Here is a 68519-nt window from a genome sequence, read left to right as displayed (position 1 = left end):
GCCGGATCCACCTGAGACTCCTCCCAGGCATCTCCCAGAGTCTTTTGACCCCTGTTTTTGGGATGTAAGATCCCGGGAAGCAGCCCCAGACTCCTCCAGGGAAGCTTCCCGAGGGGTTTCTTCTTTTTTAGGAATACTCTGTCCTCCAGGATCCACCCGAGACTTCTCCCAGGCATCTCCCAGAGTCTTTTGACCCCTGTTTTCGGGATGTGAGATCCCGGGAATCAGCCCAAGATTCCTCCAGGGAAGCTTCCCGAGGGGTTTCTTCTTTTTTAGGAAATCTCTGTCCTCCGGGATCCACCATAGACTCCTCCCAGGCATCTCCCAGAGTCTTTTGACCCCTGTTTTTGGGATGTGAGATCCCGGGAAGCAGCCCCAGACTCCTCCAGGGAAGCTTCCCGAGGGTTTTCTTCTTTTTTAGGGAAACTCTGTCCTCCAGGGTCTCCTTGTGGCTCCTTCCAGGCATCTTCCGGAGTCTTTTGACCCCTGTTTTAGGGAGCTGAGATCCCGGGAAGCAGCCCCAGACTTCTCCAGGGAAGCTTCCCGAGGGGTTTTTGTCTTATTTGGGGAAAACTCTGTCGTCTGAGATGCACCTGAGACTCCTGCCAGGCATCTCCCAGAGTCTTTTGTCCCCTCTTTTTAGGGAGCTGAGATCCCAGGAAGCAGCCCCAGACTCCTCCAGGGAAGCTTCCCGAGGGGTATCTTCATTATTAGGGAAACTCTGTCCTCCGGGATCCACCTGAGACTCCTCCCAGGCATCTCCCAGAGTCTTTTGATCCCTGTTTTCAGGATGTGAGATCCCGGGAAGCAGCCCCAGACTCCTCCAGGGAAGCTTCCCGAGGGGTTTCTTCTTTTTTAGGAATACTCTGTCCTCCAGGATCCACCCGAGACTTCTCCCAGGCATCTCCCAGAGTCTTTTGACCCCTGTTTTAGGGAGCAGAGATCCCGGGAAGCAGCCCCAGACTCCTCCAGGGAAGCTTCCCGAGGGGGTTTTGTCTTTTTTGGGGAAACTCTGTCCCCCGGGATCCACCCGAGACTCCTCCCAGGCATCTCCCAGAGTCTTTTGACCCCTGTTTTAGGGAGCAGAGATCCCGGGAAGCAGCCCCAGACTCCTCCAGGGAAGCTTCCCGAGGGTTTTTTTTCTTTTTTGGGAAAACTCTGTCCTCCGGGATCCACCTGAGACTCCTGCCAGGCATCTCCCAGAGTCTTTTGACCCCTGTTTTTGGGACCTGAGATCCCGGGAAGCAGCCCCAGACTCCTCCAGGGAAGCTTCCCGAGGGGTTTCTTCTTTTTTAGGAATACTCTGTCCTCCAGGATCCACCCGAGACTTCTCCCAGGCATCTCCCAGAGTCTTTTGACCCCTGTTTTCGGGATGTGAGATCCCGGGAAGCAGCCCCAGACTCCTCCAGGGAAGCTTCCCGAGGAGTTTCTTCTTTTTTAGGGAAAGTCTGTCCTCCGGGGTCTCCTTGTGGCTCCTTCCAGGCATCTTCCGGAGTCTTTTGACCCCTGTTTTAGGGAGCTGAGATCCTGGGAAGCAGCCCCAGACTTCTCCAGGGAAGCTTCCCGAGGGGTTTTTGTCTTTTTTAGGAAAACTCTGTCGTCTGGGATGCACCTGAGACTCCTGCCAGGCATCTCCCAGAGTCTTTTGTCCCCTCTTTTTAGGGAGCTGAGATCCCAGGAAGCAGCCCCAGACTCCTCCAGGGAAGCTTCCCGAGGGGTTTCTTCTTTTTTAGGGAAACTCTGTCCTCCAGGATCCACCTGAGACTCCTCCCAAGCATCTCCCAGAGTCTTTTGACCGCTGTTTTCGGGGATGAGATCCCGGGAAGCATCCCCAGACTTCTCCAGGGAAGCTTCCCGAGGGGTTTCTTCTTTTTTAGGGGAATACTGAGCTCCGGAATTCCGCTATGGCTCTTCCCAGTCATCTCCCAGAGTCTTTTGACCCCTTTTTCCGGTAGCTGAGATCCCGGGAAGCAGCCCCAGACTCCTCCAGGGAAGCTTCCCGAGGGTTTTTTGTCTTTTTTAGGAAAACTCTGTCCTCCGGGATCCACCTGAGACTCCTCCCAGGCATCTCCCAGAGTCTTTTGACCCCTCTTTTTAGGGAGCTGAGATCCCGGGAAGCAGCCCCAGACTCCTCCAGGGAAGCTTCCCGAGGGGTTTCTTCTTTTTTAGGAATACTCTGTCCTCCGGGATCCACCTGAGACTCCTCCCAGGCATCTCCCAGAGTCTTTTGACCCCTGTTTTCGGGGACTGAGATCCCGGGAAGCATCCCCAGACTCCTCCAGGGAAGCTTCCCGAGGGGTTTCTTCTTTTTTAGGGGAATACTGTGCTCCGGAATTCATCTGTGTCTCCTCCCAGTCATCTTCCAGAGTCTTTTGACCCCTGTTTTAGGGAGCTGAGATCCCGGGAAGCATCCCCAGACTCCTCCAGGGAAGCTTCCCGAGGGGTTTCTTCTTTTTTAGGAATACTCTGTCCTCCAGGATCCACCCGAGACTTCTCCCAGGCATCTCCCAGAGTCTTTTGACCGCTGTTTTCGGGATTTGAGATCCCGGGAATCAGCCCCAGATTCCTCCAGGGAAGCTTCCCGAGGGGTTTCTTCTTTTTTAGGGAAGCTCTGTCCTCCGGGATCTCCTTGTGGCTCCTACCAGGCATCTTCCAGAGTCTTTTGACCCCTGTTTTCAGAATGTGAGATCCCGGGAAGCAGCCCCAGACTCCTCCAGGGAAGCTTCCCGAGGGGTTTCTTCTTTTTTAGGAAAACTCTGTCCTCCGGGATCCACCTGAGACTCCTCCCAGTCATCTCCCAGAGTCTTTTGACCCCTGTTTTCGGGGGCTGAGATCCCGGGAAGCAGCCCCAGACTCCTCCAGGGAAGCTTCCCGAGGGGTTTCTTCTTTTTTAGGGGAATACTGAGCTCCGGAATTCCGCTATGGCTCTTCCCAGTCATCTTCCAGAGTCTTTTGACCCCTTTTTCCATGAGCTGAGATCCCGGGAATCAGCCCCAGACTCCTCCAGGGAAGCTTCCCGAGGGGTTTCTTCTTTTTTAGGAATACTCTGTGCTCCAGGATCCACCCGAGACTCCTCCCAGGCATCTCCCAGAGTCTTTTGACCCCTGTTTTCGGGATGTGAGATCCCGGGAAGCAGCCCCAGACTCCTCCAGGGAAGCTTCCTGAGGGGTTTCTTCTTTTTTAGGGAAGCTCTGTCCTCCGGGATCTCCTTGTGGCTCCTACCAGGCATCTTCCGGAGTCTTTTGACCCCTGTTTTAGGGAGCTGAGATCCCGGGAAGCAGCCCCAGACTCCTCCAGGGAAGCTTCCCGAGGGGTTTTTGTCTTTTTTAGGAAAACTCTGTCCTCCGGGATCCACCTGAGACTCCTCCCAGGCATCTCCCAGAGTCTTTTGACCCCTGTTTTCAGGATGTGAGATCCCGGGAAGCAGCCCCAGACTCCTCCAGGGAAGCTTCCCGAGGGGTTTCTTCTTTTTTAGGGAAACTCTGTCCTCCGGGATCCACCTGAGACTCCTCCCAGGCATCTCCCAGAGTCTTTTTACCCCTCTTTTCGGGGGCTGAGATCCCGGGAAGCAGCCCCAGACTCCTCCAGGGAAGCTTCCCGAGGGGTTTCTTCTTTTTTAGGGGAATACTGTGCTCCGGAATTCAGCTGTGTCTCCTCCCAGTCATCTTCCAGAGTCTTTTGACCCCTTTTTCCATGAGCTGAGATCCCGGGAAGCAGCCCCAGACTCCTCCAGGGAAGCTTCCCGAGGGGTTTCTTCTTTTTTAGGAATACTCTGTCCTCCAGGATCCACCTGAGACTCCTCCCAGGCATCTCCCAGAGTCTTTTGACCCCTCTTTTTAGGGAGCTGAGTTCCCGGGAAGCAGCCCCAGACTCCTCCAGGGAAGCTTCCCGAGGGGGTTTTGTCTTTTTTGGGGAAACCCTGTCCCCCGGGATCCACCCGAGACTCCTCCCAGGCATCTCCCAGAGTCTTTTGACCCCTGTTTTAGGGAGCTGAGATCCCGGGAAGCATCCCCAGACTCCTCCAGGGAAGCTTCCCGAGGGGTTTCTTCTTTTTTAGGAATACTCTGTCCTCCAGGATCCACCCGAGACTTCTCCCAGGCATCTCCCAGAGTCTTTTGACCCCTGTTTTCGGGATGTGAGATCCCGGGAAGCAGCCCCAGATTCCTCCAGGGAAGCTTCCCGAGGGGTTTCTTCTTTTTTAGGGAAGGTCTGTCCTCCGGGATCTCCTTGTGGCTCCTACCAGGCATCTTCCGGAGTCTTTTGACCCCTGTTTTCGGGATGTGAGATCCCAGGAAGCAGCCCCAGACTCCTCCAGGGAAGCTTCCCGAGGGGTTTCTTCTTTTTTAGGAAATCTCTGTCCTCCGGGATCCACCTGAGACTCCTCCCAGGCATCTCCCAGAGTCTTTTGACCCCTGTTTTTGGGATGTGAGATCCCGGGAAGCAGCCCCAGACTCCTCCAGGGAAGCTTCCCGAGGGGTTTCTTCTTTTTTAGGGAAACTCTGTCCTCCGGGGTCTCCTTGTGGCTCCTTCCAGGCATCTTCCGGAGTCTTTTGACCCCTGTTTTAGGGAGCTGAGATCCCGGGAAGCAGCCCCAGACTCCTCCAGGGAAGCTTCCCGAGGGGTTTTTGTCTTTGTTAGGAAAACTCTGTCCTCCGGGATCCACCTGAGACTCCTCCCAGGCATCTCCCAGAGTCTTTTGACCCCTGTTTTCAGGATGTGAGATCCCGGGAAGCAGCCCCAGACTCCTCCAGGGAAGCTTCCCGAGGGGTTTCTTCTTTTTTAGGGAAACTCTGTCCTCCGGGATCCACCTGAGACTCCTCCCAGGCATCTCCCAGAGTCTTTTTACCCCTGTTTTCGGGGGCTGAGATCCCGGGAAGCAGGCCCAGACTCCTCCAGGGAAGCTTCCCACGGTGTTTCTTCTTTTTTAGGTGAATTCTGAGCTCCGGAATTCCACTATGGCTCTTCCCAGTCATCTTCCAGAGTCTTTTGACCCATTTTTCCGGGAGCTGAGATCCCGGGAAGCAGCCCCAGACTCCTCCAGGGAAGCTTCCCGAGGGGTTTCTTCTTTTTTAGGAATACTCTGTTCTCCAGGATCCACCCGAGACTTCTCCCAGGCATCTCCCAGAGTCTTTTGACCCCTCTTTTTAGGGAGCTGAGATCCCGGGAAGCAGCCCCAGACTCCTCCAGGGAAGCTTCCCGAGGGGGTTTTGTCTTTTTTGGGGAAACTCTGTCCCCCGGGATCCACCTGAGACTCCTCCGAGGCATCTCCCAGAGTCTTTTGACCCCTGTTTTAGGGAGCAGAGATCCGGGGAAGCATCCCCAGACTCCTCCAGGGAAGCTTCCTGAGGGTTTTTTTTCTTTTTTGGGAAAACTCTGTCCTCCGGGATCCACCCGAGACTTCTCCCAGGCATCTCCCAGAGTCTTTTGACCCCTCTTTTTGGGATGTAAGATCCCGGGAAGCAGCCCCAGACTCCTCCAGGGAAGCTTCCCGAGGGGTTTCTTCTTTTTTAGGGGAATACTGTGCTCCGGAATTCAGCTGTGTCTCCTCCCAGTCATCTTCCAGAGTCTTTTGACCCCTGTTTTAGGGAGCTGAGATCCCGGGAAGCATCCCCAGACTCCTCCAGGGAAGCTTCCCGAGGGGTTTCTTCTTTTTTAGGAATACTCTGTCCTCCAGGATCCACCCGAGACTTCTCCCAGGCATCTCCCAGAGTCTTTTGACCCCTGTTTTCGGGATGTGAGATCCCGGGAAGCAGCCCCAGATTCCTCCAGGGAAGCTTCCCGAGGGGTTTCTTCTTTTTTAGGGAAGGTCTGTCCTCCGGGATCTCCTTGTTGTTCCTACCAGGCATCTTCCGGAGTCTTTTGACCCCTGTTTTCGGGATGTGAGATCCCGGGAAGCAGCCCCAGACTCCTCCAGGGAAGCTTCCCGAGGGGTTTCTTCTTTTTTAGGGGAATACTGTGCTCCGGAATTCTGCTATGGCTCTTCCCAGTCATCTTCCAGAGTCTTTTGACCCCTTTTTCCATGAGCTGAGATCCCGGGAAGCAGCCCCAGACTCCTCCAGGGAAGCTTCCCGAGGGGTTTCTTCTTTTTTAGGAATACTCTGTCCTCCAGGATCCACCTGAGACTCCTCCCAGGCATCTCCCAGAGTCTTTTGACCCCTCTTTTTAGGGAACTGAGATCCCGGGAAGCAGCCCCAGACTCCTCCAGGGAAGCTTCCCGAGGGGGTTTTGTCTTTTTTGGGGAAACCCTGTCCCCCGGGATCCACCTGAGACTCCTCCCAGGCATCTCCCAGAGTCTTTTTACCCCTGTTTTAGGGAGCAGAGATCCCGGGAAGCATCCCCAGACTCCTCCAGGGAAGCTTCCCGAGGGGTTTCTTCTTTTTTAGGGAAGGTCTGTCCTCCGGGATCTCCTTGTTGTTCCTACCAGGCATCTTCCGGAGTCTTTTGACCCCTGTTTTCGGGATGTGAGATCCCGGGAAGCAGCCCCAGACTCCTCCAGGGAAGCTTCCCAAGGGGTTTCTTCTTTTTTAGGAATACTCTGTCCTCCAGGATCCACCCGAGACTTCTCCCAGGCATCTCCCAGAGTCTTTTGACCCCTGTTTTCGGGATGTGAGATCCCGGGAAGCAGCGCCAGACTCCTCCAGGGAAGCTTCCTGAGGGTTTTTTTTCTTTTTTGGGAAAACTCTGTCCTCCGGGATCCACCTGAGACTTCTCCCAGGCATCTCCCAGAGTCTTTTGACCCCTGTTTTTGGGATGTGAGATCCCGGGAAGCAGCGCCAGACTCCTCCAGGGAAGCTTCCCGAGGGTTTTTTTTCTTTTTTGGGAAAACTCTGTCCTCCGGGATCCACCTGAGACTCCTCCCAGGCATCTCCCAGAGTCTTTTGACCCCTGTTTTAGGGAGCTGAGATCCCGGGAAGCAGCCCCAGACTCCTCCAGGGAATCTTCCCGAGGGGTTTCTTCTTTTTTAGGGAAGCTCTGTCCTCCGGGATCTCCTTGTGGCTCCTCCCAGGCATCTTCCGGAGTCTTTTGACCCCTGTTTTCGGGATGTGAGATCCCGGGAAGCAGCCCCAGACTCCTCCAGGGAAGCTTCCCAAGGGGTTTCTTCTTTTTTAGGGAAACTCTGTCCTCCGGGGTCTCCTTGTGGCTCCTTCCAGGCATCTTCCGGAGTCTTTTGACCCCTGTTTTAGGGAGCTGAGATCCCGGGAAGCAGCCCCAGACTTCTCCAGGGAAGCTTCCCGAGGGGTTTTTGTCTTTTTTAGGAAAACTCTGTCGTCTGGGATGCACCTGAGACTCCTCCCAGGCATCTCCCAGAGTCTTTTGTCCCCTGTTTTCAGGATGTGAGATCCCGGGAAGCAGCCCCAGACTCCTCCAGGGAAGCTTCCCGAGGGGGTTTTGTCTTTTTTGGGGAAACCCTGTCCCCCGGGATCCACCCGAGACTCCTCCCAGGCATCTCCCAGAGTCTTTTGACCCCTGTTTTAGGGAGCTGAGATCCCGGGAAGCATCCCCAGACTCCTCCAGGGAAGCTTCCCGAGGGGTTTCTTCTTTTTTAGGAATACTCTGTCCTCCAGGATCCACCCGAGACTTCTCCCAGGCATCTCCCAGAGTCTTTTGACCCCTGTTTTCGGGATGTGAGATCCCGGGAAGCAGCCCCAGATTCCTCCAGGGAAGCTTCCCGAGGGGTTTCTTCTTTTTTAGGGAAGGTCTGTCCTCCGGGATCTCCTTGTGGCTCCTACCAGGCATCTTCCGGAGTCTTTTGACCCCTGTTTTCGGGATGTGAGATCCCAGGAAGCAGCCCCAGACTCCTCCAGGGAAGCTTCCCGAGGGGTTTCTTCTTTTTTAGGAAATCTCTGTCCTCCGGGATCCACCCGAGACTCCTCCCAGGCATCTCCCAGAGTCTTTTGACCCCTGTTTTTGGGATGTGAGATCCCGGGAAGCAGCCCCAGACTCCTCCAGGGAAGCTTCCCGAGGGGTTTCTTCTTTTTTAGGGAAACTCTGTCCTCCGGGGTCTCCTTGTGGCTCCTTCCAGGCATCTTCCGGAGTCTTTTGACCCCTGTTTTAGGGAGCTGAGATCCCGGGAAGCAGCCCCAGACTCCTCCAGGGAAGCTTCCCGAGGGGTTTTTGTCTTTGTTAGGAAAACTCTGTCCTCCGGGATCCACCTGAGACTCCTCCCAGGCATCTCCCAGAGTCTTTTGACCCCTGTTTTCAGGATGTGAGATCCCGGGAAGCAGCCCCAGACTCCTCCAGGGAAGCTTCCCGAGGGGTTTCTTCTTTTTTAGGGAAACTCTGTCCTCCGGGATCCACCTGAGACTCCTCCCAGGCATCTCCCAGAGTCTTTTTACCCCTGTTTTCGGGGGCTGAGATCCCGGGAAGCATCCCCAGACTCCTCCAGGGAAGCTTCCCACGGTGTTTCTTCTTTTTTAGGTGAATTCTGAGCTCCGGAATTCCACTATGGCTCTTCCCAGTCATCTTCCAGAGTCTTTTGACCCATTTTTCCGGGAGCTGAGATCCCGGGAAGCAGCCCCAGACTCCTCCAGGGAAGCTTCCCGAGGGGTTTCTTCTTTTTTAGGAATACTCTGTTCTCCAGGATCCACCCGAGACTTCTCCCAGGCATCTCCCAGAGTCTTTTGACCCCTCTTTTTAGGGAGCTGAGATCCCGGGAAGCAGCCCCAGACTCCTCCAGGGAAGCTTCCCGAGGGGGTTTTGTCTTTTTTGGGGAAACTCTGTCCCCCGGGATCCACCTGAGACTCCTCCGAGGCATCTCCCAGAGTCTTTTGACCCCTGTTTTAGGGAGCAGAGATCCGGGGAAGCATCCCCAGACTCCTCCAGGGAAGCTTCCTGAGGGTTTTTTTTCTTTTTTGGGAAAACTCTGTCCTCCGGGATCCACCCGAGACTTCTCCCAGGCATCTCCCAGAGTCTTTTGACCCCTCTTTTTGGGATGTAAGATCCCGGGAAGCAGCCCCAGACTCCTCCAGGGAAGCTTCCCGAGGGGTTTCTTCTTTTTTAGGGGAATACTGTGCTCCGGAATTCAGCTGTGTCTCCTCCCAGTCATCTTCCAGAGTCTTTTGACCCCTGTTTTAGGGAGCTGAGATCCCGGGAAGCATCCCCAGACTCCTCCAGGGAAGCTTCCCGAGGGGTTTCTTCTTTTTTAGGAATACTCTGTCCTCCAGGATCCACCCGAGACTTCTCCCAGGCATCTCCCAGAGTCTTTTGACCCCTGTTTTCGGGATGTGAGATCCCGGGAAGCAGCCCCAGATTCCTCCAGGGAAGCTTCCCGAGGGGTTTCTTCTTTTTTAGGGAAGGTCTGTCCTCCGGGATCTCCTTGTTGTTCCTACCAGGCATCTTCCGGAGTCTTTTGACCCCTGTTTTCGGGATGTGAGATCCCGGGAAGCAGCCCCAGACTCCTCCAGGGAAGCTTCCCGAGGGGTTTCTTCTTTTTTAGGGGAATACTGTGCTCCGGAATTCTGCTATGGCTCTTCCCAGTCATCTTCCAGAGTCTTTTGACCCCTTTTTCCATGAGCTGAGATCCCGGGAAGCAGCCCCAGACTCCTCCAGGGAAGCTTCCCGAGGGGTTTCTTCTTTTTTAGGAATACTCTGTCCTCCAGGATCCACCTGAGACTCCTCCCAGGCATCTCCCAGAGTCTTTTGACCCCTCTTTTTAGGGAACTGAGATCCCGGGAAGCAGCCCCAGACTCCTCCAGGGAAGCTTCCCGAGGGGGTTTTGTCTTTTTTGGGGAAACCCTGTCCCCCGGGATCCACCTGAGACTCCTCCCAGGCATCTCCCAGAGTCTTTTTACCCCTGTTTTAGGGAGCAGAGATCCCGGGAAGCATCCCCAGACTCCTCCAGGGAAGCTTCCCGAGGGGTTTCTTCTTTTTTAGGGAAGGTCTGTCCTCCGGGATCTCCTTGTTGTTCCTACCAGGCATCTTCCGGAGTCTTTTGACCCCTGTTTTCGGGATGTGAGATCCCGGGAAGCAGCCCCAGACTCCTCCAGGGAAGCTTCCCAAGGGGTTTCTTCTTTTTTAGGAATACTCTGTCCTCCAGGATCCACCCGAGACTTCTCCCAGGCATCTCCCAGAGTCTTTTGACCCCTGTTTTCGGGATGTGAGATCCCGGGAAGCAGCGCCAGACTCCTCCAGGGAAGCTTCCTGAGGGTTTTTTTTCTTTTTTGGGAAAACTCTGTCCTCCGGGATCCACCTGAGACTTCTCCCAGGCATCTCCCAGAGTCTTTTGACCCCTGTTTTTGGGATGTGAGATCCCGGGAAGCAGCGCCAGACTCCTCCAGGGAAGCTTCCCGAGGGTTTTTTTTCTTTTTTGGGAAAACTCTGTCCTCCGGGATCCACCTGAGACTCCTCCCAGGCATCTCCCAGAGTCTTTTGACCCCTGTTTTAGGGAGCTGAGATCCCGGGAAGCAGCCCCAGACTCCTCCAGGGAATCTTCCCGAGGGGTTTCTTCTTTTTTAGGGAAGCTCTGTCCTCCGGGATCTCCTTGTGGCTCCTCCCAGGCATCTTCCGGAGTCTTTTGACCCCTGTTTTCGGGATGTGAGATCCCGGGAAGCAGCCCCAGACTCCTCCAGGGAAGCTTCCCAAGGGGTTTCTTCTTTTTTAGGGAAACTCTGTCCTCCGGGGTCTCCTTGTGGCTCCTTCCAGGCATCTTCCGGAGTCTTTTGACCCCTGTTTTAGGGAGCTGAGATCCCGGGAAGCAGCCCCAGACTTCTCCAGGGAAGCTTCCCGAGGGGTTTTTGTCTTTTTTAGGAAAACTCTGTCGTCTGGGATGCACCTGAGACTCCTCCCAGGCATCTCCCAGAGTCTTTTGTCCCCTGTTTTCAGGATGTGAGATCCCGGGAAGCAGCCCCAGACTCCTCCAGGGAAGCTTCCCGAGGGGTTTCTTCTTTCTTAGGGAAATACTGTGCTCCGGAATTCCGCTATGGCTCTTCCCAGGCATCTTCCAGAGTCTTTTGACCCCTTTTTGCGGGAGCTGAGATCCCGGGAAGCAGCCCCAGACTCCTCCAGGGAAGCTTCCCGAGGGGTTTCTTCTTTTTTAGGAATACTCTGTCCTCCAGGATCCACCCGAGCCTTCTCCCAGGCATCGCCCAGAGTCTTTTGACCCCTGATTTCAGGATGTGAGATCCCGGGAAGCAGCCCCAGACTCCTCCAGGGAAGCTTCCCGAGGGGTTTCTTCTTTTTTAGGAATACTCTGTCCTCCAGGATCCACCCGAGACTTCTCCCAGGCATCTCCCAGAGTCTTTTGACCCCTGTTTTCGGGATGTGAGATCCCGGGAAGCAGCCCCAGACTCCTCCAGGGAAGCTTCCCGAGGGGTTTCTTCTTTTTTAGGGAAACTCTGTCCTCCGGGATCCACCCGAGACTCCTCCCAGGCATCTCCCAGAGTCTTTTGACCCCTGTTTTTGGGATGTGAGATCCCGGGAAGCAGCCCCAGACTCCTCCAGGGAAGCTTCCCAAGGGGTTTCTTCTTTTTTAGGGAAACTCTGTCCTCCGGGGTCTCCTTGTGGCTCCTTCCAGGCATCTTCCGGAGTCTTTTGACCCCTGTTTTAGGGAGCTGAGATCCCGGGAAGCAGCCCCAGACTTCTCCACGAAAGCTTCCCGAGGGGTTTTTGTCTTATTTGGGGAAAACTCTGTCGTCTGAGATGTACCTGAGACTCCTCCCAGGCATCTCCCAGAGTCTTTTGTCCCCTCTTTTTAGGGAGCTGAGATCCCGGGAAGCAGCCCCAGACTCCTCCAGGGAAGCTTCCCGAGGGGTATCTTCTTTTTTAGGGAAACTCTGTCCTCCGGGATCCACCTGAGACTCCTCCCAGGCATCTCCCAGAGTCTTTTGACCCCTGTTTTCAGGGGCTGAGATCCCGGGAAGCAGCCCCAGACTCCTCCAGGGAAGCTTCCCGAGGGGTTTCTTCTTTTTTAGGGGAATACTGAGCTCCGGAATTCCGCTATGGCTCTTCCCAGTCATCTTCCAGAGTCTTTTGACCCCTTTTTCCATGAGCTGAGATCCCGGGAAGCAGCCCCAGACTCCTCCAGGGAAGCTTCCCGAGGGGTTTCTTCTTTTTTAGGAATACTCTGTGCTCCAGGATCCACCCGAGACTTCTCCCAGGCATCTCCCAGAGTCTTTTGACCCCTGTTTTCGGGGGCTGAGATTCCGGGAAGCAGCCCCAGACTCCTCCAGGGAAGCTTCCCGAGGGGTTTCTTCTTTTTTAGGAATACTCTGTCCTCCAGGATCCACCTGAGACTCCTCGCAGGCATCTCCCAGAGTCTTTTGACCCCTCTTTTTAGGGAGCTGAGTTCCCGGGAAGCAGCCCCAGACTCCTCCAGGGAAGCTTCCCGAGGGGGTTTTGTCTTTTTTGGGGAAACTCTGTCCCCCGGGATCCACCTGAGACTCCTCCCAGGCATCTCCCAGAGTCTTTTGACCCCTGTTTTCAGGGGCTGAGATCCCGGGAAGCAGCCCCAGACTCCTCCAGGGAAGCTTCCCGAGGGGTTTCTTCTTTTTTAGGGGAATACTGAGCTCCGGAATTCCGCTATGGCTCTTCCCAGTCATCTTCCAGAGTCTTTTGACCCCTTTTTCCATGAGCTGAGATCCCGGGAAGCAGCCCCAGACTCCTCCAGGGAAGCTTCCCGAGGGGTTTCTTCTTTTTTAGGAATACTCTGTGCTCCAGGATCCACCCGAGACTTCTCCCAGGCATCTCCCAGAGTCTTTTGACCCCTGTTTTCGGGGGCTGAGATTCCGGGAAGCAGCCCCAGACTCCTCCAGGGAAGCTTCCCGAGGGGTTTCTTCTTTTTTAGGAATACTCTGTCCTCCAGGATCCACCTGAGACTCCTCGCAGGCATCTCCCAGAGTCTTTTGACCCCTCTTTTTAGGGAGCTGAGTTCCCGGGAAGCAGCCCCAGACTCCTCCAGGGAAGCTTCCCGAGGGGGTTTTGTCTTTTTTGGGGAAACTCTGTCCCCCGGGATCCACCTGAGACTCCTCCCAGGCATCTCCCAGAGTCTTTTGACCCCTGTTTTCAGGGGCTGAGATCCCGGGAAGCAGCCCCAGACTCCTCCAGGGAAGCTTCCCGAGGGGGTTTTGTCTTTTTTAGGGAAACTCTGTCCTCCGGGATCCACCTGAGACTCCTCCCAGGCATCTCCCAGAGTCTTTTGACCCCTGTTTTCAGGGGCTGAGATCCCGGGAAGCAGCCCCAGACTCCTCCAGGGAAGCTTCCCGAGGGGTTTCTTCTTTTTTAGGGGAATACTGAGCTCCGGAATTCCGCTATGGCTCTTCCCAGTCATCTTCCAGAGTCTTTTGACCCCTTTTTCCATGAGCTGAGATCCCGGGAAGCAGCCCCAGACTCCTCCAGGGAAGCTTCCCGAGGGGTTTCTTCTTTTTTAGGAATACTCTGTGCTCCAGGATCCACCCGAGACTTCTCCCAGGCATCTCCCAGAGTCTTTTGACCCCTGTTTTCGGGGGCTGAGATTCCGGGAAGCAGCCCCCGACTCCTCCAGGGAAGCTTCCCGAGGGGTTTCTTCTTTTTTAGGAATACTCTGTCCTCCAGGATCCACCTGAGACTCCTCGCAGGCATCTCCCAGAGTCTTTTGACCCCTCTTTTTAGGGAGCTGAGTTCCCGGGAAGCAGCCCCAGACTCCTCCAGGGAAGCTTCCCGAGGGGGTTTTGTCTTTTTTGGGGAAACTCTGTCCCCCGGGATCCACCCGAGACTCCTCCCAGGCATCTCCCAGAGTCTTTTGACCGCTGTTTTAGGGAGCAGAGATCCCGGGAAGCAGCCCCAGACTCCTCCAGGGAAGCTTCCTGAGGGTTTTTTTTCTTTTTCGGGAAAACTCTGTCCTCCAGGATCCACCTGAGACTCCTCCCAGGCATCTCCCAGAGTCTTTTGACCGCTGTTTTCGGGGATGAGATCCCGGGAAGCATCCCCAGACTTCTCCAGGGAAGCTTCCCGAGGGGTTTCTTCTTTTTTAGGGGAATACTGAGCTCCGGAATTCCGCTATGGCTCTTCCCAGTCATCTTCCAGAGTCTTTTGACCCCTTTTTCCAGGAGCTGAGATCCCGGGAAGCAGCCCCAGACTCCTCCAGGGAAGCTTCCCGAGGGTTTTTTTTCTTTTTTAGGAAAACTCTGTCCTCCGGGATCCACCTGAGACTCCTCCCAGGCATCTCCCAGAGTCTTTTGACCCCTGTTTTCGGGATGTGAGATCCCGGGAAGCAGTGCCAGACTCCTCCAGGGAAGCTTCCCGAGGGTTTTTTTTCTTTTTTGGGAAAACTCTGTCCTCCGGGATCCACCTGAGACTCCTCCCAGGCATCTCCCAGAGTCTTTTGACCCCTGTTTTAGGGAGCTGAGATCCCGGGAAGCAGCCCCAGACTCCTCCAGGGAAGCTTCCCGAGGGGTTTCTTCTTTTTTAGGAATACTCTGTCCTCCAGGATCCGCCCGAGACTTCTCCCAGGCATCTCCCAGAGTCTTTTGACCCCTGTTTTCGGGAGCTGAGATCCCGGGAAGCATCCCCAGACTCCTCCAGGGAAGCTTCCCGAGGGGTTTCTTCTTTTTTAGGGGAATTCTGAGGTCCGGAATTCCGCTATGGCTCTTCCCAGTCATCTTCCAGAGTATTTTGACCCCTTTTTGCGGGAGCTGAGATGCCGGGAAGCAGCCCCAGACTCCTCCAGGGAAGCTTCCCGAGGGTTTTTTTTCTTTTTTGGGAAAACTCTGTCCTCCGGGATCCACCTGAGACTCCTCCCAGGCATCTCCCAGAGTCTTTTGACCCCTGTTTTAGGGAGCTGAGATCCCGGGAAGCAGCCCCAGACTCCTCCAGGGAAGCTTCCCGAGGGGTTTCTTCTTTTTTAGGGAAGCTCTGTCCTCCGGGATCTCCTTGTGGCTCCTCCCAGGCATCTTCCGGAGTCTTTTGACCCCTGTTTTCGGGATGTGAGATCCCGGGAAGCAGCCCCAGACTCCTCCAGGGAAGCTTCCCGAGGCGTTTCTTCTTTTTTAGGGAAACTCTGTCCTCCGGGGTCTCCTTGAGGCTCCTTCCAGGCATCTTCCGGAGTCTTTTGACCCCTGTTTTAGGGAGCTGAGATCCCGGGAAGCAGCCCCAGACTTCTCCAGGGAAGCTTCCCGAGGGGTTTTTGTCTTTTTTAGGAAAACTCTGTCGTCTGGGATGCACCTGAGACTCCTCCCAGGCATCTCCCAGAGTCTTTTGTCCCCTGTTTTCAGGATGTGAGATCCCGGGAAGCAGCCCCAGACTCCTCCAGGGAAGCTTCCCGAGGGGTTTCTTCTTTCTTAGGGGAATACTGTGCTCCGGAATTCTGCTATGGCTCTTCCCAGGCATCTTCCAGAGTCTTTTGACCCCTTTTTGCGGGAGCTGAGATCCCGGGAAGCAGCCCCAGACTCCTCCAGGGAAGCTTCCCGAGGGGTTTCTTCTTTTTTAGGAATACTCTGTCCTCCAGGATCCACCCGAGCCTTCTCCCAGGCATCTCCCAGAGTCTTTTGACCCCTGATTTCAGGATGTGAGATTCCAGGATGCAGCCCCAGACTCCTCCAGGGAAGCTTCCCAAGGGGCTTCTTCTTTTTTAGGAATACTCTGTCCTCCAGGATCCACCCGAGACTTCTCCCAGGCATCTCCTAGAGTCTTTTGACCCCTGTTTTCGGGATGTGAGATCCCGGGAAGCAGCCCCAGACTCCTCCAGGGGAGCTTCCCGAGGGGTTTCTTCTTTTTTAGGAATACTCTGTCCTCCAGGATCCACCCGAGACTTCTCCCAGGCATCTCCCAGAGTCTTTTGACCCCTGTTTTCGGGATGTGAGATCCCGGGAAGCAGCCCCAGACTCCTCCAGGGAAGCTTCCCGAGGGGTTTCTTCTTTTTTAGGAAAACTCTGTCCTCCGGGATCCACCCGAGACTCCTCCCAGGCATCTCCCAGAGTCTTTTGACCCCTGTTTTTGGGATGTGAGATCCCGGGAAGCAGCCCCAGACTCCTCCAGGGAAGCTTCCCAAGGGGTTTCTTCTTTTTTAGGGAAACTCTGTCCTCCGGGGTCTCCTTGTGGCTCCTTCCAGGCATCTTCCGGAGTCTTTTGACCCCTGTTTTAGGGAGCTGACATCCCGGGAAGCAGCCCCAGACTTCTCCAGGGAAGCTTCCCGAGGGGTTTCTTCTTTTTTAGGAATACTCTGTCCTCCAGGATCCACCCGAGACTTCTCCCAGGCATCTCCCAGAGTCTTTTGACCCCTGTTTTCAGGGGCTGAGATCCCGGGAAGCAGCCCCAGACTCCTCCAGGGAAGCTTCCCGAGGGGTTTCTTCTTTCTTAGGGGAATACTGTGCTCCGGAATTCCGCTATGGCTCTTCCCAGGCATCTTCCAGAGTCTTTTGACCCCTTTTTGCGGGAGCTGAGATGCCGGGAAGCAGCCCCAGACTCCTCCAGGGAAGCTTCCCGAGGGGTTTCTTCTTTTTTAGGAATACTCTGTCCTCCAGGATCCACCCGAGACTTCTCCCAGGCATCTCCCAGAGTCTTTTGACCCCTGTTTTCAGGATGTGAGATCCCGGGATGCAGCCCCAGACTCCTCCAGGGAAGCTTCCCGAGGGGTTTCTTCTTTCTTAGGGAAGCTCTGTCCTCCGGGGACTCCTTGTGGCTCCTCCCAGGCATCTTCCGGAGTCTTTTTACCCCTGTTTTTGGGATGTGAGATCCCGGGAAGCAGCCCCAGACTCCTCCAGGGAAGCTTCCCGAGGGGTTTCTTCTTTTTTAGGAATACTCTGTCCTCCAGGATCCACCCGAGACTTCTCCCAGGCATCTCCCAGAGTCTTTTGACCCCTGTTTTAGGGAGCTGAGATCCCGGGAAGCAGCCCCAGACTCCTCCAGGGAAGCTTCCCGAGGGGTTTCTTCTTTTTTAGGAATACTCTGTCCTCCAGGATCCGCCCGAGACTTCTCCCAGGCATCTCCCAGAGTCTTTTGACCCCTGTTTTAGAGAGCTGAGATCCCGGGAAGCATCCCCAGACTCCTCCAGGGAAGCTTCCCGAGGGGTTTCTTCTTTTTTAGGGGAATTCTGAGCTCCGGAATTCCGCTATGGCTCTTCCCAGTCATCTTCCAGAGTCTTTTGACCCCTTTTTGCGGGAGCTGAGATCCCGGGAAGCAGCCCCAGGCTCCTCCAGGGAAGCTTCCCGAGGGGTTTCTTCTTTTTTAGGGGAATACTGAGCTCCGGAATTCCGCTATGGCTCTTACCAGTCATCTTCCAGAGTCTTTTGACCCCTTTTTCCATGAGCTGAGATCCCGGGAAGCATCCCCATACTCCTCCAGGGAAGCTTCCCGAGGGGTTTCTTCTTTTTTAGGAATACTCTGTCCTCCAGGATCCACCTGAGACTTCTCCCAGGCATCTCCCAGAGTGTTTTGACCCCTCTTTTTAGTTAGCTGAGATCCCGGGAAGCAGCCCCAGACTCCTCCAGGGAAGCTTCCCGAGGGGGTTTTGTCTTTTTTTGGGAAACTCTGTCCCCCGGGATCCACCTGAGACTCCTCCGAGGCATCTCCCAGAGTCTTTTGACCACTGTTTTCGGGATGTGAGATCCCGGGAAGCAGCCCCAGACTCCTCCAGGGAAGCTTCCCGAGGGTTTTTTTTCTTTTTTGGGAAAACTCTGTCCTCCTGGATCCACCCGAGACTCCTCCCAGGCATCTCCCAGAGTCTTTTGACCGCTGTTTTCGGGATGTGAGATCCCGGGAAGCAGCCCCAGACTCCTCCCGGGAAGCTTCCCGAGGGAGTTTTTTCTTTTTTGTGACAACTCTCTCCTCCGGGATCCACCTGAGACTCCTCCCAAGCATCTCCCAGAGTCTTTTGACCCCTGTTTTTGGGACGTGAGATCCCGGGAAGCAGCCCCAGACTCCTCCAGGGAAGCTTCCCGAGGGGTTTCTTCTTTCTTAGGGGAATCCTGTGCTCCGGAATTCCGCTATGGCTCTTCCCAGGCACCTTCCAGAGTCTTTTGACCCCTTTTTGCGGGAGCTGAGATCCCGGGAAGCAGCCCCAGACTCCTCCAGGGAAGCTTCCCGAGGGGTTTCTTCTTTTTTAGGAATACTCTGTCCTCCAGGATCCACCCGAGACTTCTCCCAGGCATCTCCCAGAGTCTTTTGACCCCTGTTTTCAGGATGTGAGATCCCGGGATGCAGCCCCAGACTCCTCCAGGGAAGCTTCCCGAGGGGTTTCTTCTTTTTTAGGGAAACTCTGTCCTCCGGGATCCACCTGAGACTCCTCCCAGGCATCTCCCAGAGTCTTTTGACCCCTGTTTTCGGGGGCTGAGATCCCGGGAAGCAGCCCCAGACTCCTCCAGGGAAGCTTTCCGAGGGGTTTCTTCTTTTTTAGGGGAATACTGAGCTCCGGAATTCCGCTATGGCTCTTCCCAGTCATCTTCCAGAGTCTTTTGACCCCTTTTTCCATGAGCTGAGATCCCGGGAAGCAGCCCCAGACTCCTCCAGGGAAGCTTCCCGAGGGGTTTCTTCTTTTTTAGGAATACTCTGTCCTCCAGGATCCACCCGAGACTTCTCCCAGGCATCTCCCAGAGTCTTTTGACCCCTCTTTTTAGGGAGCTGAGATCCCGGGAAGCAGCCCCAGACTCCTCCAGGGAAGCTTCCTGAGGGGGTTTTGTCTTTTTTGGGGAAACTCTGTCCCCCGGGATCCACCTGAGACTCCACCGAGGCATCTCCCAGAGTCTTTTGACCCCTGTTTTAGGGAGCAGAGATCCCGGGAAGCAGCCCCAGACTCCTCCAGGGAAGCTTCCCGAGGGGTTTCTTCTTTCTTAGGAAAACTCTGTCCTCCTGGATCCACCTGAGACTCCTCCCAGGCATCTGCCAGAGTCTTTTGACCCCTGTTTTTGGGACGTGAGATCCTGGGAAGCAGCCCCACACTCCTCCAGGGAAGCTTCCCGAGGGGTTTCTTCTTTTTTAGGAATACTCTGTCCTCCAGGATCCACCCGAGACTTCTCCCAGGCATCTCCCAGAGTCTTTTGACCCCTGTTTTCGGGATGTGAGATCCCGGGAAGCAGCCCCAGACTTCTCCAGGGAAGCTTCCCGAGGGGTTTTTGTCTTTTTTAGGAAAACTCTGTCGTCTGGGATGCACCTGAAACTCCTGCCAGGCATCTCCCAGAGTCTTTTGTCCCCTCTTTTTAGGGAGCTGAGATCCCGGGAAGCAGCCCCAGACTCGTCCAGGGAAACTTCCCGAGGGGTTTCTTCTTTTTTAGGGAAACTTTGTCCTCCGGGATCCACCTGAGACTCCTCCCAGGCATCTCTCAGAGTCTTTTGACCCCTGTTTTCGGGATGTGAGATCCCAGGAAGCAGCCCCAGACTCCTCCAGGGAAGCTTCCCGAGGGGTTTCTTCTTTCTTAGGGAAGCTCTGTCCTCCGGGGACTCCTTGTTGTTCCTTCCAGGCATCTTCCGGAGTCTTTTTACCCCTGTTTTTGGGATGTGAGATCCTGGGAAGCAGCCCCAGACTCCTCCAGGGAAGCTTCCCGAGGGGTTTCTTCTTTTTTAGGGAAACTCTGTCCCCCGGGATCCACCTGAGACTCCTCTGAGGCATCTCCCAGAGTCTTTTGACCCCTGTTTTTGGGACGTGAGATCCCGGGAAGTATCCCCAGACTCCTCCAGGGAAGCTTCCCGAGGGGTTTCTTCTTTTTTAGGGAAACTCTGTCCTCCGGGGTCTCCTTGTGGCTCCTTCCAGGCATCTTCCGGAGTCTATTGTCCCCTGTTTTCGGGTTGTAAGATCCCGGGAATCAGCCCCAGACTCCTCCAGGGAAGCTTCCCGAGGGGTTTCTTCTTTTTTAGGGAAACTCTGTCCTCCGGGATCCACCTGAGACTCCTCCCAGGCATCTTCCGGAGTCTTTTGACCCCTTTTTGCGGGAGCTGAGATCCCGGGAAGCAGCCCCAGACTCATCCAGGGGAGCTTCCCGAGGGGTTTCTTCTTTTTTAGGAATACTCTGTCCTCCAGGATCCACCCGAGACTTCTCCCAGGCATCTCCCAGAGTCTTTTGACCCCTGCTTTCGGGATGTGAGATCCCGGGAAGCAGCCCCAGACTCCTCCAGGGAAGCTTCCCGAGGGGTTTTTGTCTTTTTTAGGAAAACTCTGTCGTCTGGGATGCACCTGAGACTCCTGCCAAGCACCTCCCAGATTCTTTTGTCCCCTCTTTTAGGGAGCTGAGATCCCGGGAAGCAGCCCCAGACTCCTCCAGGGAAGCTTCCCGAGGGGTTTCTTCTTTTTTAGGGGAATACTGTGCTCCGGAATTCAACTGTGACTCCTCCCAGGCATCTCCCAGAATCTTTTGATCTCAGCCCCTTAGGGAGCTGAGATCCCGGGAAGCAGCCCCAGACTCCTCCAGGGAAGCTTCCCATGGGTTTTTTTTCTTTTTTAGGAAAACTCTATCCTCCGGGATCACCTTGTGGCTCCTTCCAGGCATCTTCCGGAGTCTTTTGACCCCTGTTTTCGGGATGTGAGATCGCGGGAAGCATCCCCAGACTCCTGTAGGGAAGCTTCCCGAGGGGTTTCTTCTTTTTTAGGAAAACACTGTCCTCCGGGATCCACCTGAGACTTCTCCCAGGCATCTCCCAGAGTCTTTTGACCGCTGTTTTCGGGATGTGAGATCCCGGGAAGCAGCCCCAGACTCCTCCAGGGAAGCTTCCCGAGGGGTTTCTTCTTTTTTACAGGAATACTGTGGTCCGGAATTCAGCTGTGTCTCCTCCCACTCATCTCCCAGAGTCTTTTGACCCCCGTTTTAGGGAGCTGAGATGCCGGGAAGCAGCCCCAGACTCCTCCAGGATACTTCCCAAGGTTTTTCGTGTTTTTTAGGAAAACTCTGTTCTCTGGGATCCACCTGAGACTCCTCCCAGGCATCTCCCAGAGTCTTTTGACCCCTGTTTTCGGGATGTGAGATCCCGGGAAGCAGCCCCAGACTCCTCCAGGGATGCTTCCCGAGGGGTTTCTTGTTTTTTAGGGGAATACTGTGCTCCGGTATCTCCTGGTGGCTCCTTCCAGACATCTCCCAGAGTCTTCTGACCCCTGTTTTAGGGAGCTGAGATCCCGGGAAGCATCCCCAGACTCCTCCAGGGAAGCTTCCTGAGGGGTTTCTTCATTTTAGGGGAATACTGTGCTCTGGAATTCCGCTATGGCTGCTCGCAGGCATCTTCCAGAGTTTTTGACCCCTGTTTTTGGGAGCTGAGATCCCGGGAAGCAGCCCCAGACTTCTCCAGGTTACTTCCCAAGGTTTTTCGTCTTTTTTAGGAAAACTCTATTCTCTGGGATCCACCTGAGACTCCTCCCAGGCATCTCCAGAGTCTTTTGACCCCTGATTTCGGGATGTGAGATCCCGGGAAGCAGCCCCAGACTCCTCCAGGAAAGCTTCCCGAGGGGTTTCTTTTTTTTTAGGGAAATACTGTTCTCCGGGATCTCCTTGTGGCTCCTCCCAGGGATGTCTCAGAGTCTTTTGACTCCTGTTTTCGGGATGTGAGATCCCAGGAAGCAGCCCCAGACTCCTCCAGGGAAGCTTCCCGAGGGGTTTCTTCTTTTTTAGGAAAACTCTGTCCTCCGTGATCCACCTGAGACTCCTCCCAGGCATCTCCCAGAGCCTTTTGACCCCTGTTTTCGGGATGTGAGATCCCGGGAAGCAGCCCCAGAGTCCTCCCGGGAAGCTTCCCGAGGGCTTTCTTCTCCTTTAGGAAAACTCTGTCCTCCGGGTTCCACCTGAGACTCCTGCCAGGCATCTCCCAGAGTGTTTTTGACCCTTCTTTTTAGGGTGCTGAGATCCCGGGAAGCAGCCCCAGACTCCTGTAGGGAAGCTTCCCGAGGGGTTTTTATCTTTTTTGGGAAAACTCTGTCCTCCGGGATCCACCTGAGACTCCTCCCAGGCATCTCCCAGAGTCTTTTGACCCCTGTTTTAGGGAGCTGAGATCCCGGGAAACAGCCCCAGACTCCTCCAGGGAAGCTTCCCGAGGGGTTTCTTCTTTTTTTAGGAAAACTCTGTCCTTCAGGATCCACCCGAGACTTCTCCCAGGCATCTCCCAGAGTCTTTTGACCCCTCTTTTTAGGGAGCTGAGATCCCGGGATGCAGCCCCAGACTCCTCCAGGGAAGCTTCCCGAGGGGTTTCTTCTTTCTTAGGGAAGCTCTGTCCTCCGGGGACTCCTTGTTGTTTATTCCAGGCATCTTCCGGAGTCTTTTTACCCCTTTTTTTGGGATGTGAGATCCCGGGAAGCAGCCCCAGACTCCTCCAGGGAAGCTTCCCGAGGGGTTTCTTCTTTTTTAGGAATACTCTGTCCTCCAGGATCCACCCGAGACTTCTCCCAGGCATCTCCCAGAGTCTTTTGTCCCCTCTTTTTAGGGAGCTGAGATCCCGGGAAGCATCCCCAGACTCCTCCAGGGAAGCTTCCCGAGGGGTTTCTTCTTTTTTAGGGAAACTCTGTCCTCCGGGGTCTCCTTGTGGCTCCTTCCAGGCATCTTCCGGAGTCTTTTGACCCCTGTTTTCGGGTTGTAAGATCCCGGGAAGCAGCCCCAGACTCCTCCAGGGAAGCTTCCCGAGGGGTTTCTTCTTTTTTAGGGAAACTCTGTCCTCCGGGATCCACCTGAGACTCCTCCCAGGCATCTTCTGGAGTCTTTTGACCCCTTTTTGCGGGAGCTGAGATCCCGGGAAGCAGCCCCAGACTCATCCAGGGGAGCTTCCCGAGGGGTTTCTTCTTTTTTAGGAATACTCTGTCCTCCAGGATCCACCCGAGACTTCTCCCAGGCATCTCCCAGAGTCTTTTGACCCCTGTTTTCGGGATGTGAGATCCCGGGAAGCAGCCCCAGACTCCTCCAGGGAAGCTTCCCGAGGGGTTTCTTCTTTTTTAGGGAAACTCTGTCCTCCAGGATCCACCTGAGACTCCTCCCAGGCATCTCCCAGAGTCTTTTGACCGCTGTTTTCGGGATGTGAGATCCTGGGAAGCATCCCCAGACTTCTCCAGGGAAGCTTCCCGAGGGGTTTCTTCTTTTTTAGGGGAATACTGTGCTCCGGAATTCAGCTGTGACTCCTCCCAGGCATCTCCCAGAATCTTTTGATCTCAGCCCCTTAGGGAGCTGAGATCCCGGGAAGCAGCCCCAGACTCCTCCAGGGAAGCTTCCCATGGGTTTTTTTTCTTTTTTAGGAAAACTCTATCCTCCGGGATCTCCTTGTGGCTCCTTCCAGGCATCTTCCGGAGTCTTTTGACCCCTGTTTTCGGGATGTGAGATCCCGGGAAGCAGACCCAGACTCCTGTAGGGAAGCTTCCCGAGGGGTTTCTTCTTTTTTAGGAAAACACTGTCCTCCGGGATCCACCTGAGACTTCTCCCAGGCATCTCCCAGAGTCTTTTGACCGCTGTTTTCGGGGATGAGATCCTGGGAAGCATCCCCAGACTTCTCCAGGGAAGCTTCCCAAGGGTTTTCTTCTTTTTTAGGGGAATACTGTGCTCCGGAATTCCGCTATGACTCCTTCCAGTCATCTTCCGGAGTCTTTTGACCTCTGTTTTTAGGGAGATGAGATCCCGGGAAGCAGCCCCAGACTCCTCCAGGGAAGCTTCCCGAGGGGTTTCTTCTTTTTTAGGGGAATACTGTGTTCCAGAATTACCCTGTGGCTCCTCCCAGTCATCTTCCACAGTCTTTTGACCCCTGTTTTCGGGATGTGAGATCCCGGGAAGCAGCCCCAGACTCCTCCAGGGATGCTTCCCGAGGGGTTTCTTGTTTTTTAGGGGAATACTGTGCTCCGGTATCTCCTGGTGGCTCCTTCCAGACATCTCCCAGAGTCTTCTGACCCCTGTTTTATGGAGCTGAGATCCCGGGAAGCATCCCCAGACTCCTCCAGGGAAGCTTCCTGAGGGGTTTCTTCATTTTAGGGGAATACTGTGCTCTGGAATTCCGCTATGGCTGCTCGCAGGCATCTTCCAGAGTTTTTGACCCCTGTTTTTGGGAGCTGAGATCCCGGGAAGCAGCCCCAGAATTCTCCAGGTTACTTCCCAAGGTTTTTCGTCTTTTTTAGGAAAACTCTATTCTCTGGGATCCACCTGAGACTCCTCCCAGGCATCTCCAGAGTCTTTTGACCCCTGATTTCGGGATGTGAGATCCCGGGAAGCAGCCCCAGACTCCTCCAGGAAAGCTTCCCGAGGGGTTTCTTTTTTTTTAGGGAAATACTGTTCTCCGGGATCTCCTTGTGGCTCCTCCCAGGGATGTCTCAGAGTCTTTTGACCCCTGTTTTCGGGATGTGAGATCCCAGGAAGCAGCCCCAGACTCCTCCAGGGAAGCTTCCCGAGGGGTTTCTTCTTTTTTAGGACAACTCTGTCCTCCGTGATCCACCTGAGACTGCTCCCAGGCATCTCCCAGAGCCTTTTGACCCCTGTTTTCGGGATGTGAGATCCCGGGAAGCAGCCCCAGACTCCTCCCGGGAAGCTTCCCGAGGGGTTTCTTCTTCTTTAGGAAAACTCTGTCCTCCGGGTTCCACCTGAGACTCCTGCCAGGCATCTCCCAGAGTGTTTTTGACCCTTCTTTTTAGGGAGCTGAGATCCCGGGAAGCAGCCCCAGACTCCTCCAGGGAAGCTTCCCAAGGGGTTTTTATCTTTTTTGGGAAAACTCTGTCCTCCGGGATCCACCTGAGACTCCTCCCAGGCATCTCCCAGAGTCTTTTGACCCCTGTTTTAGGGAGCTGAGATCCCGGGAAGCAGCCCCAGACTCCTCCAGGGAAGCTTCCCGAGGGGTTTCTTCTTTTTTTAGGAAAACTCTGTCCTTCAGGATCCACCCGAGACTTCTCCCAGGCATCTCCCAGAGTCTTTTGACCCCTCTTTTTAGGGAACTGATATCCCGGGATGCAGCCCCAGACTCCTCCAGGGAAGCTTCCCGAGGGGTTTCTTCTTTCTTAGGGAAGCTCTGTCCTCTAGGGACTCCTTGTTGTTCCTTCCAGGCATCTTCCGGAGTCTTTTGACCCCTGTTTTTGGGATGTGAGATCCCGGGAAGCAGCCCCAGACTCCTCCAGGGAAGCTTCCCGAGGGGTTTCCTCTTTTTTAGGGGAATACTGTGGTCCGGAATTCCGCTAGGACTCCTCCCAGGCATCTTCTGGAGTCTTTTGACCCCTGTTTTAGGGAGCTGAGATGTCGGGGAGCAGCCCCAGCCTCCTCCAAGGGAGATACACAATATTTTTTTCTTTTTTCAGAGAGATCCTTACTCCAGGATCTGGTTGAAACTCTTCCCAGCCATGTCTTAGAGTCCCACGAACTGTTCTTTAGGAACCTGAGATTACGGGTACCAGCCCCAGGCTGCTTCACGGAATATATCCAAGACGATTTTTTTTTTTCCTGTAACGTCTATGGTCTCTGTCTACCTGTGAATCCTCCCAGTATCTCCCACAGTGTTTTAGCCTTTGATTCTGGGCCCTGAGATTCAAGGTAGAAGCCCCAGACTCCTCCAAGGGAGCTACTTGAGATGATTTTTCTTTTTGTACAATTGTTAATCCTCCAGGATCCACCTCGGCCTTGTCTCAGGCACGTCCCAGGTTCTCCTGACCTCTGCTTTAGGGACCTGAAATCCGAGATAGCAGCCCTGGACTCCTTCAGAGAATCTTCCTGAGATTTTGTTTCCTCTTTTTTACCAGGGAAGGTACCCCAGGGGATTTTTATTCTTTAGAGGAAAACTCCCTCCTTTGGGATCCACCTGAGACTCCTCCCAGGCATCTCCTGGAGCCTTTTGATCTCGTTTTAGGGACCTGAGATCCCGCTTACAGCCCCAGATGCCTCCAAGTGAGATACCCGATATGTTTTTCCTCCTTTCAAGACAATGCTCTCTGCTCCGGGACCCACCCTTGACTCCTCCCAGGCATCTCTTGGACCCCAGACTCTCCAAGGCACCTTCCTTCTCTTTTGCAGAGTGATGTGTGCTTCAGGACCCACCGACCCTCCCATTTGGGGTAGGTCAGGGTTTGAGTTCTCTTCTGTGAGTTCACAAACCCACAGCTCCAGGGACACAGGGGCTGGGAAAGGCATTCCACGTGGAGCAAGCCCTGCACCAGCATTGCTCCCTCCATACTTTTGTCATCTGGGCCACCCATGGTCTTGAGGAGCTCCTCCTCAGCCCACACGTCCCGTTACGGTTAGGGTTAGGGTTCCCAGAGCACAAATCCTACAGCTCCAGGGACCCCGGGCCTGGAAAAGCCATGCCAAGGAGGGCAAGGACCTCACCAACATTGCTCCCTCCACACCTTTCTCATCCGGGCCACCCATGGTCCTGGGGACCTCAGCCTCCGCCCGAGCTACCATCACTGCCTGTCACAGCGCTGCTGCGGGATCGTGAAGGCAAGAGCAGCTCCCAGTCCTGGCACCTTTAGTGTAGGAGCAGGCGCTGGACGTTTTCGATTTTGGACCTTGACTCCGCTGAGAACGACAGAGAGCGTTGGGACCATTGCAAGCGCAGCTCCTCAGTGTTAGTGAGCCTGTTAAAGCGCTGCCGAGGGATAATGGGGGCAAGGAGCCCCTTTCAGTCATCTTCCGTGTGGGAGCAATCACTGGACATTTTTGATTTTGGAGCTGGGCAAGAGTGGGAGAGGGCGAGGGGACCGTTACGTGGCAAGGAAAGCGCAGAGCCCCGGTGTCGGTGGGGCTGGGAAAGCGCTGCCACGGGACAGTGAGGACAAGCAATTTAATGTGACCGATTTGAATGGAACAATCCAGGAATTCCTTACTTACAGAAACTCACTTGGTTACAGCCCACGCTAAGGGATGCTGGACTAAACTCACACTCCTTTTCTTTGGAGGAATTCTGAAAGGAAAAGGAACCAAAGAACTGTTACACCGTGTAGAATTCTGTTGTACAGGAGATGTTTATTTGTTTGCTTGCTCTAAGAACTAAAGGTGGTTTCAAAACCCCAAAACGCAAGATAACCAAAGTACAGACACTAGAGCTAAAACAAAGACATCTGTCTCGTCTGTACTATTGAGAGAAACCCTTGTCCAGGTCTGAGGCTAAGACCCCATCCAGCCACGCCTGGGCTCCATAAGGAGTTTAGAACGCAAGGGGACCCACTCCGAACCTCGTGACTCAATGGGAGGCGCCTCCTCAGTCTTTGGCTGTCCAGTCTCTGTAAGAATCAGTCTAACTTGATTCTGCCTGAATTTTCCTTTGTCTGTTTCTTCCATGCAGTAATTAATCATAGAATGGTTGTGGTTGGAAGGGCCCTTTAGAGGCCATCTAATGCAGCCCCCCTGCAATGAGCTGGGACATCTTCAACTAGATCAGGTTGCTCAGAGCCCCGTCCCACCTGACCTGGAATGTTTCCAGGGATGGGGCATCCCCCACCTCTCTGGGCAACCTGGCCCCGTGTCTCGCCACCCTCAGCATAAAAAAAAATAATCTTCCCAGATGCCCCATCCCTGCTCATCTCAGGGGGTTTGGACTAGATGGCCTCCAAAGGTCCCTTCCAACCCAAACTCTTCTGTGACTTCACTGATGTTTCCCTGTTGGCTCCTATGACCTCAGCAGCCCCGGCTCGTCTCCATAGGGCTCCAAGTGCGCTGCACCCAGCACGTCTCGGAGCAACAGGCTGAGGGCCCTCGCTGGCACCCCGTCCCTCTCCCCGTAGCCCGTTCCCACAGCTCGTCATGGGCAAGCCTGATACTGTCCCCCTCCCACTTCAAGCCCAGTTTAAAGCTCTGGCAACGGGCCCTGACAGCTTGTGAGCAAAGACCCTCTTCCCCCGTTCAGAAAGGGGAATCCCAGCTGACACCAGCAAGCCTGGCACAGTGTAGGCCAACCCATTTGCAAAAAAAACCCAAAATTGCGGTGGTGACACCAGCCTTGGAGCCATGTGTTGCTAGACTGGGACTGCCTCTTTCTTCTAATGTTGCTGCGCGCAGCTGGAAGGAGAGAGGAAAAAATAACCCGTGCTCCAGATTCCCTTACCAACTGCCCCAGGGCCCTGAAGCCTCTTCTGGTTGCCCTTGGACTACGCAGTGTGGCTTCACGGCCACCCACATGGAAGGGCAGTAATAGGCACTAGTCCCAGGGCCGAATCAGGCTGGGAAGTTTCCTAGAGGTGTCCTTAGCCCGGGCCCCAGGGAGGCAGCAGCCTTCCCTGAGAGGAGGGCCTGTCCGGCGTGTTGGACCCTCTGCTCTCCTTAGAAGGGCCTGGCCTACAACTGTCACCCGTCTCTTCTTCCTCCCAGAGGTGGTTGCGGCAGGGGGACAGGCCTTTCTGACCTTGGCAACACCTCTGGTATAGATGGCTCCTCATCCACATCACCCACGGACTGGCCTCCCACATGCGGAGTGGAGCGCGGAGGACGTGCCTTTGTGGCGGGCGGGTCCCACAGCTGAGCTCCTCCGGCGAGGGTGGCGGCCACCGGCCGGACTCCCCTCTGGAGCCTCGCCAGGCCAAGGGCCGCGCCGCGCTCCGTGTGCCCGCTCCGCTCGCGGCGCTGCTGCTCGCTGGCACTCCCCGAGCTGCTTCGGAGAGGGGCGGAGGGTGGCCGAGACCCGCTGGGCCGCGGCCCGGCCCGGCCCCGGAGCGGCTCCCTCGGCGACCGGCCGCTGCCGCCGGTACCGCGCGTTTGAGCTTCCCGCCGTTGCCCCGGCAACGCCCAGACCTCGCCAACGGCTCTCGCGAGATCTGAGCGGCTCCCGCTCGGCTGTGTTCGGCCCCGCTCGCTTCCTCTCGGCTCTGCTCGGCCCCGCTCGGTTCCTCTCGGCTCTCTTCGGCCGCGTTCGTCTCCGCTATATCTCGCTCGGTTCCTCTCGGCTCTGCTCGGTCCCGCTCGCTTCCTCTCCGATCCGCTCGGCTCTGTTCGGAAACGCTCGGCTCTGTTCGGTCCCGCTCGGTTCGGCTCGGCTCGGCTCGGCCGGAGCAGCGGCAGAACCGGCGGCAGGACAAGCGGCACCGGGCAGATGGGCTCCCCCCTTCTGGGGGGGGCAGGAGCACAAAAACGTCCTGCGCTAAGAGGAGAAGCGGAGACGCCTCTTCCCATCCCGACTTCTCTCGCCAAGGAGCTCTCTGCCCCCATCGCGCTGACTGCAGCAGCCGGGAGCATCGGCCTCCAGAGCCACCAGTGCCACCAGTACGGCACCAGTGCCGCCAGCCGCCGGGAGGGTCTGGCTTTTCCAGCCCTGACGGGATGCCAAGGAGAAGAGAGGGAAGAGTTTCCCCGGGAAACAGCCCGGCTTGCTCGTTTCTGCTCCTCCTTTCCCAAGTACCTTTCCCTTTCCTTTTAGAAGGCGGCCAAATCTGCCCCAGTCTTCACCTTTTTAGTGCTGTGAAGCAGAGTCCCGGCTAATACTGGAAACCTCTGCTGCTTCCTGGGGGGAAAGCGTGTTTTCTGCCAGGGGAAGGCTCAGTAAAGTAACACGCAGTTCCGAGTCGATGCTTGTTTTATTAGAACCTCATCTAAGAACTTTTCCACGTGACATTCCCGATGTATGACACTCGAGGATCACAATCTTAAAGCTTGTTGCTCTTTTTCCAAAAACCCTAGGCTGTGAAGAAAAGGACATTCTAACCCAACATCTTCAGGATGTTGAGTTGAGAAGGTGAACAAAACAGACTTTCCGTTAAAGCGTTTAAGACAAGCAATGTGAAAAGCTGAATTACACGAGAAACAATACCACCTGACACTCACGCTACAAGGTGACCTTTCCACCACAATCAGGACTTCCAGGTCAGTTCTTCCCACCAAAAAGATGCTGTAGTGGCGAAAAGATCATGCTGGGGAAGCAACAACAACAACAAGAGCACGTTATACTTCAAAGGCTTCTCTGAGAGTTGTACTAACAAGGTCATTTCTGTCCACCAGAAAGACACAGCCCCAGCGCAAAAGAAATCAGGGGAAGACTGAAAAAATAGAGGAAACATAAAGAATAACTTGGCCACAAGGGTCTGGGCTCAGTAGTCAAAGGGACTGGCTACATTAGGATTAAGAAGGACTTTTATTCCTTCCGAAACTAAGTCACCTATCACTCACTGCCGATGGTCCACGTGTGCTGCACAGGGAACGCACCGCTCCCGCGGGATACAGCTCCACGGCTTCAGAGCGCTCCTTTGGCCAGCAGCGCCCAGCAACGCTTTGCGCCGTTACTTTAGTTTGGGTTTCAAACGGTGTCTTTGAGAGTCAAGGTGGCCAAAGCCACAGTTGCTGAGCGGCCAAATAAAGGTCCTGCTTTATTTGGACCTGAAGGTCCATCCCGGGAAGGCCCTGTTAGAAGGGGGAGCGTTGAAGTCCTTCAGGAATGGGGCTGGAGATGGCTCTCCTCAGCTGATGAAAGCCCCGTTGGGTGGGGGCTGGGACTGGGGGCAGGAACACTCCCGTGGCGGGGGGGTGGTTCCCAAAGACCGCTCAGAAGAGGAACATTGACTGGGAACGTTGCCCCTGACCACAGGACATCCCTGAATGTTTCGTTGCCCTGGGAGACTTTGGTTTAACCCCAGAAAAGGCGTCTCCGTTCTTCAGGATCCCGCAGAATCGCCTGAACCGCCCCAATCAGGCCCAGCCTCCCCCACAGGCTCGGACACAGCCAGGCCTGCACCTGCTCAGAGCTGCGGTGTTAGTACCTTCTCCAGAACGTTGATACACCTTTTCCTTTGGACTCCGCGCTTCCCTTGTTGGCCGTTGGGTCCGTTGGCTGCAGCAGCTGCACCGTGCCTTCAGCCTGACTGGCTGCTGTTCTTCGTTCGAGGTCAGATTCCCCAGATCCCCCTGCAAGGAACGGCAGAAGAACGAACCACACGCTGGCTCTCTCCACACTCCCTGCGTACCAACGGCACACCCCGATACTGAGGGGGGGGTCTGGGCTCCGACAGCCGTGACGTTGGAAGGTGTCACGGCCATCCCCACGCAGAATGGCTTGGACATGGGCTCCCATCTCCCAGCCCGGCTCCCGAAGAGCCGCGTGGCCTCGCTCTGTGGCTGGGAGCGTGTTCCGCGGGGAGGGAGTCTCAGCCAAAATCCCTGCTGACCTACCGCTTCACAGTGGGTCTAATGCCTCATCTCGCCTGCTGGAAAATGCCAAACGTGCTTTTTAAAGGAAAACTCACACCAACATAATCCTCGCAGCTTTGGAGGGAATCGGCCGGTTTGAATGGGACAATGCACAAACTCCTTACTTACAGAAAAGCGCTTGGTTACAGCCCACGCCAAGGGATGCTGGACTAAACTCACGCTCCTTTGCTTTGGAGGAATTCTGAAAGGAAAAGGAACCCAAGAACCATTACACCATGTCAAATTCCATCGGGCAAGAGATTTTTGCTTGTTCGCTCGCTGTAAGAACTAAAAGGCAAGGTCTACGCTCTTGTTCTGCCATTTGAATTTCTTTTCCTGCCACTACGAGGACTTTCTTCACCTATATATTTCCGCCTCTCCCTCCTCAGGACATTCGCACGCCCAACCTAAAGCTGTAATTCATTGAGTAGACTTTAACACAGCAGACAGGGAAAGAATAACAGCAGCTGTGGCACAGGCAGAGATTTTTAAAAAAGCACGAAGAGAGGTGCTGTGGGAAATAACAGCCACTGGACAATACAGGCCCCTGAACATCAGGCCTGCGAAGACACAGTCATAGGAAACAGAGTAACAGGGAAGGGACAAAAGCGAACAGCCACGGAAGCACGAGGTGAGCCAGGAATACCCAGGAGGAAGGCTATCAGCGAGACGAAGGAGCACAGACAACAAAATCAGCACGTAAGCTTCTTGAGGAGAGGATAAACCAGCTTTGTCACAGAGGAGGAGAGGAGAGGAGAGGGAGAGGAGAGGGAGAGGAGAGGGAGAGGGAGAGGGAGAGGGAGAGGGAGAGGGAGAGGGAGAGGGAGAGGGAGAGGGAGAGGGAGAGGGAGAGGGAGAGGGAGAGGGAGAGGGAGAGGGAGAGGGAGAGGGAGAGGGAGAGGGAGAGGGAGAGGGAGAGGGAGAGGGAGAGGGAGAGGGAGAGGGAGAGGGAGAGGGAGAGGGAGAGGGAGAGGAGAGGAGAGGAGAGGAGAGGAGAGGAGAGGAGAGGAGAGGAGAGGAGAGGAGAGGAGAGGAGAGGAGAGGAGAGGAGAGGAGAGATCCGCTCCCCGATGGCGTTTCTCTTGCACTCAGCTCAGGCTGATGCAAAATTCCAAACTGTAGGTGGCCTGAGGCCTTTGCAGTTCAGTCTCGGAGCATTAACTAAGTCAGGAAAATTATCTGCAGTGACAGTCCGAGCGTCTCTCAGTTCTCTTTTCTCCTCCTTTGGCTGCTGGTGCACGCGCTAAGTGGAAAGCTGCGCAGGCTCAGCACCACGCATCCTGACCAGACAGCCTGCTGGCGAGATCGCAGGCCGAGAAGGTATTTGGATGGGAGCTGGAAATGCCATCTCTGTCCCAGCCGTGTGACGGCGGCACTTCCACGCTCCTCCTTCTGGATCGAGTGCCCGTCTTGTAACATCAGTCCTATGGGCACTAAGTAGACGGATTTCCTTCCTGTTTAACGAGACCCTTCCCTTTTTGAGATGCGTTCGGAAGCACCAGGTGGATCTGGATCCAAGGCCATGCGCTGCTGATAAAGGGAACAAGAGCCCTAGAGGAATGATCAGAAGAAGCCTGGGGAAGTACAGGGGCTACGGATACGTTTTTTCCTAAGCCTAATTTTTCTTCTGATCCTGAATACCAAAAGAAAGCAAATGGAAAGCAAATCAAACGGAAAGCAGGTCACAGAAGCACCTGGCGCTGATCTCCTAAAAAAACGCACTGAGGGAGAGACCATCTGCCCGTGATTTCAGGCGATGCTCGTGACACCTGCTCTGGTATTCATAAACACAACAGCTGGTGTCCGGACGTCCCTCTCAGTGCAACAGTGCTCTGACTCGTGCAGATTCCAGGTGCGAGTCGTGGTGGCACAAGTACCCGTTCCAGAGAAGGTTCTTCTCACCTGAATTGGCATTTGCTGAGAAGACGAGTCATTCCTCATGTCCTAGTTCCGACGGGGATAGGGTTAATTCTCCCCAGGCTCCGGCAGGGACACAGGTGTTCCATCCCATGGGAGCCATGCCCAGTCTGCAGCCAGCAGCTGCCGGGGAGGGGGCGGGAAGTCGCCACTTGGGAGCGGGCTGGGGTGTCCCGGGACCGGTTGGTGAGCGGTGGAAAAGCTTATGTCATCTCCCGGGAAAACTCATCACTTGGCCAAGACTGACGAGCAGGAATCACAAATGCCTCAATGCAGGCGAAAAGGGAAAAACAAACTACCCGAAGGCATTTTTATACTTGCCACTTTAAGAATCTAGGACTAAACAGATGCTGTTGTCTCGTTCTGAATATTCCGTCGCTTACCGTTTCACATCCCTGCTTTGCTTTACTCCGACAGTCACCGTGCCTGGCTCCAGTCCTAAAAAGAAGTCAAAGGAGGAAGAACTGAGGTTACAAAACGTCACAAAAAGGAAGCAAACTTGTCAACAGCTACTCCAACTATTTAATTAGAAATCAGGGTTTTGGTACCTCTAGACAAGAAGACAGATACCCTTAATCTGTCTTGGTCCTCATGCTTCAAAGGCTCCTTTCAAAAATGAAACTAGGCACTCCTTCCAGTGTCAGGCTTTCTGCTTTTCTAGTAAAACCAACGAGCAGTTCAAGAGGAAAAAGAAGCGTTACATGACACGGAGAGTGGGATGAGCAGCAGGTTGAGAAAGGCCGCAAATCCTACAAGGTTACTGACACCAAGGGAAGGGCAGGGAGCAGAGAACCGCAGAAGCTCGTACAAGACTCGGTCATGGAGCAATGAGATGGCAGCGGAAACTCTGTGCAGAGAGGTACCAAGTGACGCACGCGGGGAAAACCAGCCCTGGATTCACACACAACATTGTGCCGATCGGTATCACCGGGGAGGGACACCTGGAGATTCTGAGAGCTCGACGCTCAATAGCACCCCAGGAAAACTCAAATACAAATCCCCCGTGAGGAATTATGAGCAAAAAACCTTGTCCAAACCAAAAAAAAAGACCAAGAGGTGGCCTGAGTAAAGCAGGCAAACTCCTTCCCAGGGCGACTGCTGAGACTGAACGAGCTCTTCAGTCTAACAGAGCGACTGGAAAAAAGCGATAGAGGGCTCGAAGCTGATGCCTCACCTCGCCAATTTAATTATGAAATCAAGAATACACTTTCAAATGATTTACTGGAATACGTAACTTCAGGGGCAAGACTCAGGACTAAGAGGGAGCTGCCAGACCGCATCACGACAGAGCCCTTTCTGGCCTCGTATTTTATGCATCTACAACTCACGTCTTGGCTAAAAGAGATCAGAATGTATTCTGGATCCCGGTCTCATTCTTCACTCATTTCCAGCGGTTTTATTGTGACTAGGAACTGATGGGGGGGAAGGAAACTAAAGGACTACATTTATACGAGCAGGAAAAGAACCGGCTTCGGACTTCTCCCGTTATAATCTCGACATGAAATCCATCTGGGGAGCGGGTAGAATCTAAGGCAAAAAAGGAGATGATCTGACATGGTCTGTACATCGCCACGGAAGGGGAAGGTGAGCATCAACACCTCCGATCACAATGCTGCATCTGGGACTCTCTGCAGATACCTGCGAACACTGAGTACAGACACAAATTGTCTTTTTGTCAAACGCGACGCTCTACGAAAGAAAGAAGGCGGCCAGACTATAACTAACAACGGCCTGCCTCGGAAAGGGAATCAAGAACGAAGCGTGAAGGGAGCTGCCATAACCAGCACTGCACCCTCGCGCTGAAGGCGGCCAACAGGCCCCTGGGGTGCATTAGGAGGCGTTTTGCCAGCAGCTCGAGGGAGGTGATCCTTCCCCTCTGCTCAGGGCTGCTGAGGGCTGGGTGCTCCGTCCAGACTGGGCTCCCTGGGACAAGACGGGGACTCGCCGGGGGGAGCCCAGCAAAGGGCCACAAAGATGATGAAGGGACTGGACCACTGTTCCGATGTGGAGAGGCTGGGAGAGCTGGGACTGTTCAGCCTGGAGATGGCTCAGGGGGGCTCTTACCAACACACACCTGATGGGAGGGAAGGAAGAAGAGGGAGCTGCGCTGTCCACCTGAGGGGTCACGTCCTGGGCAACCTGCTCTGGGTGACCCGGCCTGAGCAGGAGGGGTTGGACTCAGTGATATCAAAGGTGCCGTGCAACCTCAACGATTCTGTGAAAGCCACAGAGAGGGATCTCGGCCTCAAGACGAGCGGCAGCATTCACCAGCCGACCCAGAGGAACAGGCTGGTGTGCAGCTAGAAAGCTGCTCCCGGCCCTTCCCGTCCACCCCGGGCTCAGGTGTGCAACCCTGCTTTGTCTCGCTGCTGAGGTCCCAGCCCGCTGCGACTCTCCAGAGAATGTGGACACAAAGGACATAAACGGGGAGACCTCTAGTTAATGGCACGGGAACCCGAAAGCACAGGATAACTTTCTGCAATCATGGGCGATGCTGCTTAGGTTCTGTCACCTACGGAAAAGAAGGAAGAAGACAAATGGGGCAAAGGATTATATAGGGATGAAATTGGAGGAAGGTACAAGAGACATTAAAAACACTGGTATGTGCCCTGGAGGACTATTTGGTAGTCAACTCACCTGTCCGTACCCAACGGTGGGCGTGAGGTCTCTGCTCCGACTTCCACTCTCCTCCTCTTCACCGCTTCTTCCGCTGCAGGACTTCCGGACGCTTCATTGCTTCTCTTGACCTTCAAAACATTGCAAACTTCGTATTGATAAAATTTGATTTTGACTTTTCTATTTTAGAACAAAATTCAGAGTTAATATACATTCATCTTTCGCAAAATCGTTCGTCTTTATACAACAAAAACCGAAAAACGCTTGAGGAAGAAGAGATCAGCTGCCTTATTCAAACAGAAGACGAGCACTGAGAGGCCATCCAGAGAATTATGCTCAACCGCTTTCACCACGAAATACTGCTTGCCATCTTCAGAGGAGGGCCAGGGAATGCCATTAGCAGGAATGTAATGCTGGCAGAGAGAGCGGGAGTTTCTTCCGGGCCATTTGGACAGGAACCCTTCACTAATTCACTCCGGTTTTAGTCACTTACCCGTATCGAAAACAAACCTACCCCGAGCTCTCATTCAACAAAAACTTTCCAAAGAAGCTTAACTTTGTTGTTTACGACACACACAGCACCTCGGAAACTACTTCCTGATTCAGCCATATTGACCCCATCCTACAGACTCTCCCGCTGAAGAAACCAGTTGACAGCTCAGCTCAGACTTGTAGAAAACACACTGAACCGAAGCCAGCAGGGCTCCTCAGGCAGGACTCCGTTCAAAGGCCGATGGAACCAACAGGACGATTTCTCCCAGCTTGGGTGGTTACGGGGGAGAATTCAGTGCCACCTTACGGTGCCTGATGGACAGCCAGAAACAGGAGAACTACAGCATTGCCGAGAGCTATGTTCTGCTTCTTCAGACTATTTAGTATATAACTTAAACCACAAACAACAAACCAAAAACAGGTACAAAACTTACAAGCGCATCACTGCCCTCGTCTCCTTCTTTACCTGTAACAGACGTATCACAAAATTTGGTGAATATTTGGTGACTGGACTGTCTTTAACCAGCTTAAAAGTACACTTTTGCATTGCACCTCACTTCCGGAGAACAAGACAAACTCCTCAGAAACCATGTTGGACTTGCATATGATACGTTGAAACCGAAAAAACGGCAAACGCAGCTCTTTCAGAACTAGAATTCCTGCTAGGAATACCCGTGTCGATGGGATGGGGACAACTGCTTCTCTTGAAGCGTCAAAGGAGTCTTCAGAAGAAAAGAGGGAACATTTGCCAATCACACAAGAGACGTTATTACCAGAATTACTGTAATTATTTAGAAAAACAAATGCATTCTTTCTTTGGGACAACAGAAACAAAGAGTGTGGAGTTCAATGTCAACAAACGTCATCAAGCACAAGGAGGCAAAACACAGGTTCCATCTACACGTGCTGGCTCCAGCTGAGCTACCGACATTAAAGAACGAAGGTCGGGAGCCGCTGGGCACTGCTTCATCCACATACTAGCTGAAGAGTCAGCAGGGCTTGGAAAGGCAAAGGGAGAGTCAGGAAATGTCAGGAAAGCAATACAGGACACGAGAGAACACACTGTTCCGCTCTATTTCAAATCCACGGTACGGCCGTGCCGCGTGCAGTTTTGCTCCCTCCAATTCAAAGACACGGTAGGTGAAAGGAAAGGGAAAAGCGAGACACAGATGAGAGATGTTTCCAGAAATGATGCAAACGTAACCATAGTGACTTACCACGAGATACGTTCTGCTGAAATGAGTTGAGTTCTAGATAGACAGTGCAAATGTAGGGATAAGGCACGAGAAGGACGTTCTCATGTTTGAATCTCATCTCCGATACTCTCTCCCATTTACTCAGATCTGCGAACGATGATAAGAACAGAGCACTAACATTCCAAAGGAGCAGGCATCCTGACAACATCTCCTTGGAAAGCTGCAAAAGTCACACCACAGGGCACATGTGCCAAAGGCAGCAAATACAATCTGGCGGTAGGAACCGCGGGAAACACCACGAGCGACACCTTACAAGAAACACTCGTCCAGGTGATCCTCTCCCAGAGCTCGCACGGCTGGGGAGTAACTAAGAGCTACGCTCCAGCGAGGAGCCCGACACCCAGACTGCAGGACACCTCATCACGCCAGGCCTCTGAGCTGGCACTTCTCACTAGGGCCCAGCGCTGGCTGCGCGTGGGCATGGACTGCCAAGTTCTGGAAACACAAGCCCACGAGCCAAACCCTCCTCGAGCATGCAGGCAAGACTGGCTGAGCTCTAGCAACGCAAACCAACAACCCCAACATTTGTTTGGGCGCTTCCTGTCTGACGATGCTCTTGGCCGCTTTCTCTTCCTGGCAGGAACAGGAATAAGTTGCTCTCGTACGTACCAGCTTCTGGCAGAGAGCGAGGACGACCTCCTCCTTGCCTGCTACTACGAGGTGCGGCAATAGCGCGCTCTTCCAAGACTGGAAGGGAACGCCTTGGAGGAGGAAACACCTGGATGTCCATTACTCCTGGGCACCCAGAACCACAGGAGGGGATACCAAAGGGCCTGATCCGATGCCCAAACTGACACACCTCAGGACTGAAAAGGCTTCTTATTCGACCAATTTACTTTTCTCTTCAACAAGAGCCTCAGCAGAGTAACTGCTTTTGAACCCTTTACACTACGGCACCTACAATATTTAATCCTAAGGTACCTTAAGAGAAAACTACCGCGGTCTTCTCTACGAGTGGCCAACGTTGCTGAGCCTGCAGGGAGCATCTGACGTTCGTCAGCCTTTTTATGCACTAGCTTTGCTTGCAATCGCATTAGGTGGGCTTCCTGGGACTTTATCAATACACGTGCATTTTCTCTGGCTAAATCTGATTCGGAATGCAGGGGCGTTTGTCTGAAATCCCCGCAAAACTCTCTTTTCACATCAGTTCTCTGGTGAAGGCAACAACTGAGGAGGACCTTCAGCTAAGGTAAAACTGCAAAGCTCAAAGGAGTCGTTCTCCAGCTAAAGCTCCGCACGCTGCTGGACACGAAGGTCGAATTACACAGTGCCCAACAGAGACAACTCATTGAACCTCTTCTTTTACGAACAGGAAAGAAAGGATACACGGAAAGACAGTGAAGTGGTCTGTAGAAAATGGATGTAAATCATCAAGATTTCCAAGGATTACTCGAATCGCTTCCTGGGGAGGCCAAAAAAAGAAACGAGGGCAGAATATTAACAATACAGCCACAATTCGACTGTGAAGTACAGTTTCAAGGCGCGGAAAAAATTTACAATTACTTTACAGCTTGCACGAATCAGGGAAGAGCAGGTTCTAGCTATTTTGCTTTTCCTCCTCCCCTTCTTCTCCCCACTCCCTCCCATCGCCCAGAGTGCGCTGCACTCACGGGCTCATAGAAACTGAAGTGAATTAATATCGTAGTCTTGAGCTAACGCAGAAGCATCGCTATGGAGAACGGAGGCCTGCTTTTAAATCTAAGAAATTCTGCATTTCAGAATTCTCCTTTTTGCCAGCAAAACACGTGCAGCGTTGACCTCTTTCAAAAGTGAACATATTGCTCTTTTTCTGAATATTGACCAAGTTCAGTTACAGAGGAACTGCAATTCAGCCCCAGCTAACTCCTGCTTTACCATCGGGAAACTTTTTCTAGTCATACCTTTCAGTATTTTCAAAAGCAAAAAAGACCAAAATAATCAAATGATTATTTTCCGCATCAATTAAAATCAGCATATTTTCATCCATAATATTTATAATGCTATTACTCTACTCTGAAGGGGTTTTTTTAAAGTAAGTAATGGGAGCATTTCTGAGCAGGCAGGATATTTGACTCATTGTCTCGGGAACGGCAGGAGCTTTCTTCTGTCTCAGGAAGAAGACGACAACAACACAGCCCATCAGTGGGCACCAAGCTCGGTCACAAAGTACTGGCATCACCAACAGAACGTCCACTGGTCCCACCAGCTCCTCAGCTGCGAGGAAAGCGCGTGCAATTGAGCCTTAGATCAGCTGCTGCCCCGCTGGCTCACCAGTACCACCACAGCTCCTGAACAAAGGGGAGGGTGCCGCAGCTCGTCAGGCCCGAGCACTTCAAAGCACTGCTCAGGTCTGGGGCTGAAGTTTCACGTATCCAGTTTTAACAGTCGGTCGCTTCTTGGAAATACTTCAAATCAAACCATTACTCTTCTACGCTAATGCTGCCTGTTGGTGACGGCTTCTCATTTGCCACATTTTTTCACCCTCGTGCTCTCCAGGGAAGTTCCCCATCGCTCTCACTCGAAACGCTGCATTGGACAAAATGTCCTCAGTCCCGTAACAAACAAAACATTTGCTCAGCTTAACGTGCAGACAAAGTGCCAGGGACCTGCTTCCTCCCCTACCTCTAACTCCTTGACAGCACTTCCAGCGTTGAGATCAGGAGCACTGTGAAACAAACAGAGAGAGTTCATCCCAGCCTCATCAAAGAGCAACACAGCTGCATTCGTTGGAAGAGTTTAAACATCCACAAATCATCATTCCCACTGCACACAGAAAATACTTAGCAGGCAGATGAACTCCTGATTTACTGTTTGTAAAAAACATCCGGTATTCCACAAGGACTGTTTCTTTTCAATTTTCTGCCCCTTTGCGTTTTGCGTGAGGATACAATGGACGGGAGATCAGATCTTTTCAGGTGATCCTCAGGAACCTGTAGGACTGGGGTTTTGACAAGGCGCCCTCAAACCAGCACCTCTGTCTTCCAGCCGATGGCAACGCCATTCCCCGCAACGGACTAAAAGCAGGAACCAGCAGGACACATCTCTGAATCCCCTCCACGGCGCAAACCTGCAGAGGAACGGGCCTTCACAGCATTGGACCTAAGCCCTGCGATGCTGGGAGCTGTGTACTGCCTGCATCAAGCTGTCTCCTGCTTTTCTCAGCCAGCTTCTCAAAGCTGTTTGCGGCTAGGTGTCGGCCAACAATCAAATGCAGAGGGAGAGAGGTCCCAAAGGAAATCCGAACCCATTAAAAAGTAAAGAAATCACATAACTGTTGCTTGGAAGTAAGTAAATACAGTGGAGCGTAAGGAATTATGGCACACAAGTGCTCCCTGGTACGTGCTCTGGGGGACAGCCATTCTCCTATCCTCCACATTCAGGGTCCCCAGCCCTGAACCTTCTGACTGCCCCAGGATCTTCTCAACGCCACACGACACCACAACACACCTTCCTCTCCAAAATCAACACGGAGAACAAAACGAGGAAGGTTAATCCTCCTGGATCTGACACTATTGCAGCAAAATGCTCAAGCAAAGCTAAAGAAACGACTGCGTTTCAACTCATCCCAAAATAAAGTCATGCAACAGAATTCCAAAGAGCCAGCCTACAAAGGAAAAAGGAGACAAGTGTGGCACAAGATCGGAGGTAGCTTCAGGTCTGGAGACAGACCAGGTGGCACGATGTTCATAGCACACGCTCCTCCATCCTGCTGCAGCCAACAACAGCCACCTCCCGAGCGAACCCAGGCTCTGGCAATGGCTGCGCGCGTCTGATTGCAAAAGGAAATCCACGCACACTCATGAAACCACCCTCGAGGCAGGTGCTCGAGTCATTGCCTGGGGCATTTCAGCCCTGCTGCAACCTCACTGCCATGACAAGGGGGGTTTGGGGACGGCACGGTGCTGTTCTTTTTCTCTGACGCAGGGATACTCGCTGGCTCAAAAGGATCTCAGTCCTAGCTCCTGCACGGTTGCCACCGTCTCAAGAGAGCGTTAACTCAACAGTCTGTAAGACCTTCCAAAAGCCTCTGAGGGCACCAGCCTCCAACTGCTGTCTGCTGCTGACCACAGCCCTGCAGGATGTACACGGGGAGCCACATTACGCTGAGCCACTGCTTTGGGGTGCTTTTATTTGGGAATACTATTGCTCTTAACGATTAATCAGAGGCTGAGACAGCAAAAACTCATCAAGTTTCAGACCAAGTTTGAGCTCTACAGAACACTCCTTCAGCAGGACACAATCTAGAAGCACTTGCTTTGGAATACCAGCCTTAAACCCGAGCAGCTCCAGTTCCTTTTCCAGAGTAGCTCAAACACCTGGGATTATTACGGAGCGCAGCCTCCAGGATTCTGAGTCCCCTCTCAAACGAAGAGCTCCAGAGCTCCTTGAGGAAGCTGGTCAAGGTTTTGCCCACTCACAAAAGCACTTGCCCATCATCTCTGTGTGTCCGACCAGCAGGCACAAGAAGGTTCCTCCAGGGCAATACCCTCGGGGAAAGTCTTTTTTTCACCTCTACAAGATCATCCTCTTCGACTTGTCTGACATCTTCCCCACGTGGTGGGGATCTGACCCAGCACCCTGTGCTTTAGTTACCAACTGACCAAAGGGATATCCCACAGCACAGGACATCACACTTAGCAATAACACTGGGGAAAGAAGGAGGAAGGGGGGACGCTCAGCGTTATGGTGTTTGTCTTCCCAAGTAACTCTTAGGTGTGATGGAGCCCGGCTTTCCTGGAGATTAAACACCCGCCCGCCGATGGCAAGCAGAGAACGAATTCCTGATTTTGCTTTGTTTGCACGCACGGCTTTTGCTTTACTAATTAAAGTCTTTATCTCAACCCACTTTATCCTTACTTCTACCCCTCCGATTCTCTCCCTCACCCCACTGCGGGGCACTGAGTGAGCGGCTGTGTGGGGCTTCCTTGTCAGCTGGGACTAAAGCACTACAAAGACTCTAGGGCTTTTCAGGTAAACACTTACAGAATCACAAAACACTATCGGTAAAAACAGCCTCTCTGTGCACTGAAGCACAAAACCCACACGTGGCAGTGAAACAGGAGCGTTTTTTACAGCTCAAATTACTCTCTTGAGCCAATGCTCAGCCTGTGCAAGCCCAGCAGCAACTTTTAACTGACCACTTTCGGGGTCAGTGAAAGAAGGCAGGAAAGGAGGAGCCCCCAGACCTGAGTTTAGTGTCTCATACTCACTCACTGCTACACGCAGCCACCAAACCGTGGGGTGACTTCGCAGCTTTAACACGCTTACCTGCTGAAGTTGCCATACCGGATTTTAAATTTGTACACAAGCCCGCCTGCATGAAGGAACCTTGTTTCAGGCAACGGGTAGGCAAACGGTTTCAGCGACATCTTTCTTTCTCCCAGGATACAGCCTAGGGGAGCAGGAGAGTCAAAGGTCAATGGCTAAAACCCTCCACCAGATCTCACTCTGTCCTACGAGAAGAAGGGATGGCGCGCAGTGTTTCCTCGAGAGGCCATCTGCCGAGAGAACAGGCTTCCCACCCGCGTCTCCTACCAGTCCCACAATCGCTGATTCGGGCATTCCAATAAAGCAGGGTGGGTTTGGGCAGGCTTCGAGGACGGGCTTGCAGCAGACAGCCACCCGCCTCCAGCTGCGCTGCTCGGGCGGTGTCCCCACCAACGGCCCCGAGGCCGTACGGGCCCCTTGCCCCGGGGGAAGGCAACAAGGCCCGGGCAGGGCCGTGTGGCAGCCCGGGACCGACCCCGGCCCTGAGGGACCCCCGGCGCCGGAGGCGGCCCCCGCAGCCCCTGCGGGTACGGCCCGGAGAAACGCGTCCCCCCCGCCGCCCCCCGCCCTCTGCCGGACGCCAGCGGCGAGAGGCAGCGCCTGCGGCCCCCGCAGCCCCGGGGCGGAGGGAGGGCCCGGGGCCGACCGGGCACGCCGGGGGAAGGCCGGGCCCCGCCGCGGACGCTGGCGCCGCTCCCCGGCCTGCCCCGGGGGGAGATGTCGCCGCCGCCTCCGCGGCCCCGCTGCCGGCCCCGACGCCCCCGGGCAGCCCCGGCGCTGGCGCCCAGCGGGCGGAGGCCCCGCCGCGCCCGCCCGTGCCTCAGGCGGGGCCGGGCCCGCGGCCGGAGCCGAGCCCCGCCGAGGGCAGCCGGGCGGGGCCGAGCCGGGCCCGTACCCGCTCCCTCCGCTCCGGCCGCCCGCTCTGCACCGGCCGCTGCTGCTGCTGCGCTTCAGAGGCGGCTGCGTGTGGGGCTGGGGGCGCCCCAGAGGGTCGAGCGTGAGCCCAGAGCCCGGAGGAGTTGGCCTTTGCCCTGTGGCAGGTCTCGCAGCTGCCTTCAGAGGGGTCCGGGCTCTGCCCCGGCCTCGCAGGCCAGAGTTAGCTCCCGGGGCCTTGTGAGAAATAAGTTCTGGTCTGAATGAAATAGGCTCAGGCAGAATCCTCTGTGAAGCACAGTTTTATTGACGTTCTTGCAAGAGCGGGTGACCTAGCAAGTAGGCACACTTTCAGTTCTTGAAACACACCTTTTTATTTCCTAATCCCGGCTGAATTTTGCCCTCCCCTGTTTCCCATTGGTTGGGTACTCCAGGGTTCACAGTCTGTCCGAGGTGCCTAAAATCCTTCCCAGATGCCTTGCCTCTGTTTACTTCTCTTTACGCTACACCTAAAGGGATTATCTGACTGGTTAAATGTTTGACTACCCTTCTAGACACTAATCCGGTATGAATCAGTTTGTCCTTTTGTGTGTGTGATAAAGAGATGTTCTACAAGCCTTTGCTGGAGCCTCTTTGTCTTAGTCATTCCGTTATCATGTCACCTCTGATGGAAACAAAAAGCAATACCTGCCTTTCTTACAACTTCCCCCTTTCCTTTTTCATAATCTTGTTGTCTTTTGCATTTCTAGGGCATGGTTCCATATGAGGCCTCTAGAGCTGACAGGATGATGTTACATTCTTCTTCTTGAGAGTTTTTCTTTTCTTCTAGATTGTAATAAACAGCCAGATCCCTTAAACAGAAATGGCACTTATTTTATTATAGGGACAAAGCCAATAAAGCAAAAGCACAGCGCTGGGTGCATGACTCAAGTCAGAGGCACACCAGCTAATACTTCACCCGTGTCTTATATACATTCAATATTGCATACGTATTCACTATTTTAGGCAGAGTAATTGTTTATGATGATTGATTATCATTAGTCCTTTTTCTCTTCTATTTGTGTGTTTCCTTCTGACAACTGTTTCTGAGGATCGATGATCTTCAGTTCCCCTTTCCCAAGCATCCATTTCCTTCTGGTAGGATTGATTATCATCAACTCCTTTCTCCTATGCATCTGTTTCCTTCTGTTAATCATTTGTGGGGTCTTTTGGAGAAGTTCTCTTTTGTTTCTCTCAGATGTTTTTCTTCATATTTGCTGTTAGTTGTTATGTTTGAGGTTTCTCATGTTTCCTAATTTACTAAAGGTTAGTTATCCTTATAAGTCAAAGATTTATAGCTTTGTTGTTATGGCGAAAGCCAACAATACCTTCACTATTTTTCACCTAGATGAAGCATTTTTCCAGGGTATGGGGGAGGGTCTACTTCCAGTCGTTTCGTTAGGGCAGTTTCAATTAATCGTTGAACTAATCCTCGCGCACAGGGAATGATACGGCATCCTACAGCCACTAACATTCCCGCTACCATTACGTTACACGCACCCCTCCCTTCTCTGCTAAGACCATGTCCAGGGCGATCCTATTTTCCCATGCCATTCGGCTGGTTGCATCCAGTTGTTCAGCTATTCCTTTTAATGCATCCCTGGTATAATTAATAAACCTCTGTTGGTTATAGTAAATATAATTTATCCAATCTACATTTCTGTTTATAGTTCCCCACCAGAAAAAGACAGATTTGAATCCTGCTCCTATCCGATTCCTTGCTTTGTGTTCATCTGGGACCCCTCTAGGGACTCCCATGGGATCTAGATATATCCGTTCATCAAAGGACACGCCTAAACTTCTTTTTACTCTATTGCCTGAGCTCAGGGATCCCGTTCCTTTTTCAAATGCCAGGGTGAATGGTATTGCCAATTGTACCATTCCACGTGTACCTTTCCAGTTAGCCGGCAGCACAGATCGCAAAGTCCTCCCTCCACAATACCACCAGAGATCCGCCCGAGGCACTCGTAACGCTGAGCCGTTTCCTTTCACATCCTTGGTCCCATTCAGAGTTTCAGTGCACAGGGTAAATCCCCCCCCAGGTTTGGCAGCATTCACGCCCTGCCGTGAGAGGCATGCTGGACGGTTCCCAACTGCTGTGGAAAATGCTGGTGGCACTTTAACATCTCTAGACTCCAAGGCAGGAAACAGTAAGGAAAGTGAATGACAAGTCTCATTTCCCCAGGCGGTCTTTTCTTGGTATAACGCTATCATACACCACATCCCTACGGAATCTTTCCTCCACCCTAAGGGAAAAGGGATGATCTGTGCTGGGGGCCTTCCTGAGGCACAAGCAGAGCAATTGCTTTGGTTCAAACTATTAACAGTATATTTTACCCATTCTACCCAAGCATTTGTCTCAGTGTACCCTGTCTCAATCCCAAATGTTTGTCTAAAATCTTTAATCTCAGCAACCGTTACCAAAGCTGGATCATTCGGTGGTTCCCACTGTTGTATTACTGGGAGTTTAGTAGTCATAGTTGTCCCTTCTGCTTAACTGCTATTTTCCAGTGTGTCTATTCTAGATCTTCCCCTTGGATCTCTTCCAGACACATCTGCTCCTATTCCATACATGAGGTTAGCCGTATCATCCCCCTGGGTTACAGTTATCAACAGAGGATTACATTCTAAAAGGCCATGCTCTGGGGAAGGTGATCCTTTGTAAAAACGTATTTTCTTTTTGAGAGGGTAATAATAAGAAGGCTTGATCCACTTATCAGTGGCCCACCCTCCAATTTGGGTGGTCCACCACACTTCACTCCATCGGTCACAAGGTGCAGCCTCGTGATATCCCTCTGTGACCCTCCAAATTTCTGGGCACAGGTACTTGTTTTCCCCCCTCAACCATCTTTGGGCCTCTAGATTCCCACACTTCGGTACTTGACAGGCATCAAAGCGTACAGTCTGTGGGGTATTTCCTTTAGTGATATTTGTGCTAAGCCTAACGGGGTCATCTGGGTGTGCACTTCATATGTGATCTAGGCGTACACTCCAGCTTCCTAGTGGGAAGCACAACACCGCCCCTATGACCAGTATCATCGCAAAATGCTTCTTAAAATTCATGGCATACACAGATTTATATCTCCCGACTGGATCATACCGCCCCAATCTACAGCTGATTGTCTCTTTAGGGTTACTCGCAGCGGGCTGTCAGTAGAATGTACAGGCCAGCGTTTTACCAGATCTGTTGGCAGGGGTTCAACCGGTCCTTTTAGCCGAGTGTAGTGAGTCCAACCCCTGTTGGCCGTCCTCACTGCAGTCTCAGTGGTCAGTAACACTTGGAACGGGCCTTCCCATTCTAGTTGCAGCTTGGTTTCCTTCCAGGATTTGATCAAGACCCAGGCTCCTGGTCAAAAGGCATGGACTGCAAATTCCAATGGTGGAGTTTGGGCAAGAAGTCCTTTATTTCTGAGCAGAGAGAAAGAAGACGACAACCCCGGTATATAGTTCTTAAGAAACATATCTTTAGTTTCAAAAGTGGGCTACTACCTGCTACTACGAGGTGCGGCAATAGCGTGCTCTTCCAAGACTGGAAGGGAACGCCTTGGAGGAGGAAACACCTGGATGTCCATTACTCCTGGGCACCCAGAACCACAGGAGGGGATGCCAAAGGGCCTGATCCGATGCCCAAACTGACACACCTCAGGACTGAAAAGGCTTCTCATTCGACCAATTTACTTTTCTCTTCAACAAGAGCCTCAGCAGAGTAACTGCTTTTGAACCCTTGACACTACAAGAACTGGAGCCGACCGGAGCCGAGAGGTACCGAGCGGGGCCGAGCAGACCCGAGAGGAACCGAGCGGGGCCGAACAGAGCACGGCGGGTCCGACCGGAGCCGAGAGGAAACGAACGGGGCCGAGCGGAGCCGAGTGAGGCCGAAAAGAGCCGAGAGGAAACGAGAGGGGCGGAACACAGCCGAGCGGGAGCCGCTCAGATCTCGCGAGAGCCGTTGGCGAGGTCTGGGCGTTGCCGGGGCAACGGCGGGAGGCTCAAACGCGCGGTACCGGCGGCAGCGGCCGGTCGCCGAGGGAGCCGCTCCGGGGCCGGGCCGGGCCGGGCCGCGGCCCAGCGGGTCTCGGCCACCCTCCGCCCCTCTCCGAAGCAGCCCGGGGAGTGCCAGCGAGCAGCAGCGCCGCGAGCGGAGCGGGCACACGGAGCGCGGCGCGGCCCTTGGCCTGGCGAGGCTCCAGAGGGGAGTCCGGCCGGTGGCCGCCACCCTCGCCGGAGGAGCTCAGCTGTGGGACCCGCCCGCCACAAAGGCACGTCCTCCGCGCTCCACTCCGCATGTGGGAGGCCAGTCCGTGGGTGATGTGGATGAGGAGCCATCTACACCAGAGGTGTTGCCAAGGTCAGAAAGGCCTGTCCCCCTGCCGCAACCACCTCTGGGAGGAAGAAGAGACGGGTGACAGTTGTAGGCCAGGCCCTTCTAAGGAGAGCAGAGGGTCCAACACGCCGGACAGGCCCTCCTCTCAGGGAAGGCTGCTGCCTCCCTGGGGCCCGGGCTAAGGACACCTCTAGGAAACTTCCCAGCCTGGTTCGGCCCTGGGACTAGTGCCTATTACTGCCCTTCCATGTGGGTGGCCGTGAAGCCACACTGCGTAGTCCAAGGGCAATCAGAAGAGGCTTCAGGGCCCTGGGGCAGTTGGTAAGGGAATCTGGAGCATGGGTTATTTTTCCCTGTCTCCTTCCAGCTGCGCGCAGCAACATTAGATGAAAGAGGTAGTCCCAGTCTAGCAATACATGGCTCCAAGACTCGTGTCGCCACCACAATTTTGGTTTTTTTTGCAAATGGGATGGCCTACACTGTGCCAGGCTTGCTGGTGTCAGATGGGATTCCCCTTTCTGAACGGGGAAAGAGGGTCTTTGCTCACGAGCTGTCAGGGCCCGTTGCCAGAGCTTTAAACTGGGCTTGAAGCGGGAGGGGGACAGTATCAGGCTTGCCCATGACGAGCTGTGGGAACGGGCTACGGGGAGAGGGACGGGGTGCCAGCGAGGGCCCTCAGCCTGTTGCTCCGAGACGTGCTGGGTGCAGCGCACTTGGAGCCCTATGGAGACGAGACGGGGCTGCTGAGGTCATAGGAGCCAACAGGGAAACATCAGTGAAGACACAGAAGAGTTTGGGTTGGAAGGGACCTTTGGAGGCCATCTAGTCCAAACCCCCTGAGATGAGCAGGGATGGGGCATCTGGGAAGATTATTTTTTTTTATGCTGAGGGTGGCGAGACACTGGGCCAGGTTGCCCAGAGAGGTGGGGGATGCCCCATCCCTGGAAACATTCAAGGTCAGGTGGGACAGGGCTCTGAGCAACCTGATCTAGTTGAAGATGTCCCAGCTTATTGCAGGGGTCTGCACTAGATGGCCTCTAAAGGGCCCTTCCAACCACAACCATTCTATGATTAATTACTGCATGGAAGAAACAGACAAAGGAAAATTCAGGCAGAATCAAGTTAGACTGATTCTTACAGAGACTGGACAGCCAAAGAGTGAGGAAGCGCCTCCCATTGAGTCACGAGGTTCGGAGTGGGTCCCCTTGCGTTCTAAACTCCTTATGGAGCCCAGGCGTGGCTGGATGGGGTCTTAGCCTCAGACTTGGACAAGGGTTCCTCTCAATAGTACAGACAAGACAGATGTCTTTGTTTTAGCTCTAGTGTCTTGTTCTGTACTTTGGTTATCTTGCGTTTTGGGGTTTTGAAACCACCTTTAGTTCTTAGAGCAAGCAAACAAATAAACATCTCCTGTACAACAGAATTCTACACGGTGTAACAGTTCTTTGGTTCCTTTTCCTTTCAGAATTCCTCCAAAGAAAAGGAGTATGAGTTTAGTCCAGCATCCCTTAGCGTGGTCTGTATCCAAGTGAGTTTCTGTAAGTAAGGAATTCCTGGATTGTTCCATTCAGATTGGTCACATTAAATTGCTTGCCCTCACTGTCCCGTGGCAGCGCTTTCCCAGCCCCACCGACACCGGGGCTCTGCGCTTTCCTTGCCACGTAACGGTCCCCTCGCCCTCTCCCACTCTTGCCCAGCTCCAAAATCAAAAATGTCCAGCGATTGCTCCCACACGGAAGATGACTGAAAGGGGCTCCTTGCCCCCATTATCCCTCGGCAGCGCTTTAACAGGCTCACTAACACTGAGGAGCTGCGCTTGCAACGGTCCCAACGCTCTCTGTCGTTCTCAGCGGAGTCAAGGTCCAAAATCGAAACCGTCCAGCGCCTGCTCCTACACTAAAGGTGCCAGGACTGGGAGCTGCTCTTGCCTTCACGATCCCGCAGCAGCGCTGTGACAGGCAGTGATGGCAGCTCGGGCGGAGGCTGAGGTCCCCAGGACCATGGGTGGCCCGGATGAGAAAGGTGTGGAGGGAGCAATGTTGGTGAGGTCCTTGCCCTCCTTGGCATGGCTTTTCCAGGCCCGGGGTCCCTGGAGCTGTAGGATTTGTGGCTCTCGGAACCCTAACCCTAGCCATAACGGGAGGTGTGGGCTGAGGAGGAGCTCCTCAAGACCATGGGTGGCCCAGGTGACAAAAGTATGGAGGGAGCAATGCTGGTGCAGGGCTTGCTCCACGTGGAATGCCTTTCCCAGCCCCTGTGTCCCTGGAGCTGTGGGTTTGTGAACTCACAGAAGAGAACTCAAACCCTGACCTACCCCAAACGGGAGGGTCGGTGGGTCCTGAAGCCACATCACTCTGCAAAAGAGAAGGAAGGTGCCTTGGAGAGACTGGGGTCCAAGAGATGCCTGGGAGGAGTCAAGGGTGGGTCCTGGAGCAGAGAGCATTGTCTTGAAAGGAGGAAAAACATATCGGGTATCTCACTTGGAGGCATCTGGGGCTGTAAGCGGGATCTCAGGTCCCTAAAACGAGATCAAAAGACTCCAGGAGATGCCTGGGAGGAGTCTCAGGTGGATCCCAGAGGAGGGAGTTTTCCTCTAAAGAATAAAAATCCCCTGGGGTACCTTCCCTGGTAAAAAAGAGGAAACAAAATCTCAGGAAGATTCTCTGAAGGAGTCCAGGGCTGCTATCTCGGATTTCAGGTCCCTAAAGCAGAGGTCAGGAGAACCTGGGACGTGCCTGAGACAAGGCCGAGGTGGATCCTGGAGGATTAACAATTGTACAAAAAGAAAAATCATCTCAAGTAGCTCCCTTGGAGGAGTCTGGGGCTTCTACCTTGAATCTCAGGGCCCAGAATCAAAGTCTAAAACACTGTGGGAGATACTGGGAGGATTCACAGGTAGACAGAGACCATAGACGTTACAGGAAAAAAAAAAATCGTCTTGGATATATTCCTTGAAGCAGCCTGGGGCTGGTACCCGTAATCTCAGGTTCCTAAAGAACAGTTCGTGGAACTCTAAGACATGGCTGGGAAGAGTTTCAACCAGATGCTGGAGTAAGGATCTCTCTGAAAAAAGAAAAAAATATTGTGTATCTCCCTTGGAGGAGGCTGGGGCTGCTCCCCGAGATCTCAGCTCCCTAAAACAGGGGTCAAAAGACTCCAGAAGATGCCTGGGAGGAGCCCTAGCGGAATTCCGGACCACAGTATTCCCCTAAAAAAGAGGAAACCCCTCGGGAAGCTTCCCTGGAGGAGTCTGGGGCTGCTTCCCGGGATCTCAGCTCCCTAAAAAGAAGGGTCAAAAAGACTCTGGGAGATGCCTGGGAGGAGTCTCAGGTGGATCCCAGAGAACAGAGTTTTCCTAAAAAAGAAGAAACCCCTCGGGAAGCTTCCCTGGAGGAGTCTGGGGCTGCTTCCCGGGATCTTACATCCCGAAAACAGGGGTAAAAAGACTCCGGAAGATGCCTGGAAGGAACAACAAGGAGTCCCCGGAGGACAGAGCTTCCCTAAGAAAGAAGAAACCCCTCGGGAAGCTTCCCTGGAGGAGTCTGGGGCTGCTTCCCGGGATCTCAGCTCCCTAAAAAGAGGGGTCAAAAGACTCTGGGAGATGCCTGGGAGAAGTCTCGGGTGGATCCTGAAGGACAGAGTTTTCCTAAAAAAAGAAGAAACCCCTCGGGAAGCATCCCTGGAGGAGTCTGGGGCTGCTTCCCGGGATCTCAGCTCCCTAAAAGAGGGGTCAAAAGACTCTGGGAGATGCCTGGGAGGAGTCTCAGGTGGATCCCGGAGGACAGAGTTTTCCCAAAAAAGATAAAAACCCCTTGGGAAGCTTCCCTGGAGGAGTCTGGGGCTGCTTCCCGGCATCTCAGCTCCCTAAAAAGAAGGGTCAAAAACACTATAGGAGATGCCTGGGAGGAGTCTCAGGTGGAACCCGGAGGACAGAGTTTTCCTAAAAAAGAAGAAACCCCTCGGGAAGCTTCCCTGGAGGAGTCTGGGGCTGCTTCCCGGGATCTCAGCTCCCTAAAAAGAGGGGTCAAAAGACTCCGGGAGATGCCTGGGAGGAGTCTCAGGTGGATCCCAGTGGACAGAGTTTCCCGAAAAAAGAATAAACCTCTTGGAAAGCATCGCTGGAGGAGTCTGGGGCTGCTTCCCGGGATCTCACATCCCGAAAACAGGGGTCAAAAGGCTCTGGGAGATGCCTGGGAGGAGTCTCAGGTGGATCACGGAGGACAGAGTTTCCCTAAAAAAGAAGAAACCCCTCGGGAAGCTTCCCTGGAGGAGTCTGGGGCTGCTTCCTGGGATCTCACATCCCGAAAACAGGGGTCAAAAGACTCTGGGACATCCCTGGGAGGAGCCACAAGGAGATCCCGGAGAACAGTATTTCCCTAAAAAAAAAGAAACCCCTCGGGAAGCTTCCCTGGAGGAGTCTGGGGCTGCTTCCCGGGATCTCACATCCCAAAATCAGGGGTCAAAAGACTCTGGGAGATGCCTGGGAGGAGTCTCAGGTGGATCCCAGAGAATAGAGTTTTCCTAAAAAAGACGAAAAACCTTGGGAATAACCTGGAGAAGTCTGGGGCTGCTTCCCGGGGTCTCAGCTCCCAAAAACAGGGGTCAAAAACTCTGGAAGATGCCTGCGAACAGCCATAGCGGAATTACAGAGCACAATATTCCCCTAAAATGAAGAAACCCCTCGGGAAGCTTCCCTGGAGGAGTCTGGGGCTGCTTCCCGGGATCTCACATCCCGAAAACAGGGGTCAAAAGACTCTGGGAGATGCCTGGGAGGAGTCTCAGGTGGATCCCGGAGGAAAGAGTTTTCCTAAAAAAGAAGAAACCCTTCGGGAACCTTCCCTGGAGGAGTCCGGGGCTGCTTCCCGGGATCTCAGCTCCCGGAAACAGGGGTCAAAACACTCTGGGAGATGCCTGGGAGGAGTCTCAGGTGGATCCCAGAGGACAAAATTTTCCAACAATAGACAAAAACCCCTCGGGAAGATTCCCTGGAGGAGTGCGGGGCTGCTTCTTAGGATCTCAGCTCCCTAAAACAGGTGTCAAAACACTCTCGGAGATGCCTGGGAGAAGCCACATGGAGATTCTGGAGCACAGTATTCCCCGAAAAAAGAAAAACCCCTCGGGAAGCTTCCCTGGAGGAGTCTGGGGCTGCTTCCCGGGATCTCAAATCCCGAAAACAGGGGTCAGAAGACTCTGGGAGATGCCTGGAAGGAGCCAAAGAGGAATTCTGGAGGACAGTATTTCCCTAAAAAAGAAGAAACCCCTCGGGAAGCTTCCCTGGAGGAGTCTGGGGCTGCTTCCCGGGATCTCAGCTCCATAAAACAGGGGTCAAAAGACTCTGGAAGATGCCTGGGAGGAGCCAAACAGGAATTGCAGAGGACAGAGTTTCCCTAAAAAAGAAGAAACCCCTCGGGAAGCTTCCCTAGAGGAGTCTGGGGCTTCTTAGCGGGATCTCACATCCCGAAAACAGGGGTCCAAAGACTCTGGAAGATGCCTGGGAGGAGCCACATCGTAATTCCAGGACACAGTATTTCCCTAAAAAAGAAGAAACCTCTCGGGAAGCTTCCCTGGAGGAGTCTGGGGCTGCTTCCCGGGATCTCACATCCCGAAACCGGAGGGGAAAAGACTCTGGGAGATGCCTGGGAGGAGTCTCAGGTGGATCCCGGAGGACAGAGTTTTCCTAAAAAAGAAGAAACCCCTCGGGAAGCTTCCCTGGAGGAGTCTGGGGCTGCTTCCCGGGATCTCACATCCCAAAAACAGGGGTCAAAAGACTCTGGGAGATGCCTGGGAGGAGTCTCAGGTGGATCCCGGAGGACAGAGTTTTCCTAAAAAAGAAGAAACCCCTCGGGAAGCTTCCCTGGAGGAGTCCGGGGCTGCTTCTCGGGATCTCAGCTCCCGGAAACAGGGGTCAAAACACTCTGGGAGATGCCTGGGAGGAGTCTTAGGTGGATCCCGGAGGACAGAGCTTTCCTAAAAAAGAAAAAAAAAACCACGGGAAGCTTCCCTGGAGGAGTCTGGGGCTGCTTCCTGGGATCTCAAATCCCGAAAACAGGGGTCAGAAGACTCTGGGAGATGCCTGGGAGGAGTCTCAGGTGGATCACGGAGGACAGTATTCCCCTAAAAAAGAAGAAACCCCTCGGGAAGCTTCCCTGGAGGAGTCTGGGGCTGCTTCCCGGGATCTTACATCCCGAAAACAGGCGATAAAAGACTCTGGGAGACGACTGAGAGGAGTCTCAGGTGGATCCCGGAGGACAGAGTTTTCCCAAAAAAGAAAAAACCCCATCGGGAAGCTTCCCTGGAGGAGTCTGGGGCTGCTTCCCGGGATCTCAGCTCCCTAAAAGGGGGGACAAAAGAATCTGGGAGATGCTTGTCAGGAGTCCCAGGTGCATCCCAGACGACAGAGTTTTCCTAAAAAAGACAAAAACCCCTCGGGAAGCTTCCCTGGAGGAGTCTGGGGCTGCTTCCCGGGATCTCAGCTCCCTAAAAAGAGGGGTCAAAAGACTCTGGGAGATGCCTGGGAGGAGTCTCAGGTGGATCCCGGAGGACAGAGTTTTCACAAAAAAGAAAAAACACCTCGGGAAGCTTCCTTGGAGGAGTCTGGGGCTGCTTCCCGGGATCGCACATCCCGAAAACAGGGGTCAAAAGACTCTGGGAGATGCCTGGGAGAAGTCTCGGGTGGATCCTGGAGGACAGAATATTCCTAAAAAAGAAGAAACCCCTCGGGAAGCTCCCCTGGAGGAGTCTGGGGCTGCTTCCCGGGATCTCAGCTCCCGCAAAAAGGGGTCAAAAGACTCTGGGAGATGCCTGGGAAGAGCCATAGCGGAATTCCGGAGCACAGTATTCCCCTAAGAACGAAGAAACCCCTCGGGAAGCTTCCCTGGAGGAGTCTGGGGCTGCTTCCCGGGATCTCAGCCCCCGAAAACAGCGGTCAAAAGACTCTGGGAGATGCCTGGGAAGAGTCTCAGGTGGATCCCGGAGGACACAGTTTTCCCAAAAAAGAAAAAAAACCCTCGGGAAGCTTCCCTGGAGGAGTCTGGGGCTGCTTCCCGGGATCTTACATCCCGAAAACAGGCGACAAAAGACTCTGGGAGACGACTGAGAGGAGTCTCAGGTGGATCCCGGAGGACAGAGTTTTCCCAAAAAAGAAAAAACCCCATCGGGAAGCTTCCCTGGAGGAGTCTGGGGCTGCTTCCCGGGATCTCAGCTCCCTAAAAGAGGGGACAAAAGAATCTGGGAGATGCTTGTCAGGAGTCCCAGGTGCATCCCAGACGACAGAGTTTTCCTAAAAAAGACAAAAACCCCTCGGGAAGCTTCCCTGGAGGAGTCTGGGGCTGCTTCCCGGGATCTCAGGTCCCTAAAAAGAGGGGTCAAAAGACTCTGGGAGATGCCTGGGAGGAGTCTCAGGTGGATCCCGGAGGACAGAGTTTCCCTAAAAAAGAAGAAACCCCTCGGGAAGCTTCCCTGGAGGAGTCTGGGGCTGCTTCCCGGGATCTTACATCCCGAAAACAGGCGACAAAAGACTCTGGGAGACGACTGAGAGGAGTCTCAGGTGGATCCCGGAGGACAGAGTTTTCCCAAAAAAGAAAAAACCCCATCGGGAAGCTTCCCTGGAGGAGTCTGGGGCTGCTTCCCGGGATCTCAGCTCCCTAAAAGAGGGGACAAAAGAATCTGGGAGATGCTTGTCAGGAGTCCCAGGTGCATCCCAGACGACAGAGTTTTCCTGAAAAAGACAAAAACCCCTCGGGAAGCTTCCCTGGAGGAGTCTGGGGCTGCTTCCCGGGATCTCAGCTCCCTAAAAAGAGGGGTCAAAAGACTCTGGGAGATGCCTGGGAGGAGTCTCAGGTGGATCCCGGAGGACAGAGTTTTCCTAAAAAAGAAGAAACCCCTCGGGAAGCTTCCCTGGAGGAGTCTGGGGCTGCTTCCCGGGATCTCACATCCCAAAAACAGGGGTCAAAAGACTCTGGGAGATGCCTGGGAGGAGTCTCAGGTGGATCCCGGAGGACAGAGTTGTCACAAAAAAGAAGAAACCCCTCGGGAAGCTTCCCTGGAGGAGTCTGGGGCTGCTTCCCGGGATCTCACATCCCGAAAACAGGGGTCAAAAGACTCTGGGAGATGCCTGGGAGGAGTCTAAGGTGGATCCCGGAGGACAGAGTTTTCCCAAAAAAGAAAAAAACCCCTCGGGAAGCTTCCCTGGAGGAGTCTGGGGCTGCTTCCCGGGATCTCAGCTCCCTAAAAAGAGGGGTCAAAAGACTCTGGGAGATGCCTGGGAGAAGTCTCGGGTGGATCCTGGAGGACAGAGTATTCCTAAAAAAGAAGAAACCCCTCGGGAAGCTTCCCTGGAGGAGTCTGGGGCTGCTTCCCGGGATCTCACATCCCGAAAACAGGGGCCAAAAGACTCTGGGAGATGCCTGGGAGGAGCCACAGGGAGATCCCGGAGGACAAAGTTTCCCTAAAAAAGAAGAAACCCCTCGGGAAGCTTCCCTGGAGGAGTCTGGGGCTGCTTCCCGGGATCTCAGCTCCCTAAAAACAGAGGTCAAAAGACTCTGGGAGCTGCCTGGGAGGAGTCATAGCTGAATTCCGGAGCACAGTATTCCCCTAAAAAAGAAGAAACCCCTTGGGAAGCTTCCCTGGAGGAGTCCGGGGCTGCTTCCCAGGATCTCAGCTCCCTAAAAACAGAGGTCAAAAGACTCTGGGAGATGCCTGGGAGGAGTCTCAGGTGGATCCTGGAGGACAGAGTTTTCACAAAAAAGACAAAATCCCCTCGGGAAGCTTCCCTGGAGGAGTCTGGGGCTGCTTCCCGGGATCTCACATCCCGAAAACAGGGGCCAAAAGACTCTGGGAGATGCCTGGGAGGAGTCTCAGGTGGATCCCGGAGGACAGAGTTTTCACAAAAAAGAAGAAACCCCTCGGGAAGCTTCCCTGGAGGAGTCTGGGGCTGCTTCCCGGGATCTCACATCCCGAAAACAGCGGTCCAAAGACTCTGGGAGATGCCTGGGAGAAGTCTCGGGTGGATCCCGGAGGACAGTGTTTTCCTAAAAAAGAAGAAACCCCTCGGGAAGCTTCCCTGGAGGAGTCTGGGGCTGCTTCCCGGGATCTCAGCTCCCGCAAAAAGGGGTCAAAAGACTCTGGAAGATGCCTGGGAAGAGCCATAGCGGAATTGCGGAGCACAGTATTCCCCTAAGAACGAAGAAACCCCTCGGGAAGCTTCCCTGGAGGAGTCTGGGGCTGCTTCCCGGGATCTCAGCCCCCGAAAACAGCGGTCAAAAGACTCTGGGAGATGCCTGGGAAGAGTCTCAGGTGGATCCCGGAGGACACAGTTTTCCAAAAAAAGAAAAAAAACCCTCGGGAAGCTTCCCTGGAGGAGTCTGGGGCTGCTTCCCGGGATCTTACAACCTGAAAACAGGGGTCAAAAGACTCCGGAAGATGCCTGGAAGGAGCCACAAGGAGATGCCGGAGGACAGAGTTTTCCTAAAAAAGAAGAAAACCCTCGGGAAGCTTCCCTGGAGGAGTCTGGGGCTGCTTCCCGGGATCGCACATCCCGAAAACAGGGGTCAAAAGACTGGGAGATGCCTGGGAGGAGTCTCAGGTGGATCACGGAGGACAGAGTTTCCCTAAAAAAGAAGAAACCCCTCGGGAAGCTTCCCTGGAGGAGTCTGGGGCTGCTTCCTGGGATCTCACATTCCGAAAACAGGGGTCAAAAGGCTCTGGGCGATGCCTGGGAGAAGTCTCGGGTGGATCCCGGAGGACAGAGTTTTCACAAAAAAGAAAAAACCCCTCGGGAAGCTTCCCTGGAGGAGTCTGGGGCTGCTTCCCGGGATCTCTGCTCCCTAAAACAGGGGTCAAAAGACTCTGGGAGATGCCTGGGAGGAGTCACAGCTGAATTCCGGAGCACAGTATTCCCCTAAAAAAGAAGAAACCCCTCGGGAAGCTTCCCTGGAGGAGTCTGGGGCTGCTTCCCGGGATCTTACATCCCGAAAACAGGCGACAAAAGACTCTGGGAGACGACTGAGAGGAGTCTCAGGTGGATCCCGGAGGACAGAGTTTTCCCAAAAAAGAAAAAACCCCATCGGGAAGCTTCCCTGGAGGAGTCTGGGGCTGCTTCCCGGGATCTCAGCTCCCTAAAAGAGGGGACAAAAGAATCTGGGAGATGCTTGTCAGGAGTCCCAGGTGCATCCCAGACGACAGAGTTTTCCTAAAAAAGACAAAAACCCCTCGGGAAGCTTCCCTGGAGGAGTCTGGGGCTGCTTCCCGGGATCTCAGCTCCCTAAAAAGAGGGGTCAAAAGACTCTGGGAGATGCCTGGGAGAAGTCTCGGGTGGATCCTGGAGGACAGAGTATTCCTAAAAAAGAAGAAACCCCTCGGGAAGCTTCCCTGGAGGAGTCTGGGGCTGCTTCCCGGGATCTCAGCTCCCGCAAAAAGGGGTCAAAAGACTCTGGAAGATGACTGAGAAGAGCCATAGCGGAATTCCAGAGCTCAGTATTCCCCTAAAAAAGAAGAAACCCCTCGGGAAGCTTCCCTGGAGGAGTCTGGGCTGCTTCCCGGGATCTCACATCCTGAAAACAGGGGTCAAAAGACTCTGGGAGATGCCTGGGAGGAGTCTCAGGTGGATCCCGGAGGACAGAGTTTTCACAAAAAAGAAAAAAAACCCTCGGGAAGCTTCCCTGGAGGAGTCTGAGGCTGCTTCCCGGGATCTCTGCTCCCTAAAACAGGGGTCAAAAGACTCTGGGAGATGCCTGGGAGGAGTCTCAGGTGGATCCCGGAGGACAGAGTTTTCCTAAAAAAGAAGAAACCCCTCGGGAAGCTTCCCTGGAGGAGTCTGGGGCTGCTTCCCGGGATCTCACATCCCGAAAACAGGGGTCAAAAGACTCTGGGAGATGCCTGGGAGAAGTCTCGGGTGGATCCTGGAGGACAGAATATTCCTAAAAAAGAAGAAACCCCTCGGGAAGCTCCCCTGGAGGAGTCTGGGGCTGCTTCCCGGGATCTCAGCTCCCGCAAAAAGGGGTCAAAAGACTCTGGGAGATGCCTGGGAAGAGCCATAGCGGAATTCCGGAGCACAGTATTCCCCTAAGAACGAAGAAACCCCTCGGGAAGCTTCCCTGGAGGAGTCTGGGGCTGCTTCCCGGGATCTCAGCCCCCGAAAACAGCGGTCAAAAGACTCTGGGAGATGCCTGGGAAGAGTCTCAGGTGGATCCCGGAGGACACAGTTTTCCCAAAAAAGAAAAAAAACCCTCGGGAAGCTTCCCTGGAGGAGTCTGGGGCTGCTTCCCGGGATCTTACATCCCGAAAACAGGCGACAAAAGACTCTGGGAGACGACTGAGAGGAGTCTCAGGTGGATCCCGGAGGACAGAGTTTTCCCAAAAAAGAAGAAACCCCATCGGGAAGCTTCCCTGGAGGAGTCTGGGGCTGCTTCTCGGGATCTCAGCTCCCTAAAAGAGGGGACAAAAGAATCTGGGAGATGCTTGTCAGGAGTCCCAGGTGCATCCCAGACGACAGAGTTTTCCTAAAAAAGACAAAAACCCCTCGGGAAGCTTCCCTGGAGGAGTCTGGGGCTGCTTCCCGGGATCTCAGCCCCCGAAAACAGGGGTCAAAAGACTCTGGGAGATGCCTGGGAGGAGTCACAGCTGAATTCCGGAGCACAGTATTCCCCTAAAAAAGAAGAAACCCCTCGGGAAGCTTCCCTGGAGGAGTCTGGGGCTGCTTCCCGGGATCTTACATCCCGAAAACAGGCGACAAAAGACTCTGGGAGACGACTGAGAGGAGTCTCAGGTGGATCCCGGAGGACAGAGTTTTCCCAAAAAAGAAAAAACCCCATCGGGAAGCTTCCCTGGAGGAGTCTGGGGCTGCTTCCCGGGATCTCAGCTCCCTAAAAGAGGGGACAAAAGAGTCTGGGAGATGCTTGTCAGGAGTCCCAGGTGCATCCCAGACGACAGAGTTTTCCTAAAAAAGACAAAAACCCCTCGGGAAGCTTCCCTGGAGGAGTCTGGGGCTGCTTCCCGGGATCTCACATCCCGAAAACAGGGGTCAAAAGACTCTGGGAGATGCCTGGGAGGAGTCTCAGGTGGATCCCGGAGGACAGAGTTTCCCTAAAAAAGAAGAAACCCCTCGGGAAGCTTCCCTGGAGGAGTCTGGGGCTGCTTCCCGGGATCTCACATCCTGAAAACAGGGGTCAAAAGACTCTGGGAGATGCCTGGGAGGAGTCTCAGGTGGATCCCGGAGGACAGAGTTTTCACAAAAAAGAAAAAAAACCCTCGGGAAGCTTCCCTGGAGGAGTCTGAGGCTGCTTCCCGGGATCTCTGCTCCCTAAAACAGGGGTCAAAAGACTCTGGGAGATGCCTGGGAGGAGTCTCAGGTGGATCCCGGAGGACAGAGTTTTCCTAAAAAAGAAGAAACCCCTCGGGAAGCTTCCCTGGAGGAGTCTGGGGCTGCTTCCCGGGATCTCACATCCCGAAAACAGGGGTCAAAAGACTCTGGGAGATGCCTGGGAGGAGTCACAGCTGAATTCCGGAGCACAGTATTCCCCTAAAAAAGAAGAAACCCCTCGGGAAGCTTCCCTGGAGGAGTCTGGGGCTGCTTCCCGGGATCTCACATCCCGAAAACAGGGGTCAAAAGACTCCGGAAGATGCCTGGAAGGAGCCACAAGGAGATGCCGGAGGACAGAGTTTTCCTAAAAAAGAAGAAACCCCTTGGGAAGCTTCCCTGGAGGAATCTGGGGCTGCTTCCCGGGATCTCACATCCCGAAAACAGGGGTCAAAAGACTCTGGGAGATGCCTGGGAGAAGTCTCGGGTGGATCCTGGAGCACAGAGTTTTCCTAAAAAAGAAGAAACCCCTCGGGAAGCTTCCCTGGAGGAGTCTGGGGCTGCTTCCCGGGATCTCAGCCCCCGAAAACAGCGGTCAAAAGACTCTGGGAGATGCCTGGGAGGAGTCTAAGGTGGATTCCGGAGGACAGAGTTTTCCCAAAAAAGAAAAAAACCCCTCGGGAAGCTTCCCTGGAGGAGTCTGGGGCTGCTTCCCGGGATCTCAGCTCCCTAAAAAGAGGGGTCAAAAGACTCTGGGAGATGCCTGGGAGAAGTCTCGGGTGGATCCTGGAGGACAGAGTATTCCTAAAAAAGAAGAAACCCCTCGGGAAGCTTCCCTGGAGGAGTCTGGGGCTGCTTCCCGGGATCTCACATCCCGAAAACAGGGGCCAAAAGACTCTGGGAGATGCCTGGGAGGAGCCACAGGGAGATCCCGGAGGACAAAGTTTTCCTAAAAAAGAAGAAACCCCTCGGGAAGCTTCCCTGGAGGAGTCTGGGGCTGCTTCCCGGGATCTCAGCTCCCTAAAAACAGAGGTCAAAAGACTCTGGGAGCTGCCTGGGAGGAGTCATAGCTGAATTCCGGAGCACAGTATTCCCCTAAAAAAGAAGAAACCCCTTGGGAAGCTTCCCTGGAGGAGTCCGGGGCTGCTTCCCAGGATCTCAGCTCCCTAAAAACAGAGGTCAAAAGACTCTGGGAGATGCCTGGGAGGAGTCTCAGGTGGATCCTGGAGGACAGAGTTTTCACAAAAAAGACAAAATCCCCTCGGGAAGCTTCCCTGGAGGAGTCTGGGGCTGCTTCCCGGGATCTCAGCTCCCGCAAAAAGGGGTCAAAAGACTCTGGAAGATGCCTGGGAAGAGCCATAGCGGAATTCCGGAGCACAGTATTCCCCTAAGAACGAAGAAACCCCTCGGGAAGCTTCCCTGGATGAGTCTGGGGCTGCTTCCCGGGATCTCAGCCCCCGAAAACAGGGGTCAAAAGACTCTGGGAGATGCCTGGGAGGAGTCACAGCTGAATTCCGGAGCACAGTATTCCCCTAAAAAAGAAGAAACCCCTCGGGAAGCTTCCCTGGAGGAGTCTGGGGCTGCTTCCCGGGATCTCAGCTCCCTAAAAGAGGGGACAAAAGAATCTGGGAGATGCTTGTCAGGAGTCCCAGGTGCATCCCAGACGACAGAGTTTTCCTAAAAAAGACAAAAACCCCTCGGGAAGCTTCCCTGGAGGAGTTGGGGCTGCTTCCCGGGATCTCAGCTCCCTAAAAAGAGGGGTCAAAAGACTCTGGGAGATGCCTGGGAGAAGTCTCGGGTGGATCCTGGAGGACAGAGTATTCCTAAAAAAGAAGAAACCCCTCGGGATGCTTCCCTGGAGGAGTCTGGGGCTGCTTCCCGGGATCTCAGCTCCCGCAAAAAGGGGTCAAAAGACTCTGGGAGATGCCTGGGAGGAGTCTCAGGTGGATCCCGGAGGACAGAGTTTCCCTAAAAAAGAAGAAACCCCTCGGGAAGCTTCCCTGGAGGAGTCTGGGGCTGCTTCCCGGGATCTCACATCCCGAAAACAGGGGTCAAAAGACTCTGGGAGATGCCTGGGAGGAGTCTCAGGTGGATCCCGGAGGACAGAGTTTCCCTAAAAAAGAAGAAACCCCTCGGGAAGCTTCCCTGGAGGAGTCTGGGGCTGCTTCCCGGGATCTCACATCCTGAAAACAGGGGTCAAAAGACTCTGGGAGATGCCTGGGAGGAGTCTCAGGTGGATCCCGGAGGACAGAGTTCTCACAAAAAAGAAAAAAAACCCTCGGGAAGCTTCCCTGGAGGAGTCTGAGGCTGCTTCTTGGGATCTCACATCCCGAAAACAGGGGTCAAAAGACTCTGGGAGATGCCTGGGAGGAGTCTCAGGTGGATCCCGGAGGACAGAGTTTTCCTAAAAAAGAAGAAACCCCTCGGGAAGCTTCCCTGGAGGAGTCTGGGGCTGCTTCCCGGGATCTCACATCCCGAAAACAGGGGTCAAAAGACTCCGGAAGATGACTGGGAGGAGCCACAAGGAGACCCCGGAGGACAGAGTTTCCCTAAAAAAGAAGAAACCCCTCGGGAAGCTTCCCTGGAGGAGTCTGGGGCTGCTTCCCGGGATCTCACATCCCAAAAACAGGGGTCAAAAGACTCTGGGAGATGCCTGGGAGGAGTCTCAGGTGGATCCCGGAGGACAGAGTATTCCTAAAATGAAGAAACCCCTCGGGAAGCTTCCCTGCAGGAGTCTGGGGCTGCTTCCCGGGATCTCACATCCCGAAAACAGGGGTCAAAAGACTCCGGAAGATGCCTGGAAGGAGCCACAAGGAGATCCCGGAGGACAGAGCTTCCCTAAAAAAGAAGAAACCCCTCGGGAAGCTTCCCTGGAGGAATCTGGGGCTGCTTCCCGGGATCTCACATCCCGAAAACAGGCGACAAAAGACTCTGGGAGATGCCTGGGAGAAGTCTCGGGTGGATCCTGGAGCACAGAGTATTCCTAAAAAAGAAGAAACCCCTCGGGAAGCTTCCCTGGAGGAGTCTGGGGATGCTTCCCGGGATCTCAGCTCCCTAAAACAGGGGTCAAAAGACTCTGGAAGATGACTGGGAGGAGCCACAGCTGAATTCCGGAGCACAGTATTCCCCTAAAAAAGAAGAAACCCCTCGGGAAGCTTCCCTGGAGGAGTCTGGGGCTGCTTCCCGGGATCTCAGCCCCCGAAAACAGCGGTCAAAAGACTCTGGGAGATGCCTGGGAAGAGTCTCAGGTGGATCCCGGAGGACACAGTTTTCCCAAAAAAGAAAAAAAACCCTCGGGAAGCTTCCCTGGAGGAGTCTGGGGCTGCTTCCCGGGATCTTACAACCTGAAAACAGGGGTCAAAAGACTCTGGGAGATGCCTGGAAGGAGCCACAAGGAGATGCCGGAGGACAGAGTTTTCCTAAAAAAGAAGAAAACCCTCGGGAAGCTTCCCTGGAGGAGTCTGGGGCTGCTTCCCGGGATCTCACATCCCGAAAACAGGGGTCAAAAGACTCCGGAAGATGACTGGGAGGAGCCACAAGGAGACCCCGGAGGACAGAGTTTCCCTAAAAAAGAAGAAACCCCTCGGGAAGCTTCCCTGGAGGAGTCTGGGGCTGCTTCCCGGGATCTCACATCCCAAAAACAGGGGTCAAAAGACTCTGGGAGATGCCTGGGAGGAGTCTCAGGTGGATCCCGGAGGACAGAGTATTCCTAAAATGAAGAAACCCCTCGGGAAGCTTCCCTGCAGGAGTCTGGGGCTGCTTCCTGGGATCTCACATTCCGAAAACAGGGGTCAAAAGGCTCTGGGCGATGCCTGGGAGAAGTCTCGGGTGGATCCCGGAGGACAGAGTTTTCACAAAAAAGAAAAAACCCCTCGGGAAGCTTCCCTGGAGGAGTCTGGGGCTGCTTCCCGGGATCTCTGCTCCCTAAAACAGGGGTCAAATGACTCTGGGAGATGCCTGGGAGGAGTCACAGCTGAATTCCGGAGCACAGTATTCCCCTAAAAAAGAAGAAACCCCTCGGGAAGCTTCCCTGGAGGAGTCTGGGGCTGCTTCCCGGGATCTTACATCCCGAAAACAGGCGACAAAAGACTCTGGGAGACGACTGAGAGGAGTCTCAGGTGGATCCCGGAGGACAGAGTTTTCCCAAAAAAGAAAAAACCCCATCGGGAAGCTTCCCTGGAGGAGTCTGGGGCTGCTTCCCGGGATCTCAGCTCCCTAAAAGAGGGGACAAAAGAATCTGGGAGATGCTTGTCAGGAGTCCCAGGTGCATCCCAGACGACAGAGTTTTCCTAAAAAAGACAAAAACCCCTCGGGAAGCTTCCCTGGAGGAGTCTGGGGCTGCTTCCCGGGATCTCAGCTCCCTAAAAAGAGGGGTCAAAAGACTCTGGGAGATGCCTGGGAGAAGTCTCGGGTGGATCCTGGAGGACAGAGTATTCCTAAAAAAGAAGAAACCCCTCGGGATGCTTCCCTGGAGGAGTCTGGGGCTGCTTCCCGGGATCTCAGCTCCCGCAAAAAGGGGTCAAAAGACTCTGGAAGATGACTGGGAGGAGTCTCAGGTGGATCCCGGAGGACAGAGTTTCCCTAAAAAAGAAGAAACCCCTCGGGAAGCTTCCCTGGAGGAGTCTGGGCTGCTTCCCGGGATCTCACATCCTGAAAACAGGGGTCAAAAGACTCTGGGAGATGCCTGGGAGGAGTCTCAGGTGGATCCCGGAGGACAGAGTTTTCACAAAAAAGAAAAAAAACCCTCGGGAAGCTTCTCTGGAGGAGTCTGAGGCTGCTTCCCGGGATCTCTGCTCCCTAAAACAGGGGTCAAAAGACTCTGGGAGATGCCTGGGAGGAGTCTCAGGTGGATCCCGGAGGACAGAGTTTTCCTAAAAAAGAAGAAACCCCTCGGGAAGCTTCCCTGGAGGAGTCTGGGGCTGCTTCCCGGGATCTCACATCCCGAAAACAGGGGTCAAAAGACTCTGGGAGATGCCTGGGAGAAGTCTCGGGTGGATCCTGGAGGACAGAATATTCCTAAAAAAGAAGAAACCCCTCGGGAAGCTCCCCTGGAGGAGTCTGGGGCTGCTTCCCGGGATCTCAGCTCCCGCAAAAAGGGGTCAAAAGACTCTGGGAGATGCCTGGGAAGAGCCATAGCGGAATTCCGGAGCACAGTATTCCCCTAAGAACGAAGAAACCCCTCGGGAAGCTTCCCTGGAGGAGTCTGGGGCTGCTTCCCGGGATCTCAGCCCCCGAAAACAGCGGTCAAAAGACTCTGGGAGATGCCTGGGAAGAGTCTCAGGTGGATCCCGGAGGACACAGTTTTCCCAAAAAAGAAAAAAAACCCTCGGGAAGCTTCCCTGGAGGAGTCTGGGGCTGCTTCCTGGGATCTTACATCCCGAAAACAGGCGACAAAAGACTCTGGGAGACGACTGAGAGGAGTCTCAGGTGGATCCCGGAGGACAGAGTTTTCCCAAAAAAGAAGAAACCCCATCGGGAAGCTTCCCTGGAGGAGTCTGGGGCTGCTTCCCGGGATCTCAGCTCCCTAAAAGAGGGGACAAAAGAATCTGGGAGATGCTTGTCAGGAGTCCCAGGTGCATCCCAGACGACAGAGTTTTCCTAAAAAAGACAAAAACCCCTCGGGAAGCTTCCCTGGAGGAGTCTGGGGCTGCTTCCCGGGATCTCAGCCCCCGAAAACAGGGGTCAAAAGACTCTGGGAGATGCCTGGGAGGAGTCACAGCTGAATTCCGGAGCACAGTATTCCCCTAAAAAAGAAGAAACCCCTCGGGAAGCTTCCCTGGAGGAGTCTGGGGCTGCTTCCCGGGATCTTACATCCCGAAAACAGGCGACAAAAGACTCTGGGAGACGACTGAGAGGAGTCTCAGGTGGATCCCGGAGGACAGAGTTTTCCCAAAAAAGAAAAAACCCCATCGGGAAGCTTCCCTGGAGGAGTCTGGGGCTGCTTCCCGGGATCTCAGCTCCCTAAAAGAGGGGACAAAAGAGTCTGGGAGATGCTTGTCAGGAGTCCCAGGTGCATCCCAGACGACAGAGTTTTCCTAAAAAAGACAAAAACCCCTCGGGAAGCTTCCCTGGAGGAGTTGGGGCTGCTTCCCGGGATCTCAGCTCCCTAAAAAGAGGGGTCAAAAGACTCTGGGAGATGCCTGGGAGAAGTCTCGGGTGGATCCTGGAGGACAGAGTATTCCTAAAAAAGAAGAAACCCCTCGGGATGCTTCCCTGGAGGAGTCTGGGGCTGCTTCCCGGGATCTCAGCTCCCGCAAAAAGGGGTCAAAAGACTCTGGAAGATGACTGAGAAGAGCCATAGCGGAATTCCAGAGCTCAGTATTCCCCTAAAAAAGAAGAAACCCCTCGGGAAGCTTCCCTGGAGGAGTCTGGGGCTGCTTCCCGGGATCTCACATCCCGAAAACAGGGGTCAAAAGACTCTGGGAGATGCCTGGGAGGAGTCTCAGGTGGATCCCGGAGGACAGAGTTTCCCTAAAAAAGAAGAAACCCCTCGGGAAGCTTCCCTGGAGGAGTCTGGGGCTGCTTCCCGGGATCTCACATCCTGAAAACAGGGGTCAAAAGACTCTGGGAGATGCCTGGGAGGAGTCTCAGGTGGATCCCGGAGGACAGAGTTCTCACAAAAAAGAAAAAAAACCCTCGGGAAGCTTCCCTGGAGGAGTCTGAGGCTGCTTCTTGGGATCTCACATCCCGAAAACAGGGGTCAAAAGACTCTGGGAGATGCCTGGGAGGAGTCTCAGGTGGATCCCGGAGGACAGAGTTTTCCTAAAAAAGAAGAAACCCCTCGGGAAGCTTCCCTGGAGGAGTCTGGGGCTGCTTCCCGGGATCTCACATCCCGAAAACAGGGGTCAAAAGACTCCGGAAGATGACTGGGAGGAGCCACAAGGAGACCCCGGAGGACAGAGTTTCCCTAAAAAAGAAGAAACCCCTCGGGAAGCTTCCCTGGAGGAGTCTGGGGCTGCTTCCCGGGATCTCACATCCCAAAAACAGGGGTCAAAAGACTCTGGGAGATGCCTGGGAGGAGTCTCAGGTGGATCCCGGAGGACAGAGTATTCCTAAAATGAAGAAACCCCTCGGGAAGCTTCCCTGCAGGAGTCTGGGGCTGCTTCCCGGGATCTCACATCCCGAAAACAGGGGTCAAAAGACTCCGGAAGATGCCTGGTAGGAGCCACAAGGAGATCCCGGAGGACAGAGCTTCCCTAAAAAAGAAGAAACCCCTCGGGAAGCTTCCCTGGAGGAATCTGGGGCTGCTTCCCGGGATCTCACATCCCGAAAACAGGCGACAAAAGACTCTGGGAGATGCCTGGGAGAAGTCTCGGGTGGATCCTGGAGCACAGAGTATTCCTAAAAAAGAAGAAACCCCTCGGGAAGCTTCCCTGGAGGAGTCTGGGGCTGCTTCCCGGGATCTCAGCCCCCGAAAACAGCGGTCAAAAGACTCTTGGAGATGCCTGGGAAGAGTCTCAGGTGGATCCCGGAGGACACAGTTTTCCCAAAAAAGAAAAAAAACCCTCGGGAAGCTTCCCTGGAGGAGTCTGGGGCTGCTTCCCGGGATCTTACAACCTGAAAACAGGGGTCAAAAGACTCCGGAAGATGCCTGGAAGGAGCCACAAGGAGATGCCGGAGGACAGAGTTTTCCTAAAAAAGAAGAAAACCCTCGGGAAGCTTCCCTGGAGGAGTCTGGGGCTGCTTCCCGGGATCGCACATCCCGAAAACAGGGGTCAAAAGACTGGGAGATGCCTGGGAGGAGTCTCAGGTGGATCACGGAGGACAGAGTTTCCCTAAAAAAGAAGAAACCCCTCGGGAAGCTTCCCTGGAGGAGTCTGGGGCTGCTTCCTGGGATCTCACATTCCGAAAACAGGGGTCAAAAGACTCTGGGAGATGCCTGGGAGAAGTCTCGGGTGGATCCCGGAGGACAGAGTTTTCACAAAAAAGAAAAAACCCCTCGGGAAGCTTCCCTGGAGGAGTCTGGGGCTGCTTCCCGGGATCTCTGCTCCCTAAAACAGGGGTCAAAAGACTCTGGGAGATGCCTGGGAGGAGTCACAGCTGAATTCCGGAGCACAGTATTCCCCTAAAAAAGAAGAAACCCCTCGGGAAGCTTCCCTGGAGGAGTCTGGGGCTGCTTCCCGGGATCTTACATCCCGAAAACAGGCGACAAAAGACTCTGGGAGACGACTGAGAGGAGTCTCAGGTGGATCCCAGAGGACAGAGTTTTCCCAAAAAAGAAAAAACCCCATCGGGAAGCTTCCCTGGAGGAGTCTGGGGCTGCTTCCCGGGATCTCAGCTCCCTAAAAGAGGGGACAAAAGAATCTGGGAGATGCTTGTCAGGAGTCCCAGGTGCATCCCAGACGACAGAGTTTTCCTAAAAAAGACAAAAACCCCTCGGGAAGCTTCCCTGGAGGAGTCTGGGGCTGCTTCCCGGGATCTCAGCTCCCTAAAAAGAGGGGTCAAAAGACTCTGGGAGATGCCTGGGAGAAGTCTCGGGTGGATCCTGGAGGACAGAGTATTCCTAAAAAAGAAGAAACCCCTCG

The 68519-nt window shown here is 54.0% G+C and overlaps 1 protein-coding gene across 3 annotated transcripts; it reads right to left on the bottom strand.

Annotated features, from left to right (window-relative positions):
* Positions 1 to 29292: 29292 nt before the first annotated feature.
* MAJIN (membrane anchored junction protein) lies at positions 29293 to 43497 on the bottom strand. Of its 3 annotated transcripts, none has more exons than XM_063351148.1 (11): positions 43359 to 43497; positions 42464 to 42587; positions 39818 to 39860; positions 38543 to 38618; positions 37178 to 37303; positions 36395 to 36426; positions 35490 to 35599; positions 33236 to 33290; positions 31065 to 31137; positions 30509 to 30653; positions 29293 to 29665 (listed from the first exon to the last, which is right to left on the bottom strand). In XM_063351148.1, the coding sequence occupies exons 2-11, from the start codon at positions 42562 to 42564 to the stop codon at positions 29620 to 29622; spliced, it is 807 nt and encodes a 268-aa protein (XP_063207218.1). In that variant the 5' UTR covers positions 42565 to 42587; positions 43359 to 43497; the 3' UTR covers positions 29293 to 29619. The 3 variants fall into 3 exon arrangements, 2 of the variants coding, with proteins under 2 accessions (XP_063207218.1, XP_063207219.1); XM_063351149.1 differs by lacking the exon at positions 43359 to 43497 and adding an exon at positions 42731 to 43181; XR_010073169.1 differs by lacking the exon at positions 43359 to 43497 and having other exon boundaries at positions 29365 to 29436; positions 29569 to 29665; positions 42464 to 43181.
* Positions 43498 to 68519: the final 25022 nt, after the last annotated feature.

Source organism: Chroicocephalus ridibundus, chromosome 13 (genome assembly GCF_963924245.1).
Source record: "Chroicocephalus ridibundus chromosome 13, bChrRid1.1, whole genome shotgun sequence".
NCBI classification, from domain to species: domain Eukaryota; kingdom Metazoa; phylum Chordata; class Aves; order Charadriiformes; family Laridae; genus Chroicocephalus; species Chroicocephalus ridibundus.
This window is presented reverse-complemented; position numbering and strand designations above follow the sequence as displayed.

What these genes read in the sequence shown, in the direction of transcription:
- MAJIN (XM_063351148.1), bottom strand. Translation starts at nt 42,564, where the DNA reads ATGTCGCTGAAACCGTTTGCCTACCCGTTGCCTGAAACAAGGTTCCTT. An exon ending in CCACTTCACTGTCTTTCCGT is followed by an intron (nt 37,304 to 38,542) that starts GTATCCTTTCTT and finishes CATCGTTCGCAG; the next exon opens with ATCTGAGTAAATGGGAGAGA. An exon ending in ACGAGGGCAGTGATGCGCTT is followed by an intron (nt 35,600 to 36,394) that starts GTAAGTTTTGTA and finishes AATGTTTTGAAG; the next exon opens with GTCAAGAGAAGCAATGAAGC.